The sequence below is a fragment of the Schistosoma mansoni genome, chromosome 4, assembly GCF_000237925.1.
Source record: "Schistosoma mansoni strain Puerto Rico chromosome 4, complete genome".
Lineage (NCBI taxonomy): Eukaryota > Metazoa > Platyhelminthes > Trematoda > Strigeidida > Schistosomatidae > Schistosoma > Schistosoma mansoni.
The window spans coordinates 27,206,110-27,278,198 of NC_031498.1; the positions used below are offsets into that span (position 1 = coordinate 27,206,110).

Genomic DNA, 72,089 nt, shown 5'->3' on the forward strand with positions numbered 1-72,089 from the left:
GAACAATGAAAGCTCCATGACCAAACCATTTAGCTTAGAGAACAAAACTCCATCAAAATTATCCACCTGAGCTACAAGCCTTCTCCACCACATTAAACAGTGTGGATCCCAGTTCAGTTAAATGCTAATTGTATTTCCATGACCTAACAACACGTCAGATATATTAGGTCTAAACTATGTTTGCTATATTTCCCCTATTAAACGTTATGTCTTATTTGGTGCACAATTTATATTATAATGGGTTGAATGTTTTTGTTATGTATTTTATGAAACTAACAATAACAGATCTCAAAATTATTGAAGGAACTTTTTAGTCGTTCGGCACATTGTTGTTGTCATGTCTGTCCTTGTTATGTCTGAGGAATGATTAGTTGGCTTATCCTTGGCACTTAAACCCTAACTCCGACAATGTATGGTTTGAACACAAAGATTAGTTATATGGATTTATTTGATTTTTTTCAAAACTACATGATAGTAGTTAACATAATTTGTAGATGTGTAGCAGCTGACAATGCTCCAAACGTTAATATCATCTTGGTAGACGAATGTGTACTTCTAACCCTCGATCCGGTTCCTTTCTAGCTGGCTAAGTAATCTTGACCTCACGAAATTCCATTCTTAAACAAATATACTCTTTCCTCTAGATTAGTACTTGCCTCTTTATTATTCAATCTCGAGTGGGGTAAAAAAATGTAGTAAAAGCTTGAAATCCCTGATATTTGATTATGCTCAAACCAGTTCTTCTGATAACTATGCGAAAATACCCATTCCATTGAATGCTAAACCTATGCATCTCTTCAAATTTATGTCAGATAAACATTCTACTGTAAGTTCTGTCCTGCATAATTTAATTTTATACAACTTACGTGTGCCGATATGATGGATTATTGTTCATTATGAGTTCGTTTTCGGTAGATTTGTGTTTTCGACTAGTTTATGTTTGTTATGATAACTATAACACCTGAAAGTGGAGTTTTAAATTCAACACCTTGACAAGATATTTAGGTATCATCAATAATGTTTGTGATAATGTCTACATAAGACACTCAAACCTCAAGTTTAACTACTAGTTATGTTGTGTTCTTTATAAAATACCTTAGAATAAACCTTGACGGATTATTTACTAATAGCATTTTTAAGAACATAATAACTATCTCAAGGATGAAATCTAAACCCAATTTGTTGATTTTTCTGATGTACTAAATAGTTTATTACATATTTTAAACAAACATGTTCGTACTGAATGAACGTTGATCAAATTCTATCCTTCAGTTGTCAATATCGCCTCCAGTTTAGGTGACTGGACATCTTGAAGTACTGTATTCTATATCAGATGGCTGGAGACAGTTGACAGGAAATCCTACTACACTTTCGTTTCGTAATGGCTGTCACCCATCACATAGGTTATTTACGATCTCGGAAGAACAATACTACCAGCTAGATTCTAAGCCACGTCAGAGATTTTGTTCACATGAGAACTAACTTCTTATAGAACTTACATATCAATACTAGCATCGAACAGACTTAGCTCAATTTAAAACGACTTGCATGTGTATCTTTGTAACTTTCATGTATTCACAAATCCTATATATCCTTATACTTTTATTTATGATAATAATATCAATAAAAAAATTCGGACTACAGCAAACAGCTATAACTCTTTGTACTGTAGTGAACAAGAACTCACATAGGGACAACTGAATGTATTTGAACACCAAACTACAGAATCTCTTAGTACAAACTGAAAACCATACAGTAAATTACTCATTTGCAAAATATCAGTCATTAGTCACATTCTTTATTGTTCCTCCATTTCTACACCAATCATTCTCTGTTCTCGTTCTGTTTTCTTCGATCTTCTTAACCTTTTGCCTCCAGACATTTCACTTTTGATTAATGTTTCGTACTACTTATATCTATCGACATCAGAAGCACACACCACAGTATTGATTCCTACAAATAGTTGATACTACATCCAATGTTTGACCTTAAAGTAATCTTATGTTATATGTGTATATACCGTTACAACATATAACGAATCATATTTCCAAGTTGTTCATCGTCTATTTAATCGCGGGTTCTGTAAATTCATCTACCATAATGTACAAATACGTATATCTACCGTAATATGATACCATAACCTACTAGAAAAATCATATAGAGTTTATTAAAAACTACGTAATATCTCGAAATAATGCCGATATTAGTACGTTGTTCAATATTTCCAATTACATTGTTTATGTGTATATGTGGGGATTGAAAAAATATGTTTATCTTCATTACGTTTTTTAAAAATTCATCTTGCACCATTTGTTTTACGATAGCTCATATTGTAGTGCGGTCTACTTGTATCCATATAAGTGGTATATGGTAATGGTCAGACATAGAATGTATTTTGGCAGAAGACCGATAAGGAAACAACTGAAATGAAACGCAGTTGACAGGAAAATGCAAAAACAATGAAGTCAGAGAAGATAGACTGATATTTGCTGGAGAAACAGTCAAGATTGAGACAGTTGATTGTTATTTTTCAAATTAACTGTTTGCTGTATGGTTAACAAAATTTAGTGAGATAGTCTGTAATTTGTGCTTACATTCAATTGCCCCCATTCGTGTTCTCGTTTACTACAATACTAGAAATTCTAATAGTCGATCAGTTGAATAAAATAAACAGATATATAGAATCTACGTGAATTGTTTCTTGAGTAATGACCTATGTCGTGTCATTCATTTCTTAATGCTGATCGAATTATTATCGATCAAGTTGCAACATAGTTATTAATTCAAATGATTGAATATACTGTACACTAGAATTGATGTTGAATAGTTGAAAGTGTAAATTCACTAAGGAGAACGGCGAGATTATAATTTATGGACGACCTATGAACGGATCTCAAATGACCTTGAGAAACACTAGCCAATCAAAAAACAGTTGGTACGGAATAAAAATATATTACACGAAACCAAAGAATCAAAATGGATACACTTCTTTTACATGGTCCAAAAAATTGTCAGGGTTAGAAATAAATTCAATAGTTCTAAAATCGTAATGCATACGGTAGACGAACTCATACATATGGCTTCATAATAATCGGTATCTGGAGCCATGATAAGATCGCGAAATCTCTCTAAGCCTCTACCACATAGCTTCAATATTGTTTGTGTGTACTCCGGTTGTGTAAGCTTGTCATTTTTATTGCGTATATAACATTACAATACTCATACCACTGAACAACCGAAGCTTCAGTAACATCTGCGAATATTACTGGTGCTTTTATCATACAGTTTGCAGCAATTATTATAATTTGACGTCTTCCTCCAACATATATTACATGGAAGGACAATATCACGGTAGTCTACACAAGGTCCGCAAGTCATCTGATTACCGCGACTACAGATAAAGGAACTTTTTAATAGTCCCATTAATTGTAGCCACTTAATTGTCACGTCTTCTCTAAAATCCTCTGTAAACCGACCGTACATAAGCATTAGGTACTGAAGTTGGCTCCGTGACCTTGAAATCCATCAAACGCTTTTGATTGACTCGTCAATGAATTATAGTCTCGCCGGGAGAACCTATTCCTTCAAATCTGGCGGCCTGTTTAAACACCTGGGCTACCTGTTCCTGTCATCTAGATATTTCAACAAGTAATCTAATTTTGTTTATTTTAATACATCATTATGCCTATTAATCGCACAACCTATTCAGGTGCGTTTCTGAAAAGTGTAAGACCTTTTGCTGTAAAGGTTACAGAAGGCCTAATCAGAAATATCGTGGTTGCTGGCAATATGCAGCGAGAAGAATGTTTATTATCCAGATGTCGATTGACTAGGCTGCTAACTTCTAACTGGTGATCACTCAATATTTTTCGTCAGGAAGGACGAAGAAGTAAGAAACGGAAACTTGTTGAAGTACTTTGTGCTGAGAATTCTATATTGTACCAAAAATATAATATTGAATAAAGCTAATAATAATAATAAGATTGTACGTATGCTTTGTTGGTGGGTCTCAACTATTATGAAATTAAGGTTTCTAGTCAACTACTTCCAACCACCTCGTATAGTCTCATAGACTAGTGTGCATATAGCAACTTGATTGAAAGGATTCTATAAGCAACATAATGAGACTGATCACTACTCAATGATTAGACAATGTAATTGGTTAAATGTAACTAATCAGTTTTATATTAACACTTTATATATTTGTATATATATATATATATATATATATATATATATATATATATATATATAACTGCTTTCTCTCAAATCTCTTCCATCACTTAATATAAACGTGAAGAACATAAATGTATCGATTCAGTTATCCTAAAGGATCACATTTTAAAAAGCGTTTAAAAAAATTCAGTCAACATCAAAACATAACATTGAACATCAGATATGCGTTGAGGTTATTATAATTTTATAGTTGAATTTATGAGTCATTTGAAGCTAGACCACCATGAAAAACCTGGTTGCACTAGACGGCCGTTTCGTCCTATTGTGAGACTCCTCAGCAGTGTGCATCCACGATCGCGCCTCACGAGATTCGAACCCAGGACCTATTATTTTCGCGCGCGAACGCCTAACCTCTGGATCACTGGGCCGGCATCTAATGGTACTTTCTAGGGTTCTAGTGAGAAGCAGTGACCAGAGTTCAACCAGGTCTGTTATGAGATAGTAACTTGCTGAAGACAATGATGGACGGTCGCTCAATTTCGTGAATCGGCTGAAGCTAGACATTACCACCGTTAGATGCCGGCTTAGTGGTCTAGTGGTTAAGCGCTCGCGCGCGAGACTGAAAGGTTCTGGGTTGGAATCTCGCAAGGCGGGATCGTAGGTGCGTACTGCTGAGGAGTCCTACAATAGGAAGAAACTGCCGTTCAGTGCTTTCAGGTTTTCCATGGTGGTCTAGCTTCAATTGACTAATGAATTCAACTATAAAATTACTAAGATCTCCACAAAACTTCTGTTACTATTATTATTTTTATTATTGACAAAATGAATTCAGGGAAGTTTCGTATGAACTGAACTACACCATAGATTTGTTTCTGATGAAAAAACGTCTATTCTGATATACATAAACAAAAGTACAACTTATATACATATATGAATTAATTTATTCCATATACATTTTATGTTAATAAATAATTAAATTCATGATTAGTTAGAAAATAAATCTGAGTTATCCATTACACAATTCAATAGTCTAGAATATGTAAATGAAAAGGTAGTGAATGGTATAACTTTTCTTTTTACTAAGAGAATGTTTCATCTTTTCTTTTCTTACCTACAAAATGAAATAATATTATCTATTTTAAAATTAATATTTGCATATTATGCACTACTGATAAGCATATATAAGTAGAGTGGAATCAATCACATTACTTACTTGTTTAGGCCTGTTACCCATCGTTGAGGAGCATAGGCCGCCAACCAGCCCTCTCCATCCAACCCTGTCCTGAGCAAGGCTTTCCAGTTGTTATTCATTCTTTTCATATCCGCTTCTATTTTCCGACGTAATGTGTTCTTTGTCCTTCCTCTTTTCCGCTTCCCTTCAGGAATCCAAGTTAGCGCTTGCATCGTGGTGCAGTTTGGTGATTTCCTTAATGTATGTCTTATCCACTTTCAAAGTCTTTTCCTGAATCAATCATATGGTAAATAATAAAAAATATTTGCTAGTCGATTTCAAGTTTAACTAGTCATGGTCTATTCATTGAATTATAACACTAAAACTATTGGTAAGCAAAGATGGATAGTGGCTAGCAGTGGAATCCAGGACGCGCGTTTCATCCTATTTGGGACTTGTCAGCTGGATGTACCTGCATCTCAGAGTTGATGTTCACTCCCAAATAGGATGAAACGCGCGTCCTGGATTCCACTGCTAGCCACTATCCATCTTTGCTTACCAATAGTTTTAGTGTTATAATTCAATGAATAGACCATGACTAGTTAAACTTGAAATCGACTAGCAAATATTTTTTATTATTTACCATAACATATAAAAATAAAGTATTAACAACGCCGAGTAATATTGTACTACGGAGAGAGAGAGAGAGAGAGAAAGGGAGAGAGAAAAGGAAACACTGTATCAGTCATATGATTGATTCAGACTGAAGACTTATTTCAATATCTGACTGTTTATATAAGAGTGGATAACGCGATGGCGTTTGAAGCGAAAGGTACTGGGTTCGAGTCTCAGAGTGAACATCAACTCTGAGATGCAGGTACATCCAGCTGACGAGTCCCAAATAGGACGAAACGCGCGTCCTGGATTTCACTGCTAGCCACTATCCACCTCTGCTTACCATGCTTGTGGATTAAGGTATATCGAGGCAATACGCACAGTATGCACATATGCCAATTAGAGACTGACCAGTTGCAGTCCTAAACACATCGATGGGAAGATCCAAACAAACAATACTAAGTGAATTCAAACTTCACCCCATCGCACAAGCAAGTGGCTATCAGGACTCAGTGGCCGAGTGGATAACGCGATGGCGTTTGAAGCGAGTGTACTGGGTTCGAGTCCCAGAGTGAACATCAACTCTGAGATGCAGGTACATCCAGCTGACGAGTCCCAAATAGGACGAAACGCGCGTCCTGGATTCCGCTGCAAGCCACTATCCATCTCTGCTTACCATGCTTGTGAATTAAGGTATATCGAGGCAATACGCACAGTATGCACATATGCCAATTAGAGACTGACCAGTTGCAGTCCTAAACACATCGATGGGAAGATCCAAACAAACAATACTAAGTGAATTCAAACTTCACCCCATCGCACAAGCAAGTGGCTATCAGGACTCAGTGGCCGAGTGGATAACGCGATGGCGTTTGAAGCGAGTGTACTGGGTTCGAGTCCCAGAGTGAACATCAACTCTGAGATGCAGGTACATCCAGCTGACGAGTCCCAAATAGGACGAAACGCGCGTCCTGGATTCCACTGCTAGCCACTATCCACCTCTGCTTACCATGCTTGTGAATTTAGGCTATATCGAAGCAATACGCACATTATGCACATATGCCAATTAGAGACTGACCAGTTACAGTCCTAAAAGCATCAATGGAAAGTTCCAAACAAACAATACTAAGTAAACTAAATCTATTCTTTAAATATTGTAGAATATGCTATTAAAATTAAGACAATGATAATTTTCACTACAAGCTAGTATACTACTTGATACAGTAAGTTGGAATTTTCATTAGGATGAAAGCAATTTTTTAAGACCTTTGAAGACAAAGAACATATGTTCCATGAACTTTAATATACATTATAACGACAGATGAAAGCCTACAGAATTGTATCCTTCTACAAAGATTCTCTGGTCAATTGAATTTGAACAATGTAGATTATCAAATACATTTAGACACAACTTATGGATTAAATATGAGTTTAAACTGTAGCTGTAAATAAATCCCCAAAATCAATAGCTCACTAAGTGTTCGACATTGGATGCTGATCATGTTGTCTAAGTGGACTTGTTTAACTGAAGGCTTTCGGTCATGCATCCGTACCAGATCACGTTTCAACCTAGCGTGGGACACTGCTCCTACGTTCACTAGCTAGCTAAGAACAAACGCCTCTCGATATATTGATAACGTATCAAATATATCTTTCCTACCTCTTCTCGTCTGACTTCTGATTTCCATTCGTCGGGAAGGTTTCGAATATAGAAGGTGCTACTGGTAGCTAATTGTCAAATTAGAACACCAGCCGCATCTTCGAAACAAAGTGATAACGAAAGTATCTGTAGAATACTATGAATTCATGTTGTATATTGTTGGTAGGTAGTTTTACCTATTGGATTCAGTAATAAGAATGGCTTAACATTTAAAGTTCCTATCATCTCACTTGTGGAATAATATACACTTACAGGTGCTAGGATATTTCTTGTTGAGAAAGATTGATAAAGATAAACTCCAATGAGTTCACTTCTTATCGGTTACCTTTACCTATGCACTTAAAACTAAGTCAGAAATGATAGAACTAAATAGTCAGATAGGAATAATATATTTGTAAAATCTCAGTGAATGAATTTAAAGTAAATCTAACGTTTCACCTGACAATCTGGCTAAAGCTTTTTCAAGGAATTATAATCAAACATCAAAATTATCGAATATAACTAGGCGGTACATGGTTCTTCGTTTCATTGTACACTAAATAGGTCATCCAAACAACGTTAAAAATGTCTTGGACCAGATTGCCAGGCGAAACATTGGATTTACTTCAAGTTCATTAGCTGAGATTTTACAAATATATATTATAACTGTTTAATGTCTTACATCAACTCGGTGCTCAAATACTGTGAAACCATTCGCTCTAAATTCATTTTGTATTGTTTGTTTGAATCTTCCCATTGATGTTTAGGACTGCAACTGGTCAGTCTCTTATTGGCATATGTGCATACTGTGCGTATTGCCTCGATATAGCCTTAAAACACAAGCATGGTAAGCAGAGATGGATAATGGCTAGCAGTGAAATCCAGGACGCGCGTTTCGTCCTATTTGGGACTCGTCAGCTGGATGTACCTGCATCTCGGAGTTGATGTTCACTCTGGGACTCGAACCCAGTACCTTTCGCTTCAAACGCCATCGCGTTATCCACTCTTATATAAACAGTCAGATATTGAAATAAGTCTTCAGTCTGAATCAATCATATGACTGATACAGTGTTTCCTTTTCTCTCTCCCTTTCTCTCTCTCTCTCTCTCTCCGTAGTACAATATTACTCGGCGTTGTTAATACTTTATTTTTATATGTTACAGGCAATTTTTATCATTCTGTTACATAACAAAATAAACACAAAACATACACCATTGAATGATTCATTAGCATATTTTGTTTTAAGTTAGAATTTTTAATTTATGATGATAAATTGAATGACAAATCTCAGATATGTATCGTTCCATATCTTTGTAACTGTATGAGGGTATGTGTCTGGGTATGTTTGTTAGCACAACAAACTATACTTGTACATAGATACGTATACATACAAAGCCATTTTCCTTGTGAATTAATTAACTCAATTGCCTTAAATGTTGACTATAGTTCAAGCCATTATTGGTATAGTGTAACTTTTTCTCTAGTGAGATAATCATTAACAATGGAAAGCGTTGGTTCTTGCAATATATACCGAAAAAATAATGAAGTTTGACGTATAAATTATTAGAGTTCAACACAGTTGATGAAGAACATCGTAGTCATCGTGATATATAGAGATTCACAGTATCCCCTGATATGGAGTCATGAGTTTACACTGTCTATAAAACACAAACTAGAAAGTGACAGTAACGCCCGTCCAACTTGTGGTTTCTCCCCTAGTTGAGTTTAGCTCTTGTATAAAAGTGTTCATAAATTCTAACTTGTACTAGAAAATAATGACACCACAGTTTTGTCATCCATTAGTAATATGTTTCATCAAACCATTTGATAATTGTACAGCCAAATATCGAAAGGCACCTTCAGTTTCAGTTTCAGTTTGGAAAAGACAGGAGGCTTGATGGCCTGTGTTAGTCCTAGCAATAGTAGTCTCTCAGTTGGTCCAACTTTCTTTTGAAAAACTTGACGGATGGTGCAAATTTATCATTAAGCGATATGAAAACTGTAATCAAGTCACCTCTAGTTCTTCGATATGACAACGGGAATAGGTTTAGCTTGGCCAGTCTAGCATCATACGGGAGCTTCGCTATTCCGGTAATCAGCTTAGTTGCTGTTCTCTGAATCTTTTTCAAAATCTCACTGTCTTTTTTAAACAGGGGCTAGACGCTTGTATGTATTACTCAAGTTTAGGACGCACGAATACTGTATACAAAGTCAAAAATGTTTTAGCGTCGACACGACTAAAAGCTTTACGTATTGACCACAAAGTTCTAAAACCTTTGGCGGTTACTGCACGGCAGCGTGCAGTAGTCTTTAAGTCTTGGCTAACTATGGCTCCTAAGTCATTTTGTGTCTGAACAACAGGTAGTTCAGTGTTATTCATCGTGTACGTATCTGTACCTTGATGACTGATATGCATCACAACACACTTGGAAGTATTCATCGGCAACGGCCAGAATTGAGACCATTCAGACGATTCCTCCAGGCCATTATGAAGTTCTAAGCTATCAGCCTTACTTTTTATTGCTCTCCATATCTTGACCTCGTCAGTATATAGCAAGACCGGTGATGATAGTAGACGAGGAAGGTTATTCGCCTGATGAATAAATTATTATCCAAGCCTTCAACTCTAAAATTACTATTATTTTTTAGTATTTTTTAAAAATATTCATATGTTTATATTTATATGATGTTTATACTATACACTAGTTAATTTCAAAAGCCATCTGACGTTATTTTTCGTTATACTGACATCATCGCCAAGGAAATAAGATGAGCCACATTTATTTTAATCCAGTCAGCCGATTATTTACAGGTTCACGTATTCGGGTTTAACCAACATCTCCTTGCTTCAACAGGGGCTAGTGATATTACCTAATTGTTTAGGCCGATATAGGTAGAGCAAGATTCGAACTTGTGACCTAGCGATTGAAAGTAAAGTGTTTAACTACCCCTCCAGAGAATTTAAAAACAAACCTTCGATCATGAACATGGAAAAGTTAGTCTATAAAGACGATATCTCAATAGCATTTGTCATTCCAATGAGAACCCATTTTATTTTGCATTGCAGGCATTTTCCAACATTTTTTAGTTGACGTAATTCATAAAAATTTTCTCGTGAACTTTAATTAATCTGTCTGCTTATATACTAGAAAATTAGTTATTTGTAGTATCAATGTATAATCGCAACTGGATTCATCTTCATCCTTGTCTTTTTAGGTAAAGTTGTTATGCTACATAACTTCTTCCGATTTATTACCAAGGCTACGCAATATGAAGTGAATTGTTAATTCATTGAATAGGACCAATGAAAGACACATGCTTTGATCATGTTTCAATCGGAAATAAAAACGTTTTCGTCACTTAGGCTACTTACAAGTAGTATAAATCTGGTTCCATAACTTTAGTACTTATATAATTTGCGCTTAGTTTACGAACGGTATTGTGATTAAGGAAGTTTAAGTTGCTAAGTAACGAGAGCTACGTTGTTGAACACTATGTGAGCACTGATAAAATGCCAGTTTTTTAAATGCTTGTAAAATATCCATTTCATATTCGTATCAATCTACCAAGAATAACATCGATAATTTGATTTATTTATTTATTTTAACATAAATATTGGTACAAAGGGGCACCGAATAAATGTGCGCCACACAAGTCACTTGATCTGTGTGTGGGCTATGACACTGCCCGGGTGCCCAGACCAAAGCAGATGGTTTTCTTAGGGGGCAACACCCTGACCTAAAGGTCTGATCCACAAGGCAGTGGAACAACGTTGCGAGATGCAGTCCCATGCTACTCGAGGACCATGACTGGATTCGTACTCCATATGTTTCCCTTTCCACCTAGATGGATAGTCTGTATCCACCGACCCGATTAATCAGCTGAATATTAGCTTTCCGTCCTCTCGATTTTGTAAACAACACCCTGGTAGCGAGGAGGTATTGAGTAGAACTTTCCTAACAGTGGCTGTATACTTGTGACCGTGTGAGAGAATTTCGAAAGGGAGTGGTGACTCTCCCCACCCTCAGCTGTACCAGGGCATTCGGGTGCAAAGGTTGTGATGACGGTGGGATCCGGACCCACGCCCTTTCGGACTAATAATTACTCTGGAAGAAAATGAGTTCCTAGGTCCTACAGGGCATAGCCAACAACATCAATCTTATTTCTCTAACAAACTTATAAAAAGTTATAAGCATTCATCAAGAGTCGCTGTTGATATATTTTTTAGCCGTCACCGTCCAGCCTTCCAGTCGAGGAACCAACCTTTACTTGAGAGCTAGCTGACTCAAATTACATTTTTAGCAACTAAATAGGCTTACAAGATCTCAGACGGTCTTCGTTATTAAGTGCAGACAGTAACAAAAATTATGTTTGGAGGCTGTTTCTCTAGCATCTTGACATCAGACTAATGTAAGTTCTTCCATGAGATCTAATTAATGACTTCTTAAATGACAAATGTATAAATTCAGATTGATTTTACCATGGTTTAGACGATATTGTACAATAAGAGCTAACTAACAGTCTAAAGACTGAGTCAGTTATCACTCTCAGCAAAACGTACAAAACTAAAGTACAGATCTAAGTTCACATGATCATTCATAGCACTGATATTTATCAAATGCAGTAGAGGAGTGTGACACGATGCCCAAAATCTAGGTTTAGCACTCATGACTTAATTAGTCAAAGAGTGAGTGACATGCAAGCTAATTTTCTCCGATTCCTTATGAAATTTCGTCATATTTACTTGGTCTTAATATTCTATAGGTGAAGAAATTATTTCTTTATATGAAAGTCTATTCATCTGACTAGTGGTTTTGTTTTTTATCTTTGATCGTTTCGGGTCCTAAGGCAATAATATGGCCTTGTGTGTAGCCACTGTATAGCCACATCAATGTTATTGAATTCATTTATTTGTTAACATTCCGCCTATAGATTTTAATCATGAGTCACTAGTAACCTCCTTAATAACAGGGGTTGAATGTCGAGTTCCGACCAGATTGAAATTCCAAACACCAATGATTTTGAAAAATAGCAATATACAACACCGAGAGTCGTATTACACAATACATATGGCATGGTAACTCAGCAGTTAAAAGTTCAAATCAAAATCTCAGTATTGGACTCCTGGTTTTACACTACTTGAAGGAAGGTGGATTGTTAGAATCGGGACAAATAATTATTTAGATTCAATCTCGAATTATCGAGAGATAAACTTTGGCCGCAAATACTACTATTAGTCCATACTTCAGATATCAATAAAAGTGGTGGTTGATAGATGTATAGTGACCGGCCTGTCTCGATAAGAACACGATTGGAATACTAGAAACAATTATTATTATTGTAACCAATTGTACCAGCGATTGTTTTATTGTACTTGTTTAACTGTATCAGACTCACTTCTGGTTCCGCTATCCGCCTTGTTTGGTTCAAACTTTCTTACACTCTGCCCATTTTGCCTGTACCCAATGGCACGTCTCGGTATTCTTCCGATACCACGAGATCGCCAATAAATATACCTTATCTGGACTAATTAAAGCCTTTTGGTTTGCGAGTTATCAAAGAGACCAAGTCGTTTCTGGGCGCGTAATCGGATTGTAGTGTGACCATAGTTCGTCCTCGACTCGACGCCTACTACAGATGCATGCAAACAGGGCTGAATTCGTCTTTTTATTACAGATGGACTTAGCGTTGATAAGACATATTAAACAGATGGTCCACTAAGTTAAAATGGGCCAGAGTATCTCGATTAAGGTTTTTATAACCCACAAGGGCGTGATATGGGTTTAAAAAAAGGGGTTGGTTGTCCTTCGATAGCTCGTTATTTTGATATCTAGAGTTAGAGGAGGATATATCAAGTGAGATAGTGAAGTTGCTCGAAGAGTTTACCCAGGAGTAGAGGGTGGAAATACTTTCTGATTGAAATTGCACAGGGGGAGTAAGTTTATATTCCTCATGTGGTTTGGAATGACTTGGGCTATATGCTTCAACAGAGGTGTCACTAGGGGCCGTATTCCCGAAACATCTGACACAGGTCGACTGTGAAGTGTGCTGTTATTTCCAAAATAGTTTTGATCGTTAAGCTCGTAGCCTCTGTTACAGGTATTTGGGAGCCATTTATATGTGGTGGGTTGTTAATAAAGGGTGTGGAAAGTTCTGTTTTTGAGAGTAATTACAATTGTGATCTGTTTCTTTCTCCACATTTTCGGTATGTGATTAGTTCAGAAGGAGCTGTTAAAGGTACTCGTGAATAAATAATATAGAACGTCAGCATATTTTTTTAAAAAGGAGTGTAGCTGTAAATAATTCCCTAAAATCAATAGCTCTGTAAGTGTTCGATATTAGATGCTGACCACATTAGTTTTAGTGGACTCGTTTAGCTGAAGGCGCTCGGTCATGCAACTGTACCAGATTACGTTACAGAACGGCGTAGGAATCATCTCCTACGATCATTAGCCAGACTAGATCAATCACTTCTCGATATATTGATAACCCATCAAATATATCTTCCAACCTCCTCGCTTCTGACTTCTGATTTTAACTGGGCGGGCGCGATTCGATTATAGAAGGTGTTACTGGTAAAGAGTTGTCAAACTACAATGCTGGTGATATCTTCAAGAGGTTTGGGATTCCATCAAGTCTTAAACATTGGGATGAATTGAGTGACTGAAGACATCATTAATGAAAACGAAGTCTAAATGAGCATCCAAATGAGTAGAAAAAATCTACTACATCCTGGGTGACCTAGTGATGAAAGAAAGCTACAATCACATGAATCGAAATCATCACATACAATTGAAAGTGAAACACTGAAGGCAGTAACATCAAATTCGGCGAATTCATTAGCGAAAACAGATAGTGTAGATGATGTGCAGTTTGCAGTGATGTGGATGTTTGTAACATAAATATATTTTCATTTATCCGGGTGTTTTGGATGGCATCTTAAAGTTAGTCAGTTGACGAAGTCATTTGACAACTTGGAACATGCAAATTTGGATCGAAACCATTTATCGACTGATTCAGTTCTTAGTTTCGTCCTTTATGTCAATCATATTACATGATTGTGAAATCATAACAAAGTTTTATGGCGATATCGAGGAACTGTAAAATTATGGTATACTTCGTTATTTGTACTGCTCTAATAATAGACCAAGTCTGAAAATTGCAGATTTGTTATGATGTAACTGCTTAATCTATGACATTTTATGTGGAATTCACATTATTGTCTACACTGACACATCGTATCGTAAGAATCACTAATATGATGTTACATACTTCTGGAGAACACATTTAAGCTGGCGGTAGGACTTCGATCCACCCGTGTTTGTGGGGCAGAACATTTTGTTTGTATCAGGCTCCTTATGAATGAGAACAAGTCAATCAATCTGTGATATTGCCTACACTCACAATTCAGACTCATGTTACTAATTTTTATGTTGGATTAACTATTCTACTAAGACAACCTATAACATGCTAACTCGGACTTTTACATGAAAACTGTGTGGCAGGCATCGGATGATGAAAAAAACAGACTGTAAAGGATATGGTTGTTATTTTACTTAACACTCTACTCTATATATGCACTCTCTGTTCTAATAAAAAATCTTCCTCATCCCAAGCTTGACTTCCCTCCCTTCATTCAAACCTACTCCACGTTGATAAATATCACAACTCATTGTTCTTTATTACTGAATTCTCTCATCTGGAGCCCCTGATCACATTTCACTCTAGCAACATGAGCTAGTATCAATGTAATCTAATAATCTATCATACCTCAGTCTGTTCCGCTACTAAATGTTAGGCGTTGGTTATCGCTCATATCCAAATGCCTTGCTGCTCCTCGGTTTCTTTTCTTTCTCTCCAGAATCTTGCTCTGAGGGTAAAGCTATATAACTTCCGACATCTGGAACAAGCTCGACGTACGCGCTTTCTCAAGGTCATAGTTCGCACCAGGCACTCCACAAGTCTACTTTATAACAACTATAAACTTAAAAAGCTGCATTACATAAATACTTAGCACGACCAAATTCCTAATACAATTTTTGTCGAGGTTGGATATAATATGTAACGTGGACGCGATGCCCCTTTGGAAAATATTTTGGAGAAAACACATTATATCTAAACGAATGAACTGCTATCAACTTTTATAGACTATATTTACTAAACAACCCTGCTTGGGATGAATACTGTGAACCAGTATATGTTGTAACTTGTAGGTCATGCCTGTAAGAATGACGTGTACCTGCCCTTGCAGAAATATATTATTATATTTAATATGAATAGCAGAGATAATTTGCACAAGAATGGCCACGCCTACAAGGCTGAGCCATGCCATCCAATGAATTGGATTAATGTTCCCGCGTTCTCCATAGATAACCTCTTCGTGTCAACTGTTGAACAAAAGTCGTTTCAGTAATTATATGCTCGGCTTCTAAGGTCGTGCAGTTAATGTTCGATGCCACTACAAAACCGTCATGAATAGCTGGCTGTCGTTTTTATTTGGCACTGGGTATGGGATAAAATTAATTAGTGTCGTTTAAGATGCTGAAGACTTTTGATGGTCCAGAATAAGTCCACTTTTGTTGGTTCGGAAATGCAACTAGTGAAACCCGCCCAGATTGTTTTCAGGATTCGCCTTCACTGCAAGGGATGAGTGTGTTTATAGTAAGTATTCACATAGATCCTGTAACGTGCTTCCACCCAAATTTCTCACTGTTTTCTTCCATTAGCGGATCTAGAAAAATGGCTAACTCCACAGGCGTAGCCTGATCACATCACTTGCTTCAGTTGAAGATTCTCCATTCTTTGTTACTTACTGTAATGTTTAGGAGTATTGTTATTATAGTATGAACCAGTAATCCTGGCAATAACGCAATTTAATCAAAAAGTATTAGATGAGCACTAACGAATGTACCGTATTTGGGATTCAAAATCAAAACTATCATCAACACAAAGAAGTTGTTGGTTCTTATAAACACCACACTTAACCCTGCTGACGTGGTGTTTACGATTTATAGTCCTCAGCGGATTGTGTAGGGAGAGATCGCTTATGAACTTATTAAAAAAAGTGAACATAGGAGATCTGAGGAGGGGCAGGTGAAGTATTACTAATGGCTACTTCTATTTTGGTTCTTTTCTAAAAAGATTGATAAAGTGGTAGTTAAAAACATTACTTCGTTGTTTTTATTCCCCAAACACACACCAAAAAATTCAACAGGCCGAAACTTCAGTGGACACGTTAAATTTTAGGCTTAAACCCAAACTGTAGATATCCTTGTTTCAATAATCGATTGTGCTTATTTAATCTATTTGGTCACCTCTAATGAGTTTCCTTTGTTACTCGTCAATTCTGTGATTTTTCGCCAGGTAAACGGTCTAATAACTTGTGTGGTGGTTCTTTATCTAGATAGGCCGGCCTAAGCTCAATGATACTGATGATGCAACGGATATTCTAGTTTTACAACTGGATACCAGTAGCACCTTCTATGTTCGGTCGTTCCCAGTCAGATAGAAATCAGAAGTCAGACGAGAAGAGGCAGGAAAGATATATTTGATTCGTTACCAATATATCGAGGACCTTTTCTATGAGCTGGCTAATGAAACGTAGGAGCTGTGTCCCACGCCGAGTCGAAACGTGATCTGGTGCGGATGCATGACCGAAAGCCTTCAGCTAAACAAGTCCACTTAAACAACGTGGTCAGCATCCAATGTCGAACACTTAATGAGCTATTGATTTTGGGGAATTATTTACAGCTACAGATCACTCCCCCCCTAGTGAGGTAGTGATGCCCCTAAGACGTGACCAGCCAGAAGTTTAAACCCAACGAGTTTGTCGTTGGTAAACACTCTTCTGATAGCTTGCTTCGTTTAGCAGCGTCTGGTCGTCTTTCCTTAAACTATGGGACCAAAATGTACAACGTAGCAATAAAGAAATATAGTACAATGAAAATTTCGGTTCCTTGCGAAACTTCGTCGTTCTTTTCCAGCCGTCCTGGAAAAGAGGAAAAATAAAACGTGTGAGTGCATGTCGAAAATACACTCGTACTTGCGTAAGGACACAAGATGAGCGGAAAAAAATAAACTGATATACTTACAAACAGCGTAAAAGCGATCGGAAAAAAAGGTTTTCTTTTGGTTTTTTTCAATATATAAATATATATATATATACGCTCAAAAAAATGTTTTGTTTTTTTTTTTTGTTTTTTTTATATAAATAAAAAAATGAGCATATTAAAAAAAATTTATAATAAACTTTGAAAGGGTAATTCAAGATAAAGCTTATGTCCTACGTGCAATATTCGTTAAGATGTTCTGGAAATCTTACTCGTCTTCCAAAACGCGTTGTTTTAGGTTTTTCTATCGACGTTGACGAAGTATCAAGTTGTGTGTCGGTTGTCGTGTAGGGTACTACGAGTGTAGTAGCTGTGTCGTTTGCTTGTACCGAAGGAAAATCGACGTAGCTAGGGTTTCCTTCTGGGTACGCAGCTTTGAGTCGATCGATACTGATGCTATCTTTCGTACCGTTCTTATCGACTACATAGTACTTAGGTTCGCGTTGAAGAACTTTGAAGGGTCCTTCGTATGCTGATTCGAGGGGTCGTCGATGTGAGTCTCGACGAACGAAGACGTGTGTACTATGTCGTAATTCGGGTTGAACGAAAACATCAGTTGATTGAGGTCGAGTGTGAGCAGGTTTAACTGAACGCATAGCGTTTGTAAGCCTACTCGTGTAAGAGTTTAGATCCATGTTCAATGAAGAAGCTGAAGGATCCACGAATTCTCCTGGGAGTCGGAGTGTCGTTCCGTAAACGAGTTGAGATGCCGTGTATCCAATGTCAGCTTTCACTGCATTGCGGATACCTAGCAAGAGGGGTGGAAGAGCGTCTGTCCACTGTGAAACGTTTGAAGCTGATAATGAAGCTTTTAGTTGTCGATGAAAACGTTCTACCAACCCGTTTGCTTGTGGGTGGTAGGCGGTCGTTCGGAAGCGCGTGATTCCTAATAGTGAGGTCAGACAACGGAAAAGTCCAGATTCGAATTGGCGTCCGCGGTCTGTAGTGATTGTGGAAGGGCAGCCGAAATTTGCTACCCATCGTTCGACGAAAGCACGGGCCACGGTTTCAGCAGTAATGTCCTTAATCGGTACTGCTTCTGGCCATCGAGTGAAACGGTCTACGCATGTTAGGAGATATGAGTATCCGTTCGAGTCGGGTAAGGGTCCTACTAAATCTATATGGACGTGGTCGAAACGAGCGTCAGGGGTTTTGAAAGAGCCTAAGGGACATTTGTTGTGTCTTATGACCTTAGATTTCTGACAGCTTACACAGGAGCGTGCCCACTCCCTCACGTCTTTATTCATGCCAGGCCAACAAAGTCGTTCGGCTACAAGTTCGATTGTTGCACGAGCACCTGGATGAGAAAGATTGTGCAACGTATTGAAGACGTTGCGGCGATAATGTTTTGGTACAATTGGACGATCCCTACCTGTAGATGTGTCACAGAGTAAGGTTTCCTTACCTGTTCCCATCTGCCTAATACTTAGTTTAAGAGTTGTCGAGGATAACTCATGCTGAAGATCAATGTCTTCTTTTTGAAGCTGAGCGAGTTTAAGAAGGTCGATTCCTTGGAAACTGTTCAAGGAGCTAATTCGAGACAAGGCGTCTGCGACTACATTGTTTGCTCCAGAAATATGTTGTATGTCTGAAGTAAACTGCGAAATGTAGTCGAGTTGTCGAGACTCTCGCGGTGAGTACTTGTCTGAAGATGAACTTAAAGAGAAGGTAAGAGGTTTATGATCGGTAAAAAGCGTGAATTCTCTTCCTTCGATGGAATGTTGAAAATGCCGTACAGCACAATACATAGCTAGGAGTTCTCTACCGAACGTACTGTACCTAGATTCCGCGTCTAACAACCGTCTCGAGAAAAATCCTAAAGGTTGCCACGAGTTGTTAACCCATTGTTGTAAGACTGCTCCGATTGCTGAGTCAGATGCGTCTACTGCGATACTAATGGGTGCTTGAGTGTCCTGATGAGCAAGCAAGGTTGCTTTAGCGATGTGTTCCTTAACTGTGGAGAATGCTTTACGGGCTATGTCGTCTAAACTAATTGATTTCGCATTTCCACGAAGTTGATCGGTTAACGGTTTCATTAGGGATGCGCATTTGGGTATGAACCGTCTATAGAAACTTACGAGTCCGTTAAAAGTTCGTAAGTGCTTGATCGTGGTCGGTTCTGGGTAATCCAGAATGGCCGCCACTTTGCTCCTAAGGGGTCGGATGCCTTGGGCATCAATAGTGTGTCCTAAGAAGTCTAAGGAGTTAGTTCCGATTTGGCATTTCTGAATGTTGACAGTAATGCCATGCCTTTGGAGTCGATCGAAAACAATGTCCAGATGCTTGAGATGCGATTCTCTGTCCGGACTTGCTATTAGACAGTCATCAACATACGCATGTACGAAGTTGAGACCTCGGAAGACGTCGTCTATAAACCTTTGGAAGGTTTGAGCCGCATTTCTTAAACCAAAAGGCATTCGTAGAAATTCGTAAAGACCGAAGGGAGTGATGATGGCGGTTTTAGGAATGTCGTCAGGTGCCATCGGGATTTGGTTATAAGCTTTAACCAAGTCGATTTTCGAAAAGACAGTTGTACCTTTCAAGGTAGCTGTCAAATCGTGAATATGAGGCAGCGGGTAACGATCGGGAATGGTTTTAGCATTCAGACGCCGATAATCACCAGTTGGCCGCCAATCATTGCTGTCCTTTTTAGGGACCATGTGCAATGGGGATGCCCATGGACTATCCGATGGTCGAATTATCCCTAGGTCCATCATGTGGTCGAATTCGTTTTTAGCTAACCTAAGCTTCTCGGGAGCGAGTCTTCGGGCTTTCGAAAATACAGGTGGTCCTGTAGTCGAGATGTGATGTGTAACATTGCTGGTTACACAAGGTAATTTCGATTGCGATTGGCATATCCCGGGGTATTTGTCGAGTACTGCTTGGTACACGGGGTCTATGGTGTGCTTAATCGTGACTGGGGATAACCTGCAACCAGAACAAGGAGTTACGCAAACGGATAACTTAGTGTTTCCGTCTATTAACCTTCGTGCGCGTGTGTCGATGAGTAGATTGTAGTGTTGTAACAGGTCTATACCAATGATTGGCATAGAGACATCTGCAACAACGAAAATCCAGTGTATGGGTTTGCGTAAACCCACGTTAAGGTAGACGTACCTTTTACCGTAAGTAGCGATCGGCTTTCCGTTTGCCGCCTGTAAACTTAAAACAGACTCGCGAAGTCTGTCGTCGGGATTTGCTGGAAGAACGCTAACTTCTGCGCCAGTGTCGACGAGGTAGCGAACTTTCGTAGTCACATCCGTGACATATAAGAGGCGGCTGTGTTCGCCGGCTACGGTTGCCGTTAACGCGTGCCGGCTGGGAAGTTTCCCGAACTGTTTTTCGTGTCACTCGATTTTGGGGTCGGATAATTGCAAGGTTTCCTGCAGTTTCTGGAAAACTTACCGTACTGGTTATGATACCAGCACCAGTCGGGATTGTCTGTCTCTCGTGGTCGAGAGCCAGATCGCTTACGTGAGGCACTTCTACGCGGGGTTTTTGACCGACTACGGTCATTGCGAACTCTAAGATATCGTGTAAGCGTGTGACATAGTTCGGCCATGTCAGTCGAGGTCGATTGGGGTTTTTCTTTGATAGTAAAAACCTCGGCTTTAGAAAATTTGGTGATTTCCAAGATTCGATCGGCAGATGCAGCTAGTTCATCTATGGCATTGTTTTGAAATGAAACAAGCACTGCCTGCACCTGTTGAGGGAGTTTAGACAAGAAAAGTTGTCGAAATAGGCCATCATCGAAAGTTCGTTGGCCGATGACTTCTCTCATTCTAAGCAACATGTCCGTCGCAGAACCATGTTGTAAGTCGATATTGTTAAGGAGTTGGTCTAACCGTTGTCGATCAGTTAGGTCTCCTCGTTTTAAAATCGATAGCTTAAGCGATTCGTAAGGTTCGGGAACATCGCTAGTAAACATACTAGGTGTTACGTACCCGTTAAACTCGCGCGGTAACGCCTTAACTACCGCGAGGAAACGTGTGCGCGAGTCCGTGATTCCGTGCATGCAAAAATCGGCTTCTGCATAGCAGAACCAGGACTCGATATTGTCGGGCCAAAATGGCGTTAACTGAATCGAAATAGGGGGAATAGACTTTAACTTAAAAACCTTGGGTGAGTGTTCCGTCATATTAATATAGATAACGAAAAATGTCTAATTTAAAATATATCCGAGAAAAAAAATTCGCGAAAAAAGTATATCACAATATATAAAATTTAAATAAAGAATAACAATGAATAATAATATTCTAAAATGGAACAGACTCACAGTATATTGACTTGGTGTACCAGATCACGTCGGGCTCACCAATGATGATGCAACGGATATTCTAGTTTTACAACTGGATACCAGTAGCACCTTCTATGTTCGGTCGTTCCCAGTCAGATAGAAATCAGAAGTCAGACGAGAAGAGGCAGGAAAGATATATTTGATTCGTTACCAATATATCGAGGACCTTTTCTATGAGCTGGCTAATGAAACGTAGGAGCTGTGTCCCACGCCGAGTCGAAACGTGATCTGGTGCGGATGCATGACCGAAAGCCTTCAGCTAAACAAGTCCACTTAAACAACGTGGTCAGCATCCAATGTCGAACACTTAATGAGCTATTGATTTTGGGGAATTATTTACAGCTACAATACCTACTGGGTTAGTGTTTCCCTGCTTTGAACTACGAAACATTTTCGTTTACTAGAGATAAATTTGTATGGATCTATGAATCGAGAGCTGAAATGTCCCCCTACTTCCTCACACCTTATTCAAACGTGCGTGCGGGTGTTCACGAGTACTGAATTGTCCAAGTGTGGTCCGTGTAACCTTCCAGGTTAGGCTCTTTAGCTTCACTACATGGATTGATAAACACACCCGGTGGTCTTAAATTCGTCCCTAAGACTAGTTCTGCTGCTCAACACTGTGAATTAGTTTTGAGAGTTGTTCAGAATTGTTTGAAATAAGGTGTGTGTAATGGTGTGTCCGACAAGTCTCTCTCTGTTGTAGATTTCAATAGGCCCAGGCTAACTGGTAAATAGTATTTGGTGGTGAAAATGCTCTTTTCACATAGGGAGTTTTATGGAGATAAGGTATAGTGATTTCGGACTGGAATGGCAAGGCTGCTGGAATATTCTACCACACTAAGTTGCTCTAGTTGCCTGAAGAATACTGCAAACCCTTGGAGATTATCTATGAAAATTACGGCTGTTCTGTCAAGAACCATTTGAACCATTTAGATGACCGTAAGATTGACCTAAAGCTACTCGCCAATTCAAAAGTATTGTACACCTGTCAGTTAATTTAGTTTCCTAAAGTGTCCTTCAACATCCCGCCTATTTCGATACACATCTCTTAGTAATAATTTCCTCTTACGTAATGGAACGCCTCCTACGACTTGGTGCTGATGGACTAGCCGCCTTAGGGCAATCAAATGCCCAGCCAACAGATGGTCCTGTACCAGATACTGCTGAACAGGTGTATATTAGTAGTCTTGCACTACTAAAAATGCTAAAACATGGACGAGCTGGAGTCCCAATGGAGGTTATGGGATTAATGTTAGGCGAATTTGTTGATGACTATACTGTGACGGTTGTGGATGTGTTTGCTATGCCCCAGTCCGGCACAGGTGTGAGCGTCGAAGCAGTAGATCCTGTATTTCAGGCTAAAATGTTGGATATGCTTAGACAAACTGGACGGTATTTACACTTTTAACATATTTCCACTTTTTAAGTCCAGAAATGGTTGTCGGATGGTATCACTCACATCCTGGATTCGGTTGCTGGTTATCTGGTGTGGATATGAATACACAACAAAGTTTTGAAGCTCTATCGGATCGTGCGGTAGCTGTAGTTGTTGATCCAATACAGAGTGTGAAAGGCAAAGTAGTGATTTTTCGTAACTACAGATCATTCGCAGGTTGTCATCGATGCTTTTCGTCTGATCAACCCAAATCTTGTAATTGCTAATCAAGAACCCAGACAGACAACATCTAATGTTGGTCATCTTAGCAAGCCAACAATCCAAGCGCTTATTCACGGTCTTAACAGACATTATTACTCTTTACCTATTAATTATCGTAAGAATAAGTGGGAAATTAAGGTAAGCTTTATATACCTGACTGTTCTCACCGAAATAAGATGTTGATGAATCTAAACAAGCGTACGTGGCGAGATGGACTAACCTTGGAAGATTATAATACTCACTGTTCAGCTAATCACAAAACTCTTCAAACTATGCTTGATCTAGTCAAGTCATACCATAAAGTTCGTTTATTTGTGTGTTATGTATTTTGTTTAGTCTCTTGAAGATGAAGAAAAGATGACTCCAGAACAATTAGCCATCAAAAATGTTGGAAAAATGGTATGTTAATAACGGTATTACTTATCCTTCCACTCATTAGGATCCAAAGCGACATCTTGGAGAGCACGTAGATGAGTTAATGACATCCAATATCACTCAATCCTTAGGAGCAATGTTGCATTCAGTTGTTTTCACGTAAACAATTACCAAATAAATTCTTTATAAAACATTGAGTTCTATCCAATTGTTACTGTGAAGTTGTGTTTACTGAAGTATTTTTACTGTCTTTAGGAAACATGAGTTCTGATGCATTAACCGAAGAAGAGCGTTCACTTATTGAAGCTAAACGAAGAAAAGCGCTTGAGTCCCGTAACCGAAATACTGCGGGCGGACTTGTTAGTTCAGTGCCTATAGTTCAGAAACAGAATGTGGTTGCTAAGCAGCCCTTATGCTATGAAGGTGGTTATGATAGTATGCATACTGAAAAGGTAGGAGATTTCGTACATATGGCTAGAAAATGGGTGGAATCTGGGTAAGTTATTCAGGTTTTATCACATCTTTCTATCTTAATAGGGTGCTAATGTATAAGTTGGGCGTTATTAAGTAGCGGTTTCGGTGTACTAATGTTTTAACTATACAGTCTTTAGCTCTTGTTCAAACGCAGTCACTCAATTTTAGACATTGTAGGATTTCGCAATGACTAACTTAACCTTTGAGATTCTTATAGGATTTCCGGTTAGACGGCATTATGTCAGTTACTTAAACGCCCAAATATGCCCTGCTGTTGTTATGGTACTCAAACACGTCGTCGGGATCTTGACAGCTACTTGATAGTGGTCGATAAAATTCTTCGTTCATTTTTAAGGGGAGATTGGTTTGTAAGTTTATCCGTATTCTGGGAATGAACTAAGGTTGACATGTTTATGTAGCATACCAAATCTCGTTTACGGCTCTTGTCACATTTATCTTTCCCTATCACTTGTTTTCCTTGTACTGTGTGTTTGATTCATACCCAAAGTCGGCTAGACTTAATCACGTTGATAGATTATTGTTACTCTTTCTCATGATAAAACCTATTTCATTGTTAAGAAGACTTCCAGGTTGCTCGCTTTTCAACGTGTAAGATTTCGATTGTAAATCACAAGGAGACTTTATATCTTCAATTATTATTTTTACAAGTTATTTTTGTTTTCACTTAGTGTAGGAGTCCAAGATTGTAAGGATATCCCTCTGATATAGCACATTGGTTGTGGCTTTTGTATTTCGAAGTCAGTTCAAGGTCTTTATTAAGGTAGAGGCCACTATTTAATAATCCATGTCAACCCCAATATTGATCGAGACTGTTTTCTCATATGCGTTAAAAGTATATATACTTTTATGGAATAATTTGTATTAGTGTTTTTAGTCGGTAAATAGCTTAAATAAACCCATGAAATAAGTCGATTTATATTATCCTGTTATAATTGCCGTCCTTTTGACATTGCTTGCCAGCTAAATAAACGATATGAGGAGGGGGGTGAACTTTGATCTGACATTAACCTGGATTGAGCCATGTAAGTAGGTGCAGACTACTTGGTTGAGGTCTGCAAGATTATCGTAACCATTGGTTAGAGACCTTGAATGGCATGCTTCAGAATTGTTCACGATGACACGAGTGCGTCTACTCTATGTCTCTTAGATTCTAAGCTTCTCAATTCCTGATAATTCTTTTTCCACGAAGTTGAGTTAATGAATCGTATCTTCGATGCCTAATCTTTTCCAGTACCAGTAATATTTATTATTTATTTAAAAATATAAACATGTGTGCCACACAAATGATTCAATTTGTGTGAGGGCTGGAATACTGTTACCACCTCTAATACTCTGGGATTCTGTGTAACAGTTTGACCTTACCGTGCTAACGGGTATGGCATCTTGGACCGATGTGTTCACGTACCGGGTTCTATGTTGAGTTTGACTGACTGGGTGAGTATATTGTGGGTCTACATGGTAAGCAACCGATACCCAAAACAATTTGAAGTAACCGGAGTCTGTCTCATTATGTATGTGACAGTATTGGATAAGGATTGTCACGACTATATTCTGTGAAAGTCACTGATTGTTTTTACCTCATATTAATTATCGACAAACTTTTAAATTTTTCGTCTTTCTAGGTTCTTGCAAATGTAAACGTAACTTTTAAGTCTCTAAATAACTGATATGCTAGGGATTGCAAAGCTTTGTTTCTCTTGTTATTTAGAGAGACTAGGCTTTGTCCACGAACTTCAGTAACCAAAAATAAGAGAGGGACAGAATTACTTTTCCAGTTTCCTTACTTTTCATCAAGGTGTCGGTGTGGAGAGCCCAAGGTTTAACCCTTAGAAGCATTGTCCTTCCCTAGTCACTTCGTCGACTTCGTGCTAAAGTTTTTCTGAAGTGACTGGGGTAGTTCAGCTGATAATTTGCTTATGAGATATTCCTTGTACCCTGACCAATTAGATTTTAGAGAACAGTTACCCACAAGTTGAGCGAGGATATAACTATATATAGGTAAGCTAAAGCTACTACTAAGACATAAAGTATCCAACCACGATAGTGACGAGCTGCTAATTAGATAATTAATTAACTTTACAAAGCAGTCAGTCAAGTTGATGAATTCACCTAACACTCTATCCAGCTCCTCTTCTTCATCTTTCAAACTTACAGTCTTAAAGAATAACCTTCAATACTGTGATATTTGTATAGATTACATTATACTTTACTGACTTTATATCACCTGTTATAATTAGAAATTAAAACTAAAGGGCAAATAACATGTTTCACTGGATTCGACTGTTTATTTAAAATTTATTTTAGTTGAAGGAATTGCCGAAGTTTTTTTCTACCATGTATAAGATCGTTTGAGTGACTAGGAGTTATCAAATTGATTGCGAATCCCTCTCAAAAATTGGTTGTTTCGCGACCCGATGACCATGTATGTGTTCGTTAACTGGTCCAAATTACATGTATATAGAAGGTTCAAATGCCACCTAGATACTGAAACTAGTGGATGCAATGAGCTTTAACCTGCAATTAGTCACATAGTTAAGATATCAAAACGCTTGGGAATCACCCCCATTGATTGCCAGTTATTCGTGTGAAACATAATTCATTCTAGAAGATGCATTATCATAAGTTATACAGTTTAAAGACTGAGAGTTGAGAACCTGGGCAAATAAATAAATTATAAGCAGAGATGAATGCCGTCTAGCAGTGGAGTCTAGGATGTGCGTTTCGTGTAATCCACACGATGCACATTATGCTAATAAGAGGTTGATCAGTTCCAGTCCTAAACGTCAGTGGGGAGGTTCAAATAACCAATACAAAAATGGATCAAAGAAATAAATCCTTCGATATGAACAACAACTTCTTCAAGCAAATTCCTTGATGTATATTTTGAATAATTGTTATTACGTGTTTAACTTGTTTATCAGGCGCATATTCATTTGCTTGGCTTTGAGCCATCCTCGAATGCTTAAACCATTAAGCTGCCTCTTGAGCTGTAGGAATGCATTGCTTCTGTCATTCAGATTAAATATTTGTCATTTAACATAATTAGGCTATGAACTTACTAATTACAAAATAAATATATTGGTTAAACATCGGTGAATTTCGAATTTCTTTGTATCTAACTAGTTAATAATTAAGTATTTTTACACAATCTATCACAGTAAACCAACAACTGTTAAGCCGACTGGGAATTTAGTCAAGCAACAAATTTCACAACTCAAACAGAATTTTATACCTAAATCCAGTACAAATTCTTTTCCTTCGAGAACCCCTCAGTCTACTCCTAATGATGCATTCAGACCGAAGACCAGCTTAGCTAATGTACTGTGCACACTGTGCTCTGCCAATAGGTTTGAAGTGCACGCCAGATATCACGTTGGATTGACACAGCTATTTAAGTCTATGGATTCTAAACAGTATGGTAAGTTGTTATTCTTTAGTTCATATTGTATTGTTCTGTCGTGCTAGCAGCATTAACACAAGATATGATGTAATGTTGGTAACGTGTTAAGTCAACTGTGTTTTCGTATTTATGGGAAATGGTTTCAGATTCGTATCTGATTGGATTTATGTAAATCAGAATTCAGTCGTATGTGGTCAGGTAACTCTCAGTGAGGTTGAAACATAATTTGAGTTTAACTGGCTCGTATTCTTGAACAATATTATTACTTGTTTACAAGCCTTATGAAGCTGTCAAAACTAGTAGCCTACGTATCAGAAAAGATTTTATGCTCTAATAGCATTCTATAATGTGTTAAACGTGGATAGTAGACTTGGTTGATGTTAAGCTTTTCTAACTACCTAGCTCAACTCAATGAACTAGTTTTAACATGGAAGTAGCATTTAGATAGTTGGAACGATCAATAAAGGATTTATATCACTTGCTGATCAAATTTATCAAGATAATAATCAGTGAGTTCATAAGCGGATTGATTTAAAATAGATTTTAGCGGTGTAAGTAGACTGCTATGCTGGGAGTATGTAGTCCATATATATTAGTTACGATAAGTTAGCATCGGCAAATTGGTTTTTCTATATCCATGCCAATCTGTTACTAACGAAACAAATATTGGAAGACTTCCAAAGTAGGTAAATTTGTCGACTCACTCGGCTATTTTACTCCATGTAATTACATTAGATGTATGTAACCTGGTCCTGGATGCACATTTCGCCTGTAATATTTTGAAATGTCGCCGCTTGAATACTTACAGTGCTGTTATAAAGGACTAAGGTCCACTCATCAGACAGGCAGGTTAGCTTAATTATACGGTGAAACAGTAATAATTACTGTAAGTGAACATGTGTCTTGTTAGCGGGAAATACATAGGGTTAAGGCATGCTCCATGCAGAACTGTGTTGGGGCACGCTAATTGGCTATTTCTTAACCAATTAGTGCTAGCGGATACTTGGAGAAGACTCTAGAATCTTTTTATGTAAAAATTGTAAATATACTAACGTTTTCCTTATTGTGATTCCTACCTCCATTCGACCTTGCTATTTGGAATGTAACTACGTTCCTGTTCAGCCGTGTTCTGATTCGGGGACTCGTCAAGTGTATCTGGGTCGTATTAAGAAAAATCATCAGATGTCTTAAGTGCTGATTTTTTCAATCTAATTCTTAGGTTCTTTCTAAAAGCTTTTTACACTAAATTAATCAAATTGCACATGTAGGTCCACCTACAATATAGGAAGTTCTTATTTTCCTAATGTTTGTGGTTACATCCTTATTGTTTAATGAGCTATTAAAGAGAAAGCTCCTCTACATTCAGTCTTGAACTATTTATTCCAGAAGATAAATCGAGATTTAGAGGAAGATAAAGAATAAATACACGTTCGCCAATGAGATCAGTTTTAAACTAAGTCATGAGTGGAAACTAATTCTGGAATCACTTTTAGGTAGTCTACGCCTTCCGGTATGACTCCAGTTGACTACTGATTCTGTGGTTAATAGCATGCGTCTAAGGTTTCATAGAATGTATTATATGCTATAGAAACTCCTGGATCTGTCCGTGGCTTATTCTTTTAGCCACAAATTGAAGATTGGAGATAATTGTGAATGTGAGTAATGATATTGTAATATTATTTACAAATAAAGTGCGTAGTATTGCACAAAGCAATAATCGTTTCATACTAATTCCACGATCCAACAATCAGCAAGCTTACGTAATCCAGCACAACAAACGAATCAATATCTATGGCTGTAATGCCAAACAAAATAGATTCATACCTCTGACGAATAATAGTTTTCATGATTCAGTATATTGAATTCATTTAATGACTGCCAAAAGTGGCAAATTTACGTTTCCAGGTATTTATTTGGAAACTATATCATATGAAATATTTCCTTATTAATACCTCGAACTAGGATATTGCCTCGATTATTGCCTGGATACTATTTCATATTAAATTTACACACTAATCAAATTTAATTCTGAAAATTAAAATACTATCTTATCATAATTCTCCTGTCAACTTATTTTTATATGTGTGTGTATAGATTCGCAAACAAGGAGATGGTCATTTGATTTATCAGAATATAATGAATTCGGTAAAAAATGTGAAATTTTCTTTATAGATATATCTTTTATACAGTGAAAAAGGTCAAGAATATTGATGAATTACACTTGGAAGAACTTCCATATGCTGTTATTAAAGTAGGTGTTTATATCTATATATCGTCCAATGTTAGTAGTTTTTATAAGTACAAAGCTAACCAGTAAGATGATTTTATTTTGTATATCTCTGGCTCAGTGGTTACAGAGTTAGACTTTCAACTAGTAAGTCACAGACTCAAACTTCGGTATGGGCAACCAAGTAGTATCACTGCCTTACATGCCTCGAAATCAAGCACTCAAATATGTATGTGGTACATGAATTACTAAAATACACTCCGATTTTGGTAGTGAACAATAGTAGAATCTAGAATTCCTGTTCTATCTTAGTGTTGATGTTCACACTGAAACCCAAAGCTGATACCTATGGTTTGAAGCATCAAAGTGTTACTCACTTGGTTATAGAATCATAGTTTCCATCAGTTTTGTTCAGTAGACATGATGATTGTCAATAATTTTAGGAGTATTCATTTCTCGTTTGTTGACATTCAGAATTGAACGTGACAAGTCTCTTTTAGCGTATTAGCTTACTGAATGGTTATCTCATTATTATCAGCTTCTAGAACTTAATTATGCACTCTGTCATGACTAGCTTTTGCTTGAGACTCATTGTGAGCTTTAACACTGAAATACTAACACATCAGTCCTGAAGAGAACGAAACCACTCATCACTGATTCCACTGCTAGCTACTATCCAAAATATAATTAACTTATAGATTCAAGCGTTATCCATTGAAAGAAGCACAGTTAAGATTGATCATTTAAATTCTAACTATCAGTAATGAAAAAAAGAAATACAGACTCTATGCAATCAATGATTTAGATGCTTCATTTAACTTTAAAGTTGGCATTTAATGTCCGATCAATAAATTCACTCCTCTCTAAATTGGCGTTCATATATTAAATTGGGCACTCATACGTTATAACAAATGTTATTTAAATTTCCAACTATTATCCCAGAAATTGATTGTTCTATTTTGCTTTTTGCATAATTCTTTTCTTGTGTAGATATTTCGTAAACGAATTTCAATGAAACCTGGTGCAGATGATTTGAAAGATCATGACAACAATGATGAAATTGATCATAGTACACTGAAGGATAGAATACCGGATGATTTATTGGCAACATTATTTCCATTTCAAAAAGACGGTGTATGGTAATGACCACTACCTTTATCTCTATAGCTTACCTTTTTAATCTCGTATATTCTAATTGTTAAATGTTATTTACTTATGACATAAGCTACAGATAATTTAATAAATCTAAGCAACACTGATATAATAAACTGTAGCTAATAAATATAAGTGATAAGATTTGGGTGCTTGGGGTCCGTAAAACCAAGTGCATCCAGCGGTTACAGAACTCATTCTCAAAATGGTCATCGCTTAAATATAGCTCTCGGTATTTTCGTCGTTTTAAAAAAATCTTTTCTCATGAAATTTGTGATCGTTTGAAAATAATAGTTCGATGTTTGGTCGTTCAAGATCAAGGGGAAAGTCATAGACATTGGTCTCATAGCTGTTGGTACTCATTTGTGAGATGTATCTGCAATTTTGAGTGAACTGTTGTTTGCCTTGTGGTTCAAATCGTGTACTCATTGTTTCGACCATGGACAGTTTAATGGATTTTTTCTTGTCCATTACTGTTTGACTACTTCACTTCATTCTACTTTACAGAAATAATAACGACAGTGGATTACAACATACAAAAGGAGGCAGAATAGAAATATGCAGGAATAAAAACATAAGCTTTTATTGGATTCACACGGGAACCTTTTAATATCATCATGATCCATCCGTCAGCAATGATTAATTGCAAATAAACCAATCAGCGCATTTTAATTCGGTCTTGGACTGAATATGGAATTATTAAGAGTCTGTCTTATTCAATATAATTCTGTCGAACTATCCCAGTTGTACTCGACGTCGATCAAAACCAATACATTTGTACTCTAGTTGATGATTTAGTAAAAACCAATGTCAAGATTGTATATATGGCTTTTCAAATGGAAACTAACTAACGAGAAACTTACGGTCCAGGATTGTGTGCTAATTGTCTTCAAGCATAGCATCACGACCATGGCCTCTGGCCTGACGGAGTGGCCTGGCTTGCCCGATATGATAACTCAGTCTAAGTTAGTTGGAACATTCCCTTGGGTTCTACAGTACCATGCAGGTTGGTTGGTGGGCGGTAAGATCAAAAGCAGCAAAATTATAATCCATAGTGAAGTGTTACTGTCAGTTGTCCGGGGGTATGGCGTCTCTATGGTGTTTCAAACAACCGGCATCTGCAGTTATGCTGTCTTCCTACTGAGGTACGAGGGAAGTAGAATAGGTCGACCCTAAAAATAGTAAACCTCATCTTGGTCTGAAGTTTTCCATCTTCGGTGGTAAGGTTTAAAAAGTACAGATCTGATACACTTAAAACTACTCACAAGAAAGGTCATGTATGATTAGATCTGAGCCGTTTGACCCTTCGGATCTATGGGCTTGCTCCTAAGTGATCAGGATCACCCTTAACCCCAAGAAACGTCCTTCTGCGATGTGAGCAACTAAATAGTGATAACCGCTCATATACCTCTAATAACATTGGACTGGTCAAATTCAATGTGGGATCACCTAGACCAGTGGTCGTATTACAACTGAATGAATAGAACTCAGAAGGGGTTTCGTGGAGATTTAGTATTTTCCTAGTTGAAAGCGTGAGTCACTTGAAGCTAGACCACCAAGGAAAACCTGGAAGCACTAGACTCAATTAACAGTTGAAGTTAGGCACTATAAAATTGCCTATTATTGAGTGGTCAATCCATGTAGAAATATTCAATTCACATGAGCTCACTATAATTGTTGAAGATATCTAACTTAATCCTTTCCATCACCGCATAGATTTCACTTATTCTAAAATATAAAAACGATCTGCAATTTATCATCTCTCTCTTTCGCAGTAAGAGTTTTCCCTCTCGATAGATTCATTTGAAATTTTCTTATCAAATGAACTGTAATTTTATTCATTCAAGTTTGGCTTTGAAACGATCCGGTCGTGTTCTACTGGCAGATGATATGGGTTTGGGCAAAACCATTCAGTCGTTAGCTATTGCATCAGCTTATTATTCTGAATGGCCATTATTAATTATTACACCATCATCTGTTAGATTTTCATGGAGAGATCAAATTATTCGTTGGCTTGGCAAACCACTTAATTTAAATTTAACACATATAACAGTTGTTAATTCGGGTAAAGATATTATGGATGATTGGGATTCGTTTAATTCATCACCAATCACTATTATTAGTTATGATTTAATGAGTCGTTATGGCAAAGAATTATTGAAACGGCGGTATGGCGTTGTCATTGCAGTGAGTATTGATTTATTATTTTTATGTATATAAGCAATCTGTCTAATTTATCCCAATTGAAGTATTTGTTAAATGATATGATTTGAATAGTAAGAGGGTGTTTCTTAGATTTATATGGTCTAAAATATTATTATTTATGAGTTTCTAATATTTCATTACACAATTTCCTTGTTAGGATTCGATTAATGAGTTCAAAGTCCATCCAGTTTTAGTGATTTTACTCAGTCAGGAAAACCTAGCGCAGAACCTCGGGGACATAAGAACATCAATTTAAGTTACTGTACTCCATTAGCACAGCGAAATGAAACTGTTAGAGAAAATCCCAGAGTCTTACAGGTGGTAACACTTTTAATGGTAATAGAACGAGGCGGGGTTACATTGGACTTCATCCACTCATATATTTTTGCTTCCGAGTCTGCCAGTACGGCTGAAGGCCGGGATAGTTCGCTTTCCCTTTCGAAAAGCTCTCATATAGCCAGGCGTATATAGCAACTGTCAGAGAAGTCCTACTTACTGCCTTTTCGTTGTCGGAGTGTTGTTCACAGAAGTGAGAGGACGAAAAGCGAATGCCAAGTACTTAAACTGGGATAGTGAATACGGGGGATTCACCTAAGGGAATTAGAAAATCAGAAGGGGTTTTGTAGAGATTTCAGTATTTTCATAGTTGGAATCATCAGTAAATTGAAGCTAGATCACCATGGAAAACCTGGAGGCACTGAACGGCTGAGGAGTCCCACAGTAACACGAAATGGCCGTTCAGTGCTTCCAGGTTTTCCATGGTGGTCCAGCTTCAATTGACTCTTGATTTCGACTATAGAATTAGAAAACCCTGATTCTAAACCAATGGTGAGAATGGACTCCAGGATACTGATGGAATAAATAGGATATAAATCCATTCTTAGTCACGCATTAATATGGAATCGCATCTCCCAATGTTGCTCCACTGCTGCACCCAGCGATCGATCAACGTAAGTGTACCAATCGTACAGGTGCTCAGTCGCAAGCCGAGTACTTCAGTGGCGATGTGTATGAAGCTGGGTTATGCCGGTTCTAATCCTTCAGTCCCCTGAAGATTGCAGTTGTAAACTTTGCGGACGAGTGTCAACTGTCACGAATTCTAGGTTGAGCAGAATTTCCTGTCACTTCAGCCATTGTAACTAAATTTTTTTGTTCTTTCAATGTCTATACTTGTCCTACGTAGATAATATTTTAATTGTTGCACATATTTAACGATTGGCTGAAGATGACCTGGCGGTAATCAGTTATAAATTTTTAACTTTGTTTATTATTATTATTATTATTATTATTATTATTAGCTTTATTCAATATTATATTCTTGGTACAATATAAAATTCTCAGCACAAATTATTTCAACAAGTTTCCGTTCCTTATTTTTATCGATCGTGACGATAAATATTGAGTGATCGCCAATTAGATGTTAGTAGTTCAGGAATTGACATCTAAATAATGTACATTCTTTTCAATGTATGTTGCCAGCAACCTGTCTCTGATTGTGCTCTTCCCTAACTTGTACAACGAAAGGTCGTGAACCTGAATAGGTTGTGCAGTTAATTGACATAATGATCTGTTGAAACAAAATAAATAATTTGCTGAAATATGTAGATGGCAGGAACAGGTAGCCCAGATATTCAAGCAACCTGTCCTATTACTATGGGAAATTTTGCTTATGAGAAACTCAGTCTTAATAATTATTACGTTTGTATTTATTTGACTTTGTTTGTAATTATATTTGACGCAAGTTGCATTCTATCCACAGTTCCCCAATTCGTTCTTTACCTACTTTGTATTTATGATGTTTTGTAGGATGAATCTCATTTCATAAAAAATATTAAAGCTGCTAGGACTAAGGCTGCGACTCCAATTCTTAAGGTAAGTTATTATGTAGTGAATGTAATATTGTATGTGTCGTTTGTTTATTGACTTATTTGTATTTGCTTTGAATACTTAATTATTATTGACACATTGATAGTGATAATCAAATTAGTCAGTAAGGCGAATCTGGAACAAATAGGAGTAGAAAGTCCTTAACGTAATAGGTTACCAAGGTAGATGTACCTGTTACTAGTGACTAGTTAGCTAATCTTAACTTATTTGCAATTTTTATGATAATACAGTTTACTTCTTATTAAAATTGTATTGTTGTAGTTTTTACTTTGGGATTATGGAAGTGAAATATCCATTAATCACTCATAGAGTTTAGGATAAAAATGTTTTTCATCTTAAGTCGTTGTGCCAGATCAGCATATTGAGGTAAAATTAACGTGCTAATTAACAAAATAGATTTAAATAGTAGTGTAACAGATATTGTAGTACTAGCCGGAGACTTGAATGCACAGGTCGGGCGTCTAGGCACAGAAGAGAGTCGTTTAGGTGACCGATGGGGACTTGTTGGTCGCAGGACAGATAACGGGGACCGTTCGCTGCAACTGTGCACAGACCACAACCTGTTTCTGGCCAGCACTAACTTCCGGCACAGTCATCGCCGGTGTGCTACCTGGCGTCCTCCCTCTGCATCCCAAGCCTGGACTCAGATTGATCACATCGCGATCAGCTACCGCTGGCGTGGTTGTGTACAAGACTGCCTCTCCTTTTGGAGTACCTATCTGGAGTCTGATCATGCCCTGGTCTGCGCCAATCTCACCTTACTTTTCAGTGGCCGAAGGATTGACCACCACCAACGGATCGATGTTAGTAAACTGGCTGCAACTTCTGTTGCAAGTAAGTATCGAGTGGAGCTAGCCTCTAGGCTAGCTACCACCCCACCGAAAAGTATAGATGAGCATTGGTTGCATCTTCACGACGCCATGAAAATGGCGAGTAAAGCCGCTTGCGGCTTCGCGAAACGTCCCGCTTACAAGCACTGGGTTTCTTCTGGCTCCTTACAACTGATGGAAGCCCGTCGGTCTACTCCGGGTGACCGTGAGTTTAACCACAAACGAAGGCTGTTACGTAATGAAATCGGGCAAAGCTTGCGTAAGGACCGAGAAGCCTGGTGGTCGGAGCGTGCTAATGAGATGGAAGCAGCAGCTGCATCTGGTAACTGCCGGAAGCTCTTCCAACTCATCCGAGCCACTGGCAGCAAGAAGTCTGGTGTGAGTGAAACAATCTACGAGGATGATGGGATGCCAATCACTAACATCTGTCGACGTCTTGGACGATGGGCGGAATCTTTCGAAGGGCAGTTCAACTGGCCTGCTGCTCCGGCAACATCAACCAGTTTGTCCTGCCCCCCATGGCCGGTGACGACTGATCCACCAAACGAGGCGGAAGTCCGCAAGGAACTCCAACTCTTGAAGCGCTACAAATCACCGGGCCCAGATGACTTACCTCCGGCTCTTTTTAAAGATGGTAGTGACTTTCTGGCTAAGGAACTGACTGCGTTGTTTGCAAAGGTTTGGGAGGAAGAAAGTGTTCCAACATCATGGAATGAGTCGATAGTCGTCCCTATCTTTAAAAAGGGTTCACGTTGTTCCTGTAATAACTATCGGGGGATAAGTCTACTTCCGATTGCGTCCAAACTATTGGCTTCTGTCATTCTTCGTAGGTTGTTTAAAACCCGTGAACGATTGACTCGCGAGGAGCAGGCTGGTTTTCGTTCTGGTCGAGGATGCATTGATCACATCTTCACCCTCCACCAAATGTTAGAACACCGTCATACTTATCGCAGGCCAACAATCGTAGTGTTTCTTGATATCAGGGCGGCCTTCGATTCGTTGGACTGGACTGTTCTCTGGGATTGTCTATTGAAGAAGGGTGTGCCTGAGAAGTTCATTAACATCTTAAAGGCCCTGTATACGAACACCTCAGGCAGAGTGAGGGCATACAACCACCTTTCTCCCTTGTTCCATTCGAGCAGTGGGGTTAGGCAGGGTTGCCCGATCTCACCATTCCTCTTCAACTTTGCCATCGACGACATCCTGGAAACAGCTCTGATGGATGTAAGTAATGGCGGTGTGGATATGTTGCCTGGAGAACGACTTCTCGATCTCGAGTATGCGGATGATATTGTCTTACTGTGCGATAATGCCCAAGGCATGCAATCCGCACTTAATCAGTTGGTAATCAGTGTCCGCAGGTACGGTATGTGCTTTGCACCCTCCAAGTGCAAGGTACTCCTACAAGACTGGCAGGATTCTCATCCTGTACTCACCCTGGATGGTGAGCAGATTGAAGTAGTTGAGAAGTTCGTGTATCTAGGTAGCTACATAAGTGCTGGTGGTGGCGTGAGTGATGAGATTGATGCACGTATAAGGAAAGCCAGAGCGGCTTATGCCAATCTGGGCCATCTTTGGCGCCTTCGTGATGTTAGTCTGGCTGTAAATGGTCGGATCTACAACGCGTCGGTGAGAGCAGTTTTGCTCTATGCTTGTGAAACCTGGCCTCTCCGAGTTGAGGATGTTAGACGTTTCTCTGTGTTCGATCATCGTTGTCTCCGAAGGATTGCTGACATTCAGTGGCAACACCATGTTAGTAATGCAGAGGTTCGGCATCGTGTGTTCGGGCGCCGAGACGATAATTCGATTGGTGTCACCATCTTGAAACACCGACTCCGGAGGCTTGGACATGCTTTGCGAATGTCGTCCCAGAGAATTCCACGAAGTGCATTATTTGCTGACTCTGGGACTGGTTGGAAAAAGCGGAGAGGTGGTCAGTGTATGACATGGTGTCGTGGCATGAAAGAGAGCTGCAAAGGGCTAGCTTCTGTTGGTCCTTCACGACTCCCTGGCTGGGGTCCGAGAGATGGTGCAACACAGTGGCTAGAGACGTTATCAGATATCGCTCAGAATAGAAGTCAGTGGCGAACCTGCTGTAACCTTCTTCTACTTTCTTCATAAAGAGTGGCTATAACTTTCCTAACTGAGAGAGCTCTTCTGGTTGTACATTTAGTTCCCCCCATCATTACTCTTCTCCTTTTCTTTTTTTTCCTTCTTTTATATATACACATCTTCCTTCTCCCATTCTCATTATTTTGTGTGGCACATATGTATCCGGTGCCCTTTGTACCAATATATATGTGATTAAATAATAATAATAATAATAGTAATAATATCGTTAGATGAGAAATGGATAGATTTAAGGAATTAATTATACAAAATACTATTGAAGCTCAAAGTTGAAGGTGTAGAGTGACGGATTCTAGAGTAGAGTACTCCAGTCTCATTCTCTTGTGTGAATTTTAATGTCTCTTAGAAATTACTTTCGATTTGTTTAATAATTGATAGTTGTGGGGACAGACGATTAGCCGGGAATCTGTGTTGTTCACCAATATTCAAAGAATATTTACACTATTGAGGAAATTAATTATTCATCTGAGATACGAAACGTTTTGATAAGCTGGATGCTATATAACGGATGATTTTGAAATACATTTCCTCTCTTTCAGGTATACTACAGTAATACGTTAATACGATAATCAGACTTGTCACGCTATATTAGATCCAGGATTCACGACCCGGAGTAGAAAACCAGAGTATAGACTAGATAATACTTTATTTCACACGATTGCAAGCAGTCACTCTCAGTGACATTCTAAACGAGACACATTGTTGAGGTCAATTATGCACCTAGTCTGTCTCATTCTACATGTCATTGTCTGAGTTAGAAGAACAAACATTTTTAGACCAATGTTTCATGTATATGTTTATTCGGTTATGCCAATTATAACTTCCCCATCACCTTTCCAGTCTTCTCATTTGTATGTGCATCGAATACCATAGATTGTAAAACTCATACTGTTTCTCAGTGGATGTTACCACTCATATGATTAGTAATATTTAGTCATTCACTAAATTCCACCGGTAAAACCCAGTGTTTCTGTAATGATGTACACCGTTTATTATATTTTTCGAGTCGCTTCCAAAAAACATTTGGTCTAAAATTCTTCTTATTTTATCACATTCGAATACGTTTTCCCTCATAAAATACTCATACTTTTGTCTTCCAATAAAATGATAATTGTTAAACATTTCTATCGACTACTGACACTGATTACATGAAATTTCACTAAAGTGAACAAATTTGTTTTTTTTCATATAGTTAAGATCATGAGTCAATTGAAGCTAGACCACCATGGAAAATCGAATCCAGCGAGGCGGGATCGTTGATGCGCACTGCTGAGGAGTCCCACAATAGGACGAAACGGTCGTCCACTGCTTCCAGGTTTTCCATGGTGGTCTAGCTTCAATTGAATCATGATCTTAGCTATATAAAATGACTAAAATCTCCACAAAACCCCCTTGTGATATATTTGTTTTTGTATTTTCAAAATGGATGTATCCAGTGTTTCGTTAATGATGTTTTGGAGTTTCATTTAACCGACTCAAGCTGATAAAATAAGATTCTATATTGTTATTGTTCAGAATTTTAGTCGGATTTTCTTTTGTTACCTTAGAGTTTTCTGTATGGATATCTTTTCATAAACTCATACAGGCATTTGTTGACGATGAACGGAGAGTTCTAATAGTATAAGGTTTTATGATTCTAGAATTTTCATCAGTTCTGTATTTGTCTATCTCTATGAGTTGGGTGTGTGTTTACACTTCTATAGCACAGATTTGTTTAAATTCTATGTATCGAAATATCCATCTACAAATTTCAAGAGCTGTGTAATATTTATTTTCGTTTATAATTTACTTATCAGTGGGCTAAAAGAGTTATACTCTTATCTGGAACACCTGCTATGTCAAGACCGGCTGAATTATTCCCTCAGATATCTGCAATTTCTCCAAATCTTTTCCAAGGTGGATTTCATGAATTTGGGCTACGATATTGTTCAGCCAAAGAGTGTCCTTGGGGATGGGATTATTCTGGTTGTTCCAATATGACCGAACTACAATTGGTCTTGGAAAAATCAATCATGATAAGGTATGGACTTTGTTTTCGTTTTATTTTTGAGCCTACTTACAAGTAGTCAACCTCGTCAAACGTTTTTTTCGCTTAGATTGTCAGATCATTTGAGAAACATGACCTCTGAGTTCCTTTTTTGTTTTTCAGTCTAGTTCATGCGTTACTTTATATCAATTTCTAATGTAGTCTTATGACTAGTACCAAAGGAATTAACATTAAAGTTTAAGTAACGTAAATATGAAGTAGTTCTCAAATGATATGTAGTCGACCACCTGTAATGAAGACTATAAGATTCTGATTTAGAAGTTGTTTATTTCTACTTATTATTTATTACTCTTTCAGATCATAATCTTTAACAGTGCTAATATTATCAGTAGGAATAACATACTTTCCAGCGAAAGTCAGGAGATTTAGTCCAGTGAATCAATACGACAGCTTTACGGAAGCATACTTAACAATGTTATGTGGTAAATAAATTAATATATTTGTAATATCCCAATGAGTAGAAAAATTAGATTTTCTGACATTTTGTGACTCAGTGTAAGCCACTGTTTCAGAGAAAAAATAACCAACATTAAGAAATGTCAACCTATGGTAGCCGGCAATCAAAATCAGTTTAGACCCTATTCGTTTCTTCGGGATACTGGAGCATATTTGCACCTTTAATTTACAATCACAGTTTTCTAACTGCTTTATGTGAACCCTCCACATCCATCAACTCTATCTGGATGTTTGCTTTTCGTCCTCTCACTTCTGTAAACTTTACCTGCACCACATGAACCCAGTGAGTAGGGCTTCCTTGGCATAGACTATAACCAAGTGACTATATGAGAACATTTCGGGAAGGAGAGCAAACGTTCCTCACTCCCGAACATACCACAAAACATTCAAGAACAATCTTCACATGATGACGTCACTACTTTTGCTTCTATCTAACAGGATTGATGTTATTTTCTTAATTTACTTGTTTTACCATCATGTTCCTAATAAAAGTTCTCAGTATTTTTGTTTTTCGTTTGGTTCTAATAGACGGGTCAAAGCTGATGTTTTATCACAATTACCGCCTAAACGTCGTGAATTAGTTGTTCTAGATCCAAGTGTAATTAAAAAAGGAAATCTGGGTCGACATGCTAAAACAATGTTAACCGATAAATTATCCGTAAGTTGATTTTGAGCAGAATAGAATAGAATTCATTAATATATATGTATATATAATCTTCTTCTCTGTGTAGAGTAAAGAGAAACGCTCTGCTCTATTCGAATATTTCCATGAAACTGGTTCAGTGAAACTTCCAGCTATAGAGTACGTTATTTCGTTATTTTTTTGTTTATTGGTACTTTTTGCCTTTGAAAGACCTACTCAATTTACCGTTTAATTTTATTTAATAAACGGTTACATGCTAACGAATAATCTGATGGTCTTAATCATGCAGAATTGTTGATGTCATAAGTTCAGATCTCAGAAAACATAAAGTTTGGTAATACACATTATTCTAATGAACATGTAATAAGCACCTACGATAAATGTAGGTCTTAATTTCTTATATTTATAAATATTCCGTCAGTCGTTTGAATAGATTCTGATTTCTGAGTACTATTCTAGATATACGAAAGGGTGTTAAGAGAAAAGCATAATACTTTCAAACTAGTAGTAATTATCTGTGGAAAATCATGATTTCGAGGTTAAAATAAATGATTTTCTGTTATTGGATCTCCAAGTCAAACTCTTTTATGTTTACCTTGATTTAAGAAACCTGGCACAATCGCCTAATGGTGTTCAACCATGTTGGTTATGAGATAGTTATTTACCGCTGGCAATAAAAGATGGTTGTGCAATACAGCGAATTAAGTGTAATTATATATACAATCTATTGGCTCCCGCCTTAGTGTTGTAGGTGTCAAGCGATTGCGCGTGAGACCTGAAGGTCCTGTGTTAGATCTCCAGTGATGGGGTCGTGAATTAGCATTGCTTAGGAGTCCCATGCACGGCCAAAACAACTGTACAGTACTTCGTCGTTTTCAATAGTTATTTAACCGAGACTAGTCATGGATGTAAATCGTGAAAATACCGGTCTCCACAAATCCTCTTTATGCATATTTCTCGGTTTTACTGAGGTTTCTACCTCCTCTTGCTAACATGTTTCGCAAAAAATATTAACTAATTTACTTGTTTCAGTCTTAGTTGTCATGGTTTTTAGAGTTACCACACAATTTCAAATCTGCTAACAGTAACATCGTCTTAACTCATTCAAATTGATCGTGTATAAAAGATGGCCCTAAATTTCTTTATCCATTTAGGATTGTGTATAACTTCTTTAGTATTTCTTACATGTTTTTTTTTCACTGATATGACGTAAAATGATGTTTTGCAATCTAGGATTGTTTCCCCATACAAAAGGTATTTTTATAGTTCTGACGTCTATTGTCTTTTCGATCATTAATTCTGTTGTTTGAGGAGGAAAATATTCAAACCACTGTGGTGGTGGTGGTGGTGGTAGTACTTTTGAGTTGTAAAACTCGTTTTTTAAAAGCCTATGGAAATAAATGCACCTCTGGAAAAATGTTGATTTAAAAGTCTAAATAGGTCTACAGTTCCTCGGTATCTGTATGCAAACGAGTATATTGGAACAATAGCTGTTTGGATTTCATCACTTACAGTCTCAACTACTTGGTTAGACATACAAATTCAACTAAACATGGATCAACTTGAAAAATCGAATGGTCTCACTATCCCTCACATACACATTTTTGATTATGTTCTGTCTTGTCGATGCTTTTGTTTATTATGATACTAACTGGTAAATATTACTTATCCTCGAATTAAGTTTGGCTAAAAGCTCAAGTATTTAACTCTACACTTGATAATTGAGTTATGTTAAGAAGTTATCCAATTAATCGACAAGTATCTGTTGGTCATATAATTAATGAATTCCTGACAAAGCACTAATTATCTCACTTTTTTTTTATCTTCACTGACGTTTATATTTTAGACAATATGTTTTAGATTTAATCGAATGTGGTCACAAATTCCTACTTTTCGCACATCATACAGATGTCCTAGATAGTCTCGATAAATTACTCTCAGAAAAGGTAACTTTATGACTTTTCTCAATCGGTACTTATTTGTTAATATTATCGTGATATTTATTTGTTCAGCATTTAAATGTAGTGTAACTTTTTGCAGCCTATATATATATATATATATATATATATATATATATATATATATCCTTGAACCCTGTTTAAGTACCGGACTGTTATATCTGAAGCGTTTTGAATTCACTAGTTAGCGAACGGAACAAAGACTTGTGACCAGAGACCGATAAGCTAGCTATTCTGATGCGACCCAGACCCAGCTAACTAGAGTAAGAAGTCCAAGTTGGAAGCAGGGAAAATATATTCCGTAGCAGCCAAAAGCACAGCAATCATAAGGGGAAAAAATCAAACGTATATATACAGCAACAAATTGTCTTTGGGCATCATTACAAAATAGCACACTCAAAGAAACAATGAACCAGTAGCGTTTAAGATAGTTTACAAGTGGGAAATTCGACCCGAAGGTGAAAAGAGCGCTTTTGGCGCGAAAACAAAGAAATTCAAATTTTCAAAATCAAATTACAAAATTAAGCCATTTACCGAGTAAGTTCTGGGGATTTGACATCCCCAACACGGACATTCGATTTTCATCCTCTTACTTCCTTGAAAAACATCCCTGCTGCGAGAAGAAGTAGTAGGCAGGAACACATTGGCAGTTGAGAGCGGACTCTCCTCATCCTCGGCCGTATAAGGGTATTTGGAAGTTAACTGTAAAAAAATGTAGAGGTGGTCAGTTTATGACATGGTGCCGGAGTACAAAAGATAGCTGTACAAAACTAGCATCGCTCAGCCTTTCATGACTCCTTGGTCGAGATCCTAGATATAGTGCAACATAGTAGCCTGAGACGTTATCAAACATGGTTCAAAACAGAAGGCTGCAATGATCTTGCTGTTATTTTGCTTACTTCATAAGAGTAAAAGGGACTTCTTTAACTGAAATAATTCACTCTGGTTGTATTTTGCTTAACTGATATTCTTCCATTATTTGCTGCCCTCATTCACTTATTTTTATTAATTTATTGCTTTTTTAAAGTTGTGCTCACCTTTCTTTATCTCTTCATAATCTCATTTTCTTATTGTATGGCGCATACTTATTTTAATGCCCCTTTGTACCAACATTTGTCTGTTTAGATAGATAAAGGTATGGGAGATTTATAAAGGTTTTTCAGTGTATAGTTCGCATTACAGATTGAAATTAACTAGATAAACAGTTAGAACCAGATAGCACAAGATAGTTGTTCTTTCCAAGTATAGGACTCCTTGGTCGTTAGCTCCTACTACCTACTGGGAATAAAACCTGTTATGAAGGAGAAAATTATGTAACTCAGTACATTAACTACATTTTTTATTAAAAACAGTTTGATACGTTTGGTATTACAAATCGAATACATTCATCAAGCCATTAGTTTGAATTATTGTTAAGTACTCCCCAGTTCAATGTATTCAAATTTGACAATTGACAAATAAGTAAATCATATATAACTCAATGTATTCGATATAAATTCTGATTTAATCTTGGGCATAATAAATCTTCATTCTTGCACTCTTAGTCTCGCTTGCATCTAGTCATATCAGTATTTTTATTAAGTTAGAACAAGTAACAAGTACCAGTTTTTCAGCAATTACCAAAAATGTCCATATCAGTTTTTTTATCAGTTTATAACAAAACTCAAGACCTCTAGTCGTCGCAGGAAGCTCTTTTTTTTGTTCACAACATTTAGTTTGCATTTGGTGGTTCCTGTAAAAAGAATATTCACCACTTTGATTTATTTCGCTTGTTTGCTTTTTTGTGGTTTACTAGTCTATACGTTTTATTCGTATTGATGGTCGTACAAATTCTGAACAGAGATCTGTTGTTTGTCAAATATTTCAAAAAGAGGACGATTGTCGTGTTGCATTGCTTTCAATTACTGCAGCTGGAACAGGTAAGAAAAATTACCAAACATTTTATCTATATTTAAATGGATTAGGGTCAGTTTTAAATCAATTTCGTTTCTCCTTTTTTTTTGTACACATTAGTCCATCTGTACGAGATACCTCAGTTCCTAGCAATATGTTAGGAAGAAAATGGACCAAATAATAACCAGATTAATGGGTGGGATAGAGAGACATTTTAAGCCAACACATAACATATTTGGTTCATAGCCTCATGAATTAGTTAGTGAGATGTATTACTTGGATCGATTTTAAGCCAATTAGCCCTATTGTCTAATATGTTTAGGGTTGTGATGTAGAAATTTGTATCTGTATTTACAATATAACCCAGAATAATATCTTACTGTCATAATCATTGACTTTTTTCCCCTAATGTAAATCTATTCAGATGACTTGTACATGTCTTTTTTATATGGTGATTGAATATGTGTAATACAAGGTTTACGAATTTATTTGGCAATTTACTTTCCCTTTATCTAACAACCCCTACACTCAAGTCCTACTATATGCTGCTGATACTTCTCTTTCTACTTCGCTCGCCTTCTACTTTAAACTCATCAATACTTTTCTACTTAGTCTTCAAATCAATAAACTATAATCCCTCTCCAATGTATTTAATAATAATTCATTGTTATCTTCTTACTAGTCGTAGATTGACTGATACAGATTAACAACTACCTGTGTAACAAAGACAACTGTTGTTACGGCTCCGAAAAGCAAAAGCCATCAGAGGCTCTAAAGGAGCCGAAGAGATTCTGTCCAATCAGAACCTGATAGAGCCTTCTAGAATATTATTTTGGCATGCTGTGAATATTTTCATAGTTGAAATCATGAGTCAATTGAAGCTAGACCACCATGGAAAACCTGGAAGTACTGGACGGCCGTTTCCTCCTATTATGGGACTCCTCATCAGTGCGCATCCACGATCCCGCATTCGCGAGATTCAAACCCAGGATCTACCAGTCTCGCGCCAGAGCACTTAACCGATAGACCGATAGATGTACTGTGAATAGACAGTTGCATAGCCTGTCTCCTTGCGGATTTGATGGATTATGATGATATTATAGCCAATACTAATAACCATAAATACACATGTTTTCCTCTATATTTTTGACTCTTACCCAGTAACCGCTTCCCTTGCTTCTTTCGTCTTTCGGTTTGCGACTATGGGTTTCTACACATTCGAGTGCCATTAGTTGTATATCGTATTCCTCTATAATCAAATAGAGAACATAACAATATAAAATCGGTTGAAATAGTAGTGAGGTGTTTGGGACCACGTGTTACTATGTATGCCTAACTAGATTTCAAAGAGATAATTGACAATTCTAATTTACCTGTTTCTATGGACCTGTACGTTAGTTCAGTCAGTCAGTCAGTCAGTCAGTGGATGCGCCTTCGCCATTGCAAACGATTTTGAGCCATGTCATTCAAGGTCTCTAACAATCGATTGCTATCATCTCGCGAATCCCAACCAGGTAGTCTACACCTACCAGCATGGCTCAGTCCACTTGTCAGTGACTTCATGGATTTGTGCCACGTTTTGTTTTGGCCGACCCTAGCTTTCTTCCAACCTACTCCTACACCATAAAACATTGCACGTCGGGGCAGTCGGTGGTTGGACATACATAACACGTGTCCCAGCCATCTCAACTGATGTACGTTAGTTAGCTTTCTATATGAACTGGATTACGTTAATGAAATTTTTCAAAGTCAGTCTGAATTGTATATCTGTTTTTTTCCATTCAATTCGCAATCATTCTTTAGACTTGTACACACGTTACTTCATATAACAGTAAAATTGACATTCATTGTTATATAAATTCAGCCAATTAAGAGTTAAATAGCTCATTTGGTATTATGTTCATCGACAGATTGCTTCTACCTTGTCTCAAAACACAATCACTTCAAACAACGATTCTTTTTAAATAGCACAAGTTGTGTGTGTGTGTATTTGTTGTAAACGTTGTCACAAATTTTCTTATATTTCCACTTTTTTCTTTCTTCATTATTACTATTATCATTAGCTTTATTCAATATTATATTTTTGATACAATATAGAATTCTCAGCACAAAGTACTTCAACAAGTTTCCGTTTCTTACTTTTTCGTCCTTCCTGACGAAAAATATTGAGTGATCGCCAGTTAGAAGTTAGCAGCCTAGTCAATCGACATGTGAATAATGTACATTCTTCTCGCTGCATATTGCCAGCAACCACGATATCTCTGATTAGGCCTTCTGTAACCTTTACAGCGAAAGGTCTTACACTTTTCAGAAACTCACCTGAATAGGTTATGCGATTAATAGGCATAATGATGTGTTTAAAACAAACGAAATTAGATTACTTGTTGAAATATCTAGATGACAGGAACAGGTAGCCCAGATGTTTAAATAGGTGTATGATGTAGTATATAGATTTTTCAAAACATACATCATTTAGGCATACATATATATATGTATGATATGATTAGAATAAAACATTTATTATCGTCGCCTATAGTGACGTGTTTTCTGCCTATTGTCGTTATTGTTCTTTCTCTTTCCAATATAATGTAATGTTAGTAATATTCAACAATGAAATACCTTCTCTCTATATACATATGGGTTACATTTATTTATTTGTTTAGTTATGTTTTGTAAATGTTATTCAAGCGTGAAATCTGTTTAGGCAACTGTAAATTTATTTATTGTATATACCTCTGTATTTTTGTCTTGATTAGTAGAAAATAGAGGAATAACGTTACTTACTTATTATATTGTCACTAATTACGATGTACACAACATCGTCGTCATCATCATCATCATCGTTCTTGGTTCAATTATTTTTTTATGTATGAGTAACTGAAGTAAACATATATATGCGTGTATGTGTATCTGTTCATAACAGTTTCATTAGTAAAATGTCCTGTATTTAGTTGAAGAATACAGATGTGTGTTTATTTTTTTTCTTTGTATGGTTACTACAAATGGTAGAATAAGTTATTGCTATTATCAGTAATGAGTTTCATTTTTGTTTATCAATAAAGTATTGTATTATTGTCGTTGATCTATAGTTTCTTTTCACAATTTGTCTTGTTGGACTCAATTTTTTCAATCTGTCTTAACGTAAAGCTTGGTATAATTTGGTGTCAGTTCAAGTTGACGTGATGAGATTAACATAATGAATGGTGATGATAATCAGAAACATTAAACATGGAGAATATAGGTCTCCAACTATATATATATCATCAACTGATCATATTTAATCACTAAGTTATTATAATTTTATAATTAAGATTCTTGATTTTAAGTCAACTAAATTGGAGGTATGAAAAACCCTTCCACATATACACACACAAATTCCTTCCATAGTGAATATACAAATATTCTTGCGACTATTTGATGTGGTTCAGTATATATTTATGAACATCTTTTAAATAACTACTGCGAACTGGTAATAACTAATGGTGTCTTCTTTTTTCTTACACCAAATACCAGCTAATTACTTTTTTTTGAAAGGAATGGCAGTTAGTTGACCGTAGGATTTCCGTTATTTATTTATTTAAACAGATGAATATTGGTACAAATGGGGACCAGATACATATGCGCCACACAAATCTCATTTGATTTGTGTGAGGGCTGTGATACTGCCTGGGTGCCCAAACCGAAGCAGGTGGTTTTTTTAGGGGGCCACACGAGAAGGCAGTGAGTGGGACTTCCCTGGTAGAGGCTATATATTCGCTGGCCATGTGAGAGCATTTCGAGACGGAGAGCACTCTCCCCACTCTCGGCCCTACCAGGGCATTTGGGGTAGGATTTTCGTTAGATTCACAAGAAAGAGATTTAAATGTACAGTTGAATATACCTTGCAATTGTCTTGATGATTAAGTAACCACCGAAATATTAATAAACATTATTGGGTTAGTTTTTGCTTAGTAATATCTATTTGCTGTCCTACCAATCATAACTTACCCTTTTTTTAAAAGTTTATATCATAAAAAGATCTTAATTAGACGGCTATTGAAAACCAGGAAGCACTGATTAGTTGTTTCGTCGGCAGTATCGTCTACCCCACTGGTGGACGAACCAAGAGGCTTCAAGTCTAACGGCAAGCACCTATTCTTTAGACCAGTAGGCCGGTATCCGATGGTTGAGTGTTTACCTTCAGTCTATGCTCCAAACTTGTGGGTAACAACTGCCTTACATTCGGCATTATTGAACTTCATTGGTCACTGCCCCCAAATGCCCTGGTACGGCAGAGAGTGAGGAGAGTCCGCTCTCCCTCTCGAAATGCTCTCACATGGCCAGCGAATATATAGCCTCTACCAGGGAAGTCCCACTCACTGCCTTCTCGTGGCATTACTGTTGTTTACGAAATTGAGAGGACGAAAAGCGAATGTCCGGCGCTTTAACCGGGTTAGTGGACACGGCGAGTCCACCTAGGGGAGTTGGAAAACCCTGATTCCAAACCAATGGTGCACATGGGCTCCAGTATCCTGAGGGAACAAATGGCGTACGAATCAATCATTGATCACCGGCTACCATGGGACTGCATCTCCTCACGATGCTCCACTGCCTTGTGGACTAGACCTTTAGGTCAAAGGCTCCGGGTGTGCGCCCCTAAGAAAACCACCTGCTTCAGTTCGGGCACCTGGGCAGTATCACAGCCCTCACACAAATCAAATGAGATTTGTGAGGCGCATATGTATCTGGTGCTTCCTTGTACCAATATTTATGTGTTTAAATAAAATAAAAAATACACTGCTTCTCAATAGAACTCATGGGACTAATTTTCAATCTTTTCAGTTGGTGATCATAGGATAATTATTTTGAATAATCTTTATTATTGTTTGTAGGTCTTCATTTAACTGCAGCCAATTTAGTTATATTTGCTGAATTGTTTTGGAATCCTGGTGCATTAGTTCAAGCTGAAGATAGGGCATATCGAATTGGTCAAATGGATTCTGTGTTAATACGTTATTTAATTGCAGAACAAACTGCAGATGATTTCATTTGGTGAGTTAAATTGTAGATTATCATGGTTAAAGTTGATTACATTAGTCATTAGTTAACTACAATTAAAATAAACTCTTTCACTGAATCTATTTACTGGAAGAAAAATATAATATGCATAGTTGTAATGAGTTAACTATATACTCTAAATTCATGAGCCATTCACACAGAGATTATTACTAATTCCTACTGCTGATAGCTTAAATATCGCTCGATGAATCATTCTCTTTCCCATGTATATATGTACTCCAATCCTATTTATAGCCTTTGCCTTGGTGTACCCTTATTCGATGCCCCCAAATGCCCTGGTACGGCCGAGAGTGAGGAGAGTCCGCTCTCCCTCTCGAAATGCTCTCACATGGCCAGCGAATATATAGCCTCTACCAGGGAAGTCCCACTCACTGCCTTCTCGTGGCATTACTGTTGTTTACGAAATTGAGAGGACGAAAAGCGAATGTCCGGCGCTTTAACCGGGTTAGTGGACACGGCGAGTCCACCTAGGGGAGTTGGAAAACCCTGATTCCAAACCAATGGTGCACATGGGCTCCAGTATCCTGAGGGAACAAATGGCGTACGAATCAATCATTGATCACCGGCTACCATGGGACTGCATCTCCTCACGATGCTCCACTGCCTTGTGGACTAGACCTTTAGGTCAAAGGCTCCGGGTGTGCGCCCCTAAGAAAACCACCTGCTTCAGTTCGGGCACCTGGGCAGTATCACAACCCTCAAGCAAATCGAATGAGATTTGTGAGGCGCATATGTATCTGGTGCTTCCTTGTACCAATATTTATGTGTCTAAATAAAATAAATAAAAAAACCCTTATTCGATTGAACTATAAACTCACCTTTGCATTTGCTCACACACATATATTCGCCTTTCTGCTTGAAATTCACTCGATATGCTTATAACTCTGTTATCCATGTCGTTCGCGAATAAACTGTAGTTGTCGCTTCTTATTGCCTTCTGATTTCAAACACCTCTGGGATTTTTATAATAACGGTTGTCAAGTTGGCTGATTAACGAAGCTAAGCCATTATAATCACTTACTTCAATGCAACGAATAGACCATTGTAGTGAATAAAAGATATAAAGTCGAAACTTAACTCTTCTTAGATTATAGTAGTGACCTACTGTTTAATTACGGCAATAGTAACAAAGAGTATTGACTTATGATTGTGTTACAACACCACTGAAAAGCGTACATTTAAGTAATAAACTTCTCATCATTTCATTGTTGGTTCTATGTCTAGTCGATAAAAAATTATGATTGTTGAGTGATCTTCCAACTTTGCTTTCGCATTTGTTAACATTAATCAAGTAAATCATTCAATGAATCGAATTCCATGTGATTCGAGCAGTTTGAAGATTTTCATTGCTCTCCTCGTTATGATGTAATATAATCCGAAAAGATAGAAATTCAATCATAATGCAAATTATTTAAGAAGGCAGAAGTTCAGTACACGAAATATTATTCTGGTTTGAACTGTTTAATCTTATAACATGGTATATTCATTTTTAGGCCTCTTGTGGAACGTAAACTTGATGTGTTGTCCAAAGCTGGTTTAAATCGAGAAACATTTCGAATGGCTGATTCTACAACAAGACTTGGTGTATGTTCTCTTTTTTCTCGTTCTATTCTATTACCTTTTATTGTTTATTGTACTGGTGACATCATACTTTTCGTTATCTAAGTATTTTTTGTGGTAATACGTTGGGTTAGATTGGATGATTAGTTTAAATATTCTAAGTTCAATAGTAGTTTAGCGAGAATTTTTAAGACTAATACATTTGATGGGATTATAATCACACAGTTCAATATTCAGTTATAATTTGTTAATTCTTTTTTGTTGTAGAACTTTTTATTTCGATGAGTTGTATTACGACTTGAATAAGTCAATGGTTAGTGGTATTGTTTGTGTCTGTAGGTTTTGGGTATGTGATTCTTTGGATTAGTATTGTTTTTCTTTAAGAATACAGAACTGCTTTACTTTTAATTTGTAGATTGTATTAAAACTAAATTCGCGGTTTTCTATCCATTGTCTTGGACTATGTAACCTGTTATTTCCGACTGGTAATGAAAAGATCCTATTAGCTGGTACCTATTAATAATAGTATAAACCTATGTATAGATTCTCAAACTGTATATCGGTATCTATGTGGCATGTATACTTCTACGTATGTTGAAAGCCAGGGTTATTTATATTAGTAGGGGTCGTCTTTTTATTTATTTATTTATTTAAACACATAAATATTGGTACAAGGAAGCACCAGATACATATGCGCCTCACAAATCTCATTTGATTTGTGTGAGGGCTGTGATACTGCCCAGGTGCCCGAACTGAAGCAGGTGGTTTTCTTAGGGGTGCACACCCGGAGCCTTTGACCTAAAGGTCTAGTCCACAAGGCAGTGGAGCATCGTGAGGAGATGCAGTCCCATGGTAGCCGGTGATCAATGATTGATTCGTACGCCATTTGTTCCCTCAGGATACTGGAGCCCATGTGCACCATTGGTTTGGAATCAGGGTTTTCCAACTCCCCTAGGTGGACTCGCCGTGTCCACTAACCCGGTTAAAGCGCCGGACATTCGCTTTTCGTCCTCTCAATTTCGTAAACAACAGTAATGCCACGAGAAGGCAGTGAGTGGGACTTCCCTGGTAGAGGCTATATATTCGCTGGCCATGTGAGAGCATTTCGAGAGGGAGAGCGGACTCTCCTCACTCTCGGCCGTACCAGGGCATTTGGGGGCCTTTTTACTGTTAGTTCAACTGTAAAATACCGGGTTTACAATGTGTCTGTGAGTAGTAGTTTTGCTTTATGCTTGCGAAACATGGTCTTTCCGATGTTCAGTGACCCTATGTTCAATAACCGTTGCCTCTGAATCACTGTTGACATTCAGTGATAGTACCATGTTGGTAGTACAAAAGTTCGTCAATGTGTTTTGGCGCAGTGCTGAATAAGCGATTGGTGTTGTCACCTTGAAATATTGGCTTCGGCGGCCTTGAACATATTTTGCAAATATCACTTCATAAATGGCGCTGTAGTTAAAATCAGTGTACTAAATAAGATTGACTGATTGGCTGATAAGGTTATGAGTCTTAATCGACATGCATTATGTATACCTAACCACAGCCTACCACAACAGACAATAATACCTAATGTACAATTAATCTAGAAGAAGTCTAGGGACATCCAAGTAAAACGTATCATCAGTACATGAAATTATTGACATTTGAAGTGAACCATGTTTTTAGGTGCAGACTACTTGGTTGTAGTCTGTCTAGTTACCGCGATCGCTTTTTGCAGGCTGCAGGTGTCCAATATTTGTCTTCCACTAGATCTTGAGTCTTAGAATTATATTATGCTTTTTATTTCATGAATTCATTTTTGGATCATCTATACCTAATGTTTTCTCTGGAGTTTGTCCAGATAATTCCCTTACTCTGTTCTAGTATGTTATGGCAACCTAAACTAATGCACACATTTTTCAGTTCCTTTGTTTCTTCTGAATGACTGATACAATTCAATGTTTGGTAAATGAGTTATGTACGTTTACATGTAGTTAATTTGTTAGATTAGTCAATAGTAGCTTTGCTTCTGAGATTTTTTATTGTTATTTCAGCCTCGTTTTATATGTATATACATTCATTGTCTCTGCTGTTATAGCTGATAAAGGTATATTTGATTCTAATAAAGGATAGACTATAAAAATGTATTATATCTTGTTAATTATATGCACTGTGAAGTTGGTGCGTTCTCAATTAAACCTTAATTCAATATGTCCTATTTCTAATGTTAGATATTAATACAAATATACTTATAACTGGTACTGTGAACCAATCAGATGTCGTGTAGATTATAGCCATACACTATAGGCTGACATTCAGCCGTCTTTTCCAACGGACGAGCCACACTATTGGTTAAACTCGCCGCTTAGATTTCTAAGAGCTAAAAATATGTATGAATTAGTGTGTAGATATTTCTTGATTCAATTTAGGCAATAATGCTCACTTCTCACTTGAGTAGCCGGTTGAACTACAATTCTCGACTTATTTTTCCCATTGTAATCATTTCATGTTAAGCAAAATAGCGGAATCATCAATCGATTAGTAGATAATGATGGCAACTTCTTGTTTTGTAAATTTCTCTCCTTGGGCTCATCTACTAATAGTTCAAATTCACTTCTTTATCAAATGATTAATCCAACTTAACTGGAACTGGTTTCATCCTCTTTACTATTTTCTTTTCTATGATCCATAATTGTATAAACCTTTGGTGTTTCCCACTGCTGTTTAGTTGTTCTTTTTTTAATCAATCATAATATCTTTTTGTTTATTTAAATCTATGTGTAATGAATTCACTACTTATATGAAACAAAATAAATCTTCTAACTGAAGTATATAAGTATATACATAAGTCGACCTTGAATGTGACAAGTCAGACAGCTCTTTCAATTATCGTTGTTGTTATTATTCTTTTTACGAATGATTGAGACGAATAATAAGAGGAGAAAAACGTAAGAAAATTGTTCTGTCAAGCTCTTATTTCAATATTTACTTTCATTTTTCTATTCTTCTGAACCCACCTTTTCTATCCTGCTCCTCCCTGCGTATGCCGCACTTCTTTTGTATGCGCATACATATTACCCTTTTATGGTTTGTTTTTAATTTGTTTCTTTTATCAATTATTTCTTAATAGAATAAAATGGATAATGTTTCATTGTATATTTGTCTGTGTGTGTGTGCGCGCGCAGTAATCGTGGCGGTGATGATGTCTTTTTTTCATTATTTCCTTCTGGTTATTTTTAAGTTTTGTGCGTATACATGATCAAGAGTAGTATGGAGAGAGATGAAGAAAGATTAAATTTTGAATATGAATCGAGTTTTAGTAATCTAATGAATCGATATTTAACTAAAACGGGTTATTGAAAATAATACAAATCAAAGTGGTTGATATGTTGAATAAATAATTTCTCTGTTATCATTGTTTTCATCTGTTTTCATGTTTGATCTCAGTATAGCTATTTAAAAATTGTTCTAGAATACCTTATTAATTTATTAAAACACATAAATATTGGTGCAAGGGGGCACCAAATATATATGCGCCACACAAAACAATGAAAACGGGAAGAGAAAGGGGTAAGATGCATATTAAAAAAAGGGTAATGGTGAGGGAAACCGAAATGTACAACCAGAGGAACTCTCTCAGTTAAGGAGGTTATAACCACTCTTTATGCAGAAAGTAAAAAAAGGTTACAGCAGGATTGCCCTTGGCTTCTATTCTTAGCGATATATGATAACGTCTCTAGCCACTGTGTAGCACCATCTCTCAGACCCTAGCCAGGGAGTCGTGAAGGACCAACTGAAGTCAGTCCTTTGCAGCTTTCTTTCATACCACGACACCATGTCATACACTGACCACCTCTCCGCTTTTTCCAACCAGTCCCAGAGACAGCAAATAATGCACTTCGTGGAATTCTCTGGAACGACATTCGTAGATCATGTCCAAGCCACCGAAGTCGGTGTTTCAAGATGGTGACACTAATTGGGTTGTCGTCTCTGCGCCCGAACACACGATGCCGAACCTCTGTATTACTAACATGGTGTTGCCACTGGATGTCAGCAATCCTTCGGAGATAACGATGATCGAATACAGAATAACTTGTAGAATGATGAACATTTCTACAATACACCTCATTTAATAATACAAACATCAACTGTATTATATAAAATGTAGAGGATAAAGTCTCTATTCGGTCTGTAAAACTTTGTATATAAGTTTAAAAACTGTTTAGATTTCCTTATTCTTAAGAAATGGTGCCTCAGTATGAAAGAAAATTGTATGGAACTAGTTTCTGTTGTTTCGTCGGAACTCCTTGATCGGAGTCCTAGAGATTGTACAACTCAGTGCCTTCAGCTTCACAACTAAATGTGACAGATGAACCAATAAGTCTCTCTAAACTATTTGCTCGTTTGGTTTTCAAAGCTGTATCAATAAAACACGAGACTATATCAATAGATAAAGGAAATTATATTTTTTAGTGTGGGGATTGTAGTACTTTCAAAGTTGAATTGATCAGTCAATCTACGTTTAGTACATCTTTTCATTGCCGTATTGCATCAGAATTTGTTTTAGTTTTGTTATTGATGGTGTTACCGAGTTTTGTTTGCATGAATATTTCTTCACGATATAACATAGCTCAAAATCGGTCATAGAAACTCAGATACATTCTTTTTCTTCTTAACCTTCTAGATCTTCATTTCCTAGATTATTTCAAGAATTCTTACATCTCAGTCTTTATTCTTTGTCTTAGAACAATCTTCTCTACGTCTGTTTTTTAGTTTTTAAAATCACAACGTTATATTTTGTTGTACATCTGGTTAATTTTTCTCTCGTTTGCTCTATGACGCTTCAATGTGTGTATCAAGTTGAATATTCAATGGTTATTTGTATCTGATTTCATGCGTTATTGTTCACGATTCACTATACTGAACAATTCATCATATTCATTTGATTATTGTTGATAAACAAATGTTTACATCTAATATCTACTTCTTCGTAAAGTTGGACAGTGGAATCCATGACGAGCGTTTCATCCTATTCAGAACTCCATTATATGTGTCTGCATCTCAGTGATATGGATGTCTGTGCTGAAATGCAAGTATATCCAACTGAGGAGTTTCAGATCGGATAAAACTTGCATTCTAGATTTCACTGCTAACAAATTATCCAACTGCCAATAAACCGGTAACTTAATAGGCATATTGAAGCAACCTCTTCACAATTCACAAATTCCATTAGAAACTACTTGATTAGAGTCGTTAATGTCAACAACGGGAAAATGTAGATCTTTTTAAATAAGATATTGATATCCGTTTTATTTCAAGTAATGTTAATAATGCGCTTTTTCTCTTTCTTATCTTCAGTCTAATACACTTGAACAACAAAAAATTCTAGATTATTTCAAGAAAGAATTGAATGATTTTGAAGAATGGGAGAATGTTGATAGTGTAACATCAATAATCAATGAACAAAGTAACAATACTCAATCTCGAAATAATAAGAAAAATGACAATAATAATGATCATCAGAATAAGTTTCAAACTCAAAATGATTCTTTAATGAATCAAATTAATCCAAATCAACCAAAAATGACCACTAGTTTATTTAAATCAAAATCACAATCATCAGTGGTTAATAATACTACTCCTAATAAAAATAATTCAAAAAAACGTCTTCTTGTTCCATCATCACCTGAGTCGAATCATTCAGAGATATTTTCAAATGAACTCAATGATAATATTGATGAAGATGATTTAATTTGGGTTGATGATGTTGATGATGATGATTTTGTTGAACAAATTGATGAATCTGATATAACTGATAATAATATTGAAGAATTTTCTGGAAATGATGAATATTTATTATCAGAAGCTGTTAAAATTGCTGAAGCCGTTGAAGTTGATTGGCTTACAGAAGGTCTTATCAAAGAAGATACAGATGATATTGAAATCAATCTATGATAATAATACAAATAGGTTATAATTTTGTATATAATATCCAAGAGTTGATTATTTTTTTAGAAATAGATAATAACATGATTTATTTCTTGTGGCAAACATTATCTATCAAACTTTACTATTATTCTCATTATTATTTTGTTGTGCAACGTTTACTATTTGTTAAATACCATAAACTGTAAATACATTGAGTGATTGAAGCCTGATTATACTTATAAAATGAATTAGTTACAAAAATTGGTACTAGAGATTGTCCGAAGGGGATTTTGTGGAGATTTTAGTAATTTTATATAGTTGAGATCATTAGTCAATTGGAGATTGACCACTGTGGAAGACCTGGAAGCACTGGACGGCCGTTTCGTCCCATCGTGGGACTCCTCAGCAGTGCTCATCCACTAATGCTTATACTTCCATAGTAGTTACCTGATTCATTTGAACTGTGTGATGAGTTTTACGTAAAAACTGTACTAATCATTTGTCATTATTTATCCTTCTGTAATTTAACTTCACTATGGTAATCAAAGTTTATAATTCTGGTAGCTAATTTACATTATCTCTGAACTGTATTTCAGAAATGTGTACCTTTTTAGGTAGTTACGAATATCATGAATCTGATTACATAGTATCTATGCTGGTAAAAGTATGACAAACGAGAATAATCTTTGTGAAGTAGACACTGGTTGTATCAATAAGAATAACAGGAAATTCCTAAAATGTAGTTCTAATAAGGTGTAAACAAAGAACTTAAAAGAATCGAGATTCCCTCAACATTTTTAAAAAGAAAAACACTACTTGATGTAATAATTCATATTGTCGTTCCCTATATGGACGTGTTTATCAGTAGTGAAGGAATTGTCTATTATTTGAACTTCTTGAGTCTCATCAAATTAGTCATAAATTGGAACATCTATCTCGATTTTGTGGGCAACTAAGCAGTATCACTAGCTCCAACATATATATATATATATATATATATATATATATATATATATAGTCATATCGTGTGAATGCGTGCCTGCCCTATTTGATACATGAATATGCCGGTTCCCGCCAATTACAGAGGAGTGAATTATCGATCAGAGCAATGATATACAAAAGTCGTATGAGTAGTCTTGAGTACTTGTCAGTCCTGCTTTCTGCCTAGCCCAGCCAGTTAAGTCCAGAATACCAATAACTGCCCCTGCAATATGAATCATTATTCACAAACATACTGGGTTTATATATACCAATCAAACTGACCACATCGTACCATAAAATAGGAAATAACATTTATACAACATTTCAGTCAGTCACAGCGTAGAACTTCGTACGTACGTACATCAGTTCGAGCTGCCATACCATCTTATGTTTTTATACAAGATTTGGCAGAATGTGGCTGTGAATAGGGGGAACAGTAATTAATAGACTGGGTATAACTCAAGAATGGTAAGTCGTATAATAATATTCTATAAGTCAAAATAAAGCTTATAATAAACGGAACATGAATATGAATAATTACTTTACTTAGAAATTATACAATAGGATGTATGCATATCATATTGGTCCATAAGTAGTCCTCAGAGTTACTATTCATGATTCTCCACGGGATATATATATATATATATATATATATATATATAATGCTTCTCGTCTGTCAGTGATGCGGAGCTTGTCACGTATGCGTATCGGTCCACATTCCCAGGATTATTAGCAATAATAGTATCTGTAGCAAAGTCTCCAACAATTGATTACGATAGTCGTGTAGATCCTAACCAGATAGCAGATGAGCATTAGTTATCTTGTCAATTGATTTAGCACACTTTCCCATTACCCTGTGTTCAATCTTGGGATTAGTCACTTTACAGGCAAGATATACACCAGTAATCATTCGTAAGCATCTATGACGAAATGTTAGTGACCTGTGGATATCTGTTTTTATAGGCCATATTTCACATCTATCCAGACGAACAGTGTACTCATCCATTGATTGTAAACGGATATCTCGACTCAAGTAATGCAAGTAGGCAAAAGTCAGTCAAAATTTTTAGATCCATGCTGACAGACACTGACCCATCAGGACTGATGAAGCTTCCAAGATAATTGGAATAGTTTCCCCGATCAACTCGGCTAAAAATAATTTTTGTGTTCTGAAGACACTTTTAATAACAACTAAATTAAGAAGATCATTGCTTTTCCCTTATCCATAATTAAGGATTTTGAGTGTATGACGATAAATATTAGGAAAAGAACGGGGATTGAATAAATTGTTGACATATGTGCCAAGTATTTTAAGCTGCACACTTATCTCACTCAATATCACATTAATGAACACGTTGGAACTTGTATTTAAAATTGTGAGAGCTTGATCAATAATGTTCTTTATTATTTATAAGGTAATTATTACCCAAGTTATTGGCTTTTAAACAATACTAACTGATACCATTGCCCAGGACAGAATTGGCTGAAGAATGCTGGTGGGCTGCCTATGCTCCTCCACGAGAAGTGACAAACGTAAGCAAGTGACATCATCCTTAAAACTATTAATACTATTAGACGACAGATATGAAGAGTCCAAAACTAGGTGTGAAAAATTGTTGATTAATATGAGAGAATCGTTGTGAATAATAAATTTAGACCACAGTTGTTTTAATGTTAATCTTGTGAAACATTCAAATATGTTGCAAACAAACGAATAGAAAAACAATGTCGCTTTTGAAACAACTTTTTATGAATAATAAATGCGTATTTCCTTATATACATTGTAGCATATTTTTTCTGAATTAAGCATTAATTTAACAAGGCAATTAATTATTACAATCTTGCATATACTACTACTACTACTACTACTACTACTCACCTTAACATACATATAAATATGCCATTGTTTATTCATTTACCTTCATTGTTTTTATACTTGTCTAGATGAATATGCGTTAGTTCATGTCAGGCTTCCCTTCATATTTACCAGTTCCTACTGTTACTCTCATTTTCTTTGTTTTCTTTTAAAACGATAAGATTTTTCAATCTTTTATGTATGTGCACATATATGTGTATGTGTATTATTTCAACATACCGTTAGACAATATAAGTAGTATGTTTTTTGTGTTGGTAAGTAGTAGAATTGTTTAGAATTAGATGTGTTGTTAAGATCTCAAATCCATTAAAGTTGTTTCCTTTTTTTTACTTCGAAAGTAAGCTTTTTCCGTATACATTTAGGTAAAGTATAACTGTTGCGAATGAATTAGGGTTAGGGTTGGAGATGGTCACCATATGTATACTCATAAATATGATGGTAATTAGTTTATTGTTATTCTTAACTGGATTATGATTAAATAAGAACAGAATACAATTTGTTCAAATTGTTTTACTTACCTTAATGGATTATTAATTTTTAGTGAATAAACGATACATTATTGATACTTAATATTTAGTAATATATACAATGATTTCATCAAGTATTTTCTAAAGAAGAATAGGAGTTCTCATGAAGAAAAGGACATAAACTGGAAAATTATTGAATGCAATGGTGTAATAATGTTGGAAAAAGTGAATCAGCAATCAAGTAAAATGTTTTATCCCGTGTTGAATTATGAATGGTAAGTTTGAGGACTATTTATGGACCAATATGATATGTATATTTCCTATTGTATAATTGTTAAGTAACCTAACTATTCATATTCATGTCCCTCTTATCATAAGCTTTATTTTGACCTACAGACTATTATTATACGATTTACCATTCTTGAGTTATACCCAGTCAATTAATATCTGTTCCCCCTATTCACAGCCACATTTGGCTAAATCTTGTACAAAGGTTATTTTCTATTTTATGGTACGATGTGGTCAGTTTGATTGGTATATATAAACCCAGTATGTTTGTGAATAATGATTCATATTGGAGAGGTTGTTATTGATGTTCTGGACTTAACTGGCTGTGCTAGGCAGATAGCAGGACTGATAAGTACTCAAGACTGTTCATACGGCTTTTGTATATCATTGCTGCGATCAATAATTCGCTCTTTTCTCATTGGCGGGAATCAACACGTCCATATGTCAAACATGGCATGCAGGCACTCACACGTTATAACACAAACATATTGAAATCGATCTAATTTACCAAGCAATCGGAAAAACCATGGACAAATATAGGACCAAGAATCGAATCATTGGGAGATACAGTCAAAGTAAAGAAGTAAACAATGACATGTTAAAGGTCAACAATAACCAATCCAGATCGAGGTCTGCAGGATAAGCTGTGAGTCATATGTGGAGGAATTTCACTTCTACCTGAATTTTGTGCTGGTGATGTCGTTCAGAAGGACAATGAAAGCTTTACGATTAAACCATCCAGTTTAGAGAATAAAACTCCATCAAAATCATCCACCTGAGCTACAAATCTTCTTCACCTTCACTAAATCTCACTGTTCATTATTCGATTCTATGTGTTTAACATGATAAAGACACATTAACGTAGGTTTTTAGATAATGATGAAATGACTTCAGACTTATTTTCAAGAACTTAATCATTAGATGGTGTTGAATTGTGTTGATTGTTGATATAATATTAATCTTTATTATTATGATTAGATACAATAAGTTTTATCTGTTGAAATTCAGTTTACTACTTGACTGATTGTTTAAGTAGTCAACTTTCAATTGCTTGTTTATATGATGAAAAATTAATTTAACTTACAGTTTTACAGCAACCTACTTACTGCGAAAGTATAGATCAACAGATCTAAACTTGAAAGATAATGAGTATGTAGACTAAAATCGTAATACATTACTCATATATTTTTACACCACTCATATCTCTGGATAGCCGAAACTTCAGTAACATCTGCGAATATTGCAGCCAATAATACTGGTGCTTTTATCATAAAGTTCACAGAAATTATTATAACTTGCCTTAGTCTGAATCTGGGTAGAGAGAAAAAAAGTTCCTATTGTAGCAGACGTCTTCGTCCAACATACATTACATCGAAGGGCAATATCACGGTAGTCTGCACAAGGTGTACAAGTCATTTGTTTATCGCAATTACAAATGAAGGAAGTTCTTAGTAGTCCCATTTATTGTATCTGCTTAATTGTCACGTCTTCTCTAAAATCCTTTGTGAACCGACCGTACATGAGCATCAGGTACTGAAGTTGTCTCTGTGACCTTGAAGTCCCCCAAACGCTTTTGATTGGCTCGTCCATAAATTATAGTCTCGCTTCTTAACCTAAATATCTTGTATATCATACATTACAAGTTTGAGCGTAGAGATCATCATTGATATATGTGTTGTGTTTTTCATCAACTTTTGTTAACAGATGATCTCTTTCTCTCTCTCGTCCTTTAATGCTATAACGAAATTCTCATTTAAGTAGTGCATGAAATCTTATAATTTTATCATTCATATTTTTTATGGTTTGACTATAATTTATGGACGACCTTTCAGTAACGCTAAAATTACCTTAGAATGTTCATCTACTTACTAGCATGAAATTAGAGTTGTATATTAGTGTGAGGAATTAGAATTAAAATTTGCAGTTGAACATTAGAGTTAGGAATTAGACTCAATATTTTCATCATCAAGAATTGACATAAGCTAAAATGCCAAGATACTATATAACCAAATGAATGAATTAATGTCGCACCAAAATCTAAGATCTGCTATCTTAAATCTGATTGGTTATTTCTCTGGGTAGTTTTTAAGAGTTAACCCCAAAATACATAAACTTGTAATTTTAATTAATTATAGAAGTTTGTCTTGTTTAGCGTATTTTTACTTTTCCATTTTTTCCCTAAAATAATCTATTATAGTTATTTTATTTTTAAAAGCAATTCATTGTTTTACATAATTCATTTCCCCTTTTATTAAATGGACTCTTATTTTTTTTTGGTTTTTCTCAAAAACCTGAAAAAAATAACTTTTCTAGAAAAAAAAAACAAAAAAAAAAGGAAAAATGAGCATTCTATATGCATGAATGAAGATATTAGTAATTCTCCATAATTATTTCCTATTTTATTTAAACTGATTTTTAAAATGTATACAAAACTGCGCACAGATACAAACACAAGCACACACACTCAAATGTATACACCTTAATATAAACCCTTCACTTCATTTCGCTTAACTTCTTATTACTCACTAGTTTTTTTTGAATGCTTAAGTAAAACAAACAGAGAATTGGTCAAAATGAAAAACAAAGAGGGGGGGGCATCAATGTAGAATAAAAAATAATGAATATTACAGTAGTCATTAATATTTTCATTTTTTTTTACTTAATATAATGATGAATATATATATATACAAATCAATGTGCAACACATTGTCAGATTGTGTATATCATTTAAAGATAAGAAGACCAAAAAAAAGAGAAAAAAAACGAGAAAACTCCTAAGAAACACATCGTTTCCCTTTCTATATAAATGCGTATAAAGATGTCTATTAAATGAAGTAAAAAATAAAAAGAATTTATGAGACAAACTATGATGGAATTTCGTTTCGTCTCGTTTCGTTACATTCTGTTTATTGAGTAATTTGAAAAAAATATATTTAACTATTCTTTTATCTACATCTTATGAACTCACTGTCTATCTCTCCTTCTCTCTCCCCCCCTCTCATTCTCTCTCAATCTATCTTTATATCATAAGGGAATATAAATTAGGATCACCTTCAATTTTCAAAAAAAAAAATCATGATAAACAGAAAAAGAGAAAAAAAATTTTTGAATAAATTTTAAATTAGTGCCACGCATCGTTAAGTGATCAATTAAGTTTAAAGTGAAACATTGAACTAAAGATTTTGTGATCCCTCCCAAAAAAAAGAAAAAAATTGAGAGAAAACCAAAAATTTTTATTATTTTTTTTGATGAAAAAAGTAATTGAGAAGAAAAAGTGATAAAACAAAACAAGTTGTCAATTTTTTTATCATTTTCTCTTGTATAGAAATTGAAATTAGATAAGAATTGACTATCTTTTTAAGTTTTCCCTTTCATTCTTCTACTTATTCAATGAATAATAATATAGACATGAGATTATTAGTAAAGTGGAACAGACAATTTAGAAAAGACAATGAACCGAAAACCTTATTTTGAATTAAAAATTATCTCGTCTTTTTTTCCAATGGGATTTATTCATTATTCCTCGTTTGATTACTCAGTGTACTTGTTGTTGTTGTTGGTAATGGGATATATTCGATATCGTATTTATCTAATAATTAATTCCATAAGAGGGAACATGGTGAAGCCTAGTAGGCCGTTCTGGAGAAGAGTGCTACATCGATGCACGGCACAACTACCAGGGCGGGATAATCGTTTTTGCATTGCTTACGCAGAATCATTACACAACACTTTCATTGTATTATTATTATTATCTTTTTGTTTTGTTTTCGGAGAGACTAATTTTTTTAACCATATTTTTGAATCCTCAATAGTTATGCAATGTCTCTTTGTAGCGTTCGTAATCGTTCATGGGTATATTTAGAGTTGTTGATTAGGTTGATCTCCACCACGTTGGTATATGGGATGATCGCCATGATCCCGGAGGCACAACGAGAACGTGTGAGTCGGATTTTGCCTCCCATTTAATAATTAATTACACTTGAATATTTCATATTATAAGTGATCTTATAGTTAATATTTTCAGTAAAAGGAATCTCAAAAATAATGGGATAAAAGATGAATTGATCCAAGTTATTACATTTCATTGTGTTGTAACAACGTTATAACAATGCATCAATTAGCAATAAAAACGTCTTTGATATATACATATTATAAAGGAGATACAACCAAAATAAACAATGACAGATTTAAGGTCAATAAGAACCAATCAACATTGAAGTGCAGAGGACAAGCTGTGAATCACATGTGGAGAAATTCAAACACTTCACTTCTACCCGAAGTTTGTGCTGATGATGTCGTTCAGAAGGACGATGAAAGCTCCACGACCAAACCATCCAGCTCAGAGAACAAATCAACATCAAAATCACCCACCTGAGCTACAAATCTTCTCCACCATCTCAATACTATAAATATTTTTCTTTTAGTTTGATACCATTTATTTTTAGTATACTAGTGATATCTGGTGTTTAATAGGTTAATTAGTCTCATATACGAAGTTAATGTAAGACTCTTTCTAAGAAACAGATTACTTTAGTAAATATATCAGTTTTTAGTGATTATATTGGTAATATTGTACAATCGCATATATCTACATAAACTTGTTATTTTTCTTAAGTCTACGTCAATGAAGTAAGTTTAGTTAGATAACAACTTAAAACTAGAAAGCACTAGACAGCTGTTTTGTCTTAATGTGGGCCCCTTCAACTACGTGCATTCATCACCTCATAGAGGATTAAACATGACTTTTATTTTTTTAGGCGGTCACTTAACTTTCAAACCACTGAGTTGGCTTCTGATAGTTAACATGTCTAATTTAAATCACGAAGCAATGTTGGCGAATAACTGATATGTGATCAACAAGTTTGAACCTTATTGATCATAACTTCTCATTAAAACTTTAAGAATGATCTCTCAAAATTAGTCAATAGTAAGGATGAAAACTATAAAATTCAACAGTTTTCACAAATCATATACACACTGGTAATCTACATTTTAGGTATTAACACTAACTTATTGAAAATAGCAACAAGGAAATATAAATCAAACATACATAACTGATGTTATTTTTTCTTATTTAGAGACGGTAAATTGAATTTTAAAGATGTTGAAAATTACTACAGAACACCATAGTAAATTAATGATACTAATTATGGAAAAAATATTTGCCGAACATAATTCCATAAATCTAATGAAGTATGGTGATGAATTATGGAAAAATGAACAAGTGCATTTTCGGTGAAATGTTAATAGTGTCAGCGTAAAACCTATCTCTCATAAGCAACAGTGTGATGTATGCTACTTCTGTTTGCAGATATAAGTATTATGTAACACCAGTAATAAGTGGGATGTATCCAGGTAGAACTTTGAGAAGAAGGGAGAAGGAAACCGAAAGCAATCAAGATAACAACAAGATTGAAGGAACGATAAAGCTTATAGGAGAATATGTGCAAATGATGTATTTGATATATGACTTTTACATTTTACCAAACCACTGTGTGATTGTGTATTAAATGATAAGTTAGTTATTCCCGCCAAGTCTTCGTTTAATACAACATTTTCAGTTATGCTGCAAATACGAAGAAACAATGCTATTAATAATTTTCTACCCACTTTCTTCTTAATTAAGAATCACGAGCAGTCATTTAATTGAATTATCAGTGTTTATAAGGTTTTTTACTATTGGTACTTATTAGACAACCAATACCACTATTAGGGATCTTAAATCCCTCATCTCGAAATTTAAAATTCGATTTACATTAGTTTTATTCAACCAGCTTTTTACTTGTATAAATCAGCAAAGATTGAATTCAGTTTACTGTTTCTCAATGAAGTTTCATTCGTATTAATTCAATCAGTATATGGTTAGTCACTTGATTTTATCTGTAATGCGTTATGAAGATTGCCAAGTTTTTGATTGAGATCATTAATCGGCTTATGTTAGACCACCATTGAAAACCTGGAAACAATGAACGTCTGTTTCATTCTAGTATGGGAATCCTCAACAGTGTCCACCCATGATCCTGCACGGGGGATTCAAATTCAGGACCTTCGGTCTCGCTCGCGAACGCTTAACCTCTAGTTCACTGAGCCGGCTGATGTCCAACTGTTTTAATGTGTGAATGAACTTTCTTCTATTGATTAATTTATTGTTTGGTTACAATTTATGAGTTTGATAAAAGTCTGTAATTAATAATCATTAAATGAATTAATATGTAATTGAATAAACTTGAACGTGAATTAGTTCTTCCGGCATCTTGTCGAATATATCTTCCTTACAAGATTTCTTTTCTCTTCCTTTCTATCATCCATGGCATTATCTTTATGTTTTTGTGTATTAGTCAGTCGATTCATTTAATTTCGGATCCGTTCTATATTGGAAAAATCTACCGATTGTTCGTAATTCAGAAATGCAAAACTCAAACTCACATCACTATAGCTGCCTATTTTCAAAACAATTACGCATAATAGTGTTCTTGAGACCTTTTGGACAGAACATTGTATTGTATGATAAACATTTAGATTTATCTAGTTTCTTTAGTTTTATTGTTTATATTCTAAAACTAATCAATTCTACTGATTTTTCAATCTCTGAATAACAATAACGAATTAGTTATAATACTTAATTATTCTTTGTCATAAAATTTGATAAGTGATTGTTTACTATAAAATATGTGACAGATTATCATCATTTTTAAGTAGTATATATATGTTATGGTACAATTTTAATGATGAATTCGACAGAAGATTTATTTTCAGAAGGGGGTTTTGTGGAGATCTTAGTAATTTTATAGAGTTGAGATCATGAGTCAGTTGAATCTAGACCACCATGGAAAACCTGGAAGCACTGGATGGCCGTTTCGTCCTAATATGGGATTCCTCAGCAGTGCGCATACACGATCCTGCACTCGTACTGGTAGGTCCTGGGTTCGAATCTCACGAGTGCAGGATCGTGGATGAGCACTGCCGAGGAATCCCATAATAGAACGAAACGGCCGTCAAGTGCTTCTAGGTTTTCCATGGTCGTCTAGCTTCAACTGACTCATAATCTCAACTCTATAGAAGATTTATTTGTTAGAACTATTACATTGATAAATAAAGATTTTTTTGAAATAACTGTCGTTTTGGTTTATGTTTTGTTTGACACTGTTGATTATTTTTTGAATTATTCAATGAATGAGTGAACTACTAATAGGGTTTGTGGAAATGTTTTCTGTTTCATTGTTAGCGCTACAAATAAAAACAAAAGGAGCACTGAATATCTTATTCATCATGGTATGGAAGTTCTCAGAACTCTGCATAAAAGATTTTACCACTACATATCGAGCTCGGGACCTTTGGTCTTAACTCCTAGACTTTTGAGACAGAATCCAGTGGTGTGTAAGCCTAACTTCATTCAGTAATATTCGGCGACCATCTTTAATTGATTAAAGTTAGAGTGATACACCATTTAATCGGGGCCGAAAGGTCTACAGTCTATGTATTCTCCCAAGAAACCAAGTTCTATGGGTTCGGTCCTTGATGATAGGGTCTTGGATAAACACTGCTGAGGAACCCATAATATGAAAAGACAGCTGTTCAATTTCTTCAATTCCTCAGCTGCTGTTGAACTTAAATCGCTCAGTGATGTTAGTCAAGAAATAATTGAATTATTAGAGAATTAATAATTATGAACTATGGAAAACTTATATCGTGAATATATTAAAGCAGAATTTAAGATAGGAACAATGAAATCGTATCAGTGAAGTAAATCTAATAAATATGTTTGGCGTTTGATTGTTTAGACTGTTTTTGGTTGTGTCTTTGAGAATTCCAGAACATCTTGACTTCATATTCATCTGTATAACAAAATGAATTTCAGTTATATACAAAAGGTACTTCCGTTAATATAATCTATTGTATTGTATTGCGTAAAATGTCGTGATTGTAAAATGGCAAACTTCAATGTTGTTACAGACATAGAATAAATTTTTTGACCTCTTGAAAACCTAAAATTAGTAAATATCTCCACATGAGCTGTTTAGCCGATCATCTCTTTTTGTAATTAGTATTGTGGTGTATGCTACTTATGTTGACAGTATAAGCAGTATGTAACACAAACCATAAGTGGAATACCTGTCAAAAGAGAATGGAGAAGATTGTACTGAAAAGAACCGAAAGGTAAAACTGAGAGGAATCGTAGTACAAAAAGAATTGGGCGAATCATGAAGGATGTAAAGGACAACTGATGGAAGATACGCAATTGATATATTTAATGTATAGTTTTTTTTATAATTTACAAAGACACTGTAATTTGGAACCGAATAATGAATCAATTATCCCCACCAAGTTCTTCATTCACTACAATATCAGTATGGTAAGGTAATGATGTATTCGACTGAATTATAAGTAAGGCATTTCTACAGTGATAGCAATGAATAATAGCTATGCTTTGAAATGAATTTCCCTACGTTTTTGTTAACCTTTTAAATATGACACATTTCTTATGTATTTGGGCTGTAACCGATGGCAGAGTTGATCATTTCAACATATAACACTGTCTAATTTTTTAGATTAAGAATGATTTTTTAAATATATCGTGTTCAGCGTGAGATCCTGCCTTGACTTTTGTATATGGTCATAGTGTAGTGAACAAAAACAAAAGTGGGAACCACCAAGTGTATTTTAATAGAACATTATAGAATATCTTGGTAAAGTCTGAGAGCCATACAGTATATACTTCATTTGCAAAATATCAATCAACTGTATCAGACTTCATTGTTCTTTCTTTTCCACACCAATTGTTTTTTGTTCTTGTTCTCTTTCTTCGATCTTCTTAACCTTCTGCTTTGAGACATTGCACTTTCGATTGGTGGCACATACTACTTATACTGGTATGAGGTCTTCGATTAAAGTTTGAAAGCTATTTATTGAACTTAGTAGATGTTTAATGATACCATAGTTGATTCCAACTCATCCAAATGAACCATGTTCACAAACCATAACCTAAATTCTTTTTTCATCAAAAAGCTGTAGCAACGGAAAATGTTATCATTTGATGAAGAGTGTTATATCTTCGGTGCCACCTCTTGTACATTGAAAATGAGGAATCGTTACAATTCTCACAATGCAAAGTAAGAACATGGAAGACTGGTGCAATGAAGATTTATTGACTCTTCGAAAACATATCCCAAAATCACGTCGCCGTTAAACCAAAATACAATCATTTATATCCATAACTTTACAGACACTTTATAATAACATATATAGATGGAAAGAATTAGGGTTGCTGTAAAAAACACTGAATACGGTTTACCTGATAAAGGGAAATTAATTGTCACAGGTAACAAAGTTTACACCTGTCATCCTGGTCAAAATTCATAATTAGTTGATACGAAAAATATTGACCTAGGTAATATCATCTTTTTGTTCCATCATATCACCCCTATATTTTTATTTGAATAGGCAAGAGGGTTTCTGAATTATTTAAATAAATGAGTGAATATGAATTTAGATAAACGCAACTATACAGTCAATCTGAATGTTTGCTACTCCTGGACAGAATTATTAATTCAAATTTCCGAATGATCTGATGTCAGATATAAAACTACCAGTCAGAGGTTTGATAAAATAATATGGTTATATACAGAAGAATCACACAAATATCTGTCAGTATTTATCACATATATCATGTGATCAGTTATCCGTCCTATTTCTGACCAGCCACTTAATTTTGTTTCACTTTTCATCAACCTTTAGGTCATTACGCAGTCATTTTTTGGTAGAATAGCTGTTAATACTTCACGTCTTAGATTGTTGATCGATTAAGGAAAACAAATTACTACTATAGATTTTGATGTATTCAGTCACATTGTCTGAACTATCTTAGTAAATAAAGTATAGTACCACATCTATACAACAATTCGAAATCAATTAAAGACATATAGAAATATCGACTCTCTTCGACTAGTTATTATATCTCAAGTTGACCGTTAGACTTTGATCAACAATAAGGACTAGACAAACATGACATCTAGTCATAATTCAAGGATCAATCAATATCAAGAATCGTATCGGATGGAGTCAGTTATCCAGCTCGCATAATAGATGAAGGGTTGCGTTAGATCATGAATCAGTTGATATAAGACATTACCATCGGATGCCAGCTCAGTGATATAGGTGTTAAGTGTTTGCGCTCAAGACCTAAGCTCCTGGGCTCGAGTCTCTCATGTGGGATGCTCATTGATGAGGAGTCTTGTACTAGGATGAAACGGCCGTCCATTGCCTCCAGGTTTCCAATAGTGGTCTAGCTTAGATCGACTTGTGAATTAAACTGTTAAAATCGTATTTTTGTCAAATATTAGTCGTTACAAACGCATCCTAGAGATTATCTCCTAATATTGTATTACTTAATGAACTAAAAATCCCTGTAGGGATAGAAACATATATATTATCAACTTATTAACTGTCATTGTAGATTCATCTTTATCATCATTGCACCAAACCATTATTATATTCACGGCTTACTAAAGAGTATCAGGATTAGTAAAATAGAGCATACATACACACTTTTCGTCCATGTGTAGCTCTAAATCTACAATATAAAGTAAA

The 72,089-nt window shown here is 36.1% G+C and overlaps 2 protein-coding genes and 1 non-coding gene across 3 annotated transcripts; 2 read left to right on the plus strand and 1 right to left on the minus strand.

Annotated features, from left to right (window-relative positions):
• Positions 1-8,546: 8,546 nt before the first annotated feature.
• Smp_tRNA_01759_Pseudo_CGA.1.1 lies at positions 8,547-8,616 on the minus strand. The gene has a single exon. It is a non-coding gene (tRNA).
• Positions 8,617-10,828: 2,212 nt separating this feature from the next.
• Positions 10,829-10,888, plus strand: Smp_198030 (putative leucine zipper protein; the record flags this gene model as incomplete). Its single annotated transcript, XM_018797360.1, has 1 exon — positions 10,829-10,888. One exon carries the CDS (start codon positions 10,829-10,831, stop codon positions 10,886-10,888), a length of 60 nt encoding a protein of 19 aa, XP_018652410.1.
• A 13,404-nt stretch (positions 10,889-24,292) lies between these two features.
• Smp_131000 (harp (smarcal1)-related) lies at positions 24,293-57,917 on the plus strand (the record flags this gene model as incomplete). The annotated part of the gene is made up of 16 exons (XM_018797361.1): positions 24,293-24,538; positions 27,696-27,955; positions 30,032-30,082; positions 30,127-30,188; positions 31,155-31,303; positions 33,164-33,503; positions 35,328-35,393; positions 40,165-40,388; positions 41,400-41,529; positions 41,603-41,673; positions 43,361-43,460; positions 45,268-45,391; positions 50,237-50,396; positions 51,917-52,007; positions 57,321-57,429; positions 57,826-57,917. The coding sequence occupies exons 1-16, from the start codon at positions 24,480-24,482 to the stop codon at positions 57,915-57,917; spliced, it is 2,088 nt and encodes a 695-aa protein (XP_018652411.1). The 5' UTR covers positions 24,293-24,479.
• Positions 57,918-72,089: the final 14,172 nt, after the last annotated feature.